This window comes from Nyctereutes procyonoides, unplaced genomic scaffold (assembly GCF_905146905.1).
Source record: "Nyctereutes procyonoides isolate TBG_1078 unplaced genomic scaffold, NYPRO_anot_genome, whole genome shotgun sequence".
NCBI classification, from domain to species: Eukaryota; Metazoa; Chordata; class Mammalia; order Carnivora; family Canidae; genus Nyctereutes; species Nyctereutes procyonoides.
The window spans coordinates 16,663,125-16,730,843 of NW_026575155.1; the positions used below are offsets into that span (position 1 = coordinate 16,663,125).

Genomic DNA, 67,719 nt, shown 5'->3' on the forward strand with positions numbered 1-67,719 from the left:
AGGGCTGTCCGTGAACCAGGACGCGGGTCCCCCCGACACGGCAAATGCCACCTTCATCTCAGATGTGCAGCTCAGGGGCTGAGACCCGTCTGTCGTCCACGGGCCGCCCGGTGTGCGGGACTGTTACGGCAGCCTCAACACGAGGCTCCGAGACCAAAGGGACGGGACTGCACCCCAGTGAAGGTCGGGCATCCCGCGTTCACGCAGCGGTTTACACTCGGGTTCCAACGCAGCCGCGCGGGCACCGGGCACCTGAGCTCGGCCAACACCCCCGGGCCTCCCGTCCGTCCTGAGCCACGAGCCTGAGCGACGCTGCAGCTCAGGAGGGCCGGCAACGTGCCCCACATCACTCGGGCGGGGCAGGGCCAGGGTTCGGGGCTCGCCTATTTTCAGGAATGAAAGGCAATCCGTTTAATCGTCAGGGAAGGCTTTCTGGGGTGTGGGCTCAGGTCTCCACTTCACCGATAATCCTAGCAAGTCAGCGACACGGCGACACCGGTGCACGCATGCTCGCTAAGCGCTCCGTTTTCTGCCGGCACCCAGTCCTCGCTGCCCCACAGGGCAGGTGCCGGTACTATGTCCGTGTTACAGATAGGGAAACTGAGGCCCAGAGATCTGAGCCTTGCCCAAGGTGCGAGAGCCGGCATCCCTCCCTGGGTCCCGAGCGGGCAGGAGGGAGTTCAGGGGCAGAGGACGATGCTCCCCGCCTACCCCCAACCCTCCAAAGCGCCCAGCTGCCAAAAATCCCATCGGCAGCGTCTGGTTCATCCCCGGTTTGCCTGAGATGCCAATGCCTCCAGAGGGGCAGCTGCCATCGAGGGACCGCGTGGGGCAGAGACCAGCAGAGCTCCTGGTGGCGCCAGAACCGGAGGGCAGAGAACGGCGGGGGCGCTGGGGGCAGACGTGGCCGCCTTGACAGGGCTGCTCATGTGGGGGCTGCACCCACGATCGCAGCGAGGGTGGGCCGGGACACAGCAGGGCGAGCTCGAGGGGGTTAGCCAGGGACCCGTCCGCGCGGGCAGGCAGAGCTCGCAGGGGCCCCCCCAGACACACTCTTGTCGGGAGTTTTCAGGTGACCTAAGGGGATCTGAACATCCCCCTTTTCTCCGAGCCCCGTGACTCAGCACAGCGGGCGCAGTACCTGAGGGTGATCACTTCCAGGCTGGGCATCTCCCGGCAGATGGAGACCTAGGGAGGGAAGGAAGCGGGTGGGGCACGGCCGGGCGCTCCTGCGAGCCCAGCGCAGACACGCGTGGCGCCCGGTGGGCCCCGCCCCCACGGCCCAGGCGGAGCGCCCTCGCCTCAGTGGGGCTGCACGGGACACGGGGCCGCAGGCTCTGCACCAGACTCCGCACGCTGCATCTGCTCGGGCTCCCTCAACCCCGGGGACGCGCGCTCGCTCTGGGATGTCGTAACAGCATCGCCGCCACCAAACACTGCCCGAAGCCCTGCCCTTCGGCGCCCTCAGAAGACATCACGTAAGGGGACCTCTGTGGCCCCTCCGCTGGACCGAGAACCTTTCTTCTGCCGTCCCTGAGACACAGGGAGGGCTTGGCCAACGGAGCGGGGCCAAAAGGGAGACAGGATTGGGACCGGCTCTCATTACCGTGTTAACAGCATCAACTCAGGGGAAAGAGCAACCGGTGCTCGGCTTGGCCCATGACGAACTCCAACTGTGTGGCCGACGGGCGGTACAGGGTCTGCCACACGCCAGCACCGGGCCACACGAGGCCCTTGACCCCAACAGGCTCATGGGCTGCTCGGACGCATCGCATGCACCATGGGCTTGTTTTCTGCTATGGTGGTAATTTTGTTTTTTAGGATTGTTTTCGGCAGCTGGATATGCTGCATTTCAGCTGTAGCGTGAGGTGGAATCAGCGTTCCTGGATAGCCCAGGGTCTCAGCTGCATCTCTGACTCTGTTTCCAAGTGAAGGTTTAGTTCAAGTTAGAAAAGTAGGAAAGAAAGAAAAGACGTATGACCTTTTCTTACACAGTATGATCCCTGTGTTAAGTCAGGGACGCTCATTCTCAGAGAGAAAGGGGAAGAAATCTGTTCACAGACCCCCAGCTCAGCTCGGGGTGCTGTTCCCCGACCCCCACTCTGGGCCCCATCCTTTCCCGCCATGGCCCGGGGGGTGGGGAGCACAACACTGGATCCCATTAAGAGCAGGAGCTGAGTTGAGCAACGTCCTCGGTGACACGCAGCCCAGGAACCCGAGGAAAAGGCCTCCCAGCAGAGCGCACGTCTCCTGTGAGCAACGCAGGCCCCCAGCATCCCTCCCCAGCCGACTTGGGATCCGCTCCCTGAGACCTGGGATGTGAAGCCTTTCATCAACGGGAGAATTCTTAAAGGAACGTCAAAATAAACCAGGACGCATGAAATAGCTTTTTCATTAGTCATCCCACATTACGAAAATCGTGAAACAATTAGCGGAAAGTTATACTAAATAAACACAAAGTACCAGATTTGGGGTTGAACTGAGTGCATGCAGTTCAGCAAATTTAACGGTCCTCTTGGGGGACAGGATTCCACTTTTGGGACCAGAGAGCATTTGGAGATGTTCCGCATAATACTTACGTCTGTGAGGCGGCTGCCCCTAGGGAAAGAAAAGACACATGTACTTTAATTTTGTGAAAGTTGAGGAAAAAAAAATTAGAAACAGAAATCCCAAAAGTTAATGACAGGTGCCTATAAACTGAAATCCTACGATGTCAACGACGAGGTCAGGGCCAGCCTAGCCCGTCCAGAGGACTGACAAAGGTGTCAAACACTGCTGCGTGGTTGTTTCCAACAAAAGTCTCTGTGCTCGGGGCTTGAGGGGTGCTTCTCAGACTGAGGAGCCGCAGGGCCGCTCCACTTGGAGGACACAAAGATGCACTGACTCTCCAGGCCGGGGCAAGGCTGGACAACGTCCCCCACTGATGCAGTGAACAAGCAAGTCCTTGTCAGGGGCCACGTCCAGGCAGCTCTCGAAACAAAGGCTGGAAAGCCTCAAGCAGGCCCTTGTCTCTCCCTGCTCAGACGCAGCCTGGCCACCTCATGCCAAACAGAGGGGCCTTAGGGGAACAAGTGACAGGGCCGAGCTCCCCGCAGTCAACATGCCGATGCGGCCTGGGGGGAGGTCCTGGGAGGAGGGCTGAGCTCCCCACGGCCCACCTCCACCGACCCATCTACAGGGCTTGCCCTGAGCCCCCAGGGAACACCTGCAGATCGTCCCGGAGTTCCTGAAGTCCTCCCCTGGCCCAGCCAGACGTGTGCACCTGCAGTGACCCCACAGCTCCTCCATCCGGTCCTGTCTCCTCCCAGAGCGGGGCTCCTGGGGACAGCACCTCCCCAACAGGACTCAGTTACAGAAACGTCTACCGCCTGGTTACTCTGGACTCAGCCTCTACTTCCCCACTGGACGGTGTTAGTCACCTCCATCCCCCTGCTTGGGAGACTTGGCTCCCTACGGCTGGCCATGTCCGGCCATGTCCGACTCAGGCCCTTCCAGAAGGAGCTATCCAGGAGGCCGACGGGGAGACCTCGGCGGTTTCCAGCAAAGGGAGCAGTTTGGAGCCTGCGTCTGAAACACCACCACCCAGAGGAGTAACAATTCCGGAATGGTCTGTGGCAGTGGCCCCCGGGCTTGTGGCCGCACCTGCTCCCCTCCACCCCGACTGCGGTGGCTCCTCCGCAGGTGCTCCCTGCTCCCCGGCTGGAGCAGAGGTGTGGGGGGCCTCTCGGTCCAGTCCCCTCCTCCTGGGCCTGCTCCTCCTGAGTCTCCTCCCCTCCTGGGTCCCCCACTCCCGTCCCCTCCTCCTGGGTCCCCTCCTCCCGGGTCCCCCCCTCCCGTCCCCTCCCCTCCCGGGTCCCCTCCTCCCGGGTCCCCCCCTCCCGTCCCCTCCCCTCCCGGGTCCCCCCCTCCCGTCCCCTCCCCTCCCGGGTCCCCCCCTCCCGTCCCCTCCCCTCCCGGGTCCCCTCCCCTCCCGGGTCCCCTCCTCCCGGGTCCCCCCCCTCCCGTCCCCCCTCCTCCTGGGTCCTCCCCTCCCATCACCTCCCCTCCCGGGTCCCCCCCTCCCGTCCCCTCTCCTCCTGGGTCCCCCCCTCCCGTCCCCTCTCCTCCCGGGTCCCCTCCCTTCCCGGGTCCTCTCCTCCCGAGTCCCCCCCTCCCGTCCCCTCCCCTCCCGGGTCCCCTCCTCCCGGGTCCCCCCTCCCGTCCCCTCCCCTCCCGGGTCCCCCCTCCCGTCCCCTCCCCTCCCGGGTCCCCTCCTCCCGGGTCCCCCCCTCCCGTCCCCTCCCCTCCCCTCCCGGGTCCCCTCCTCCCGGGTCCCCCCCTCCCGTCCCCTCTCCTCCCGGGACCCCGGTGCTGGGCGGGGGGGACCGTGCGAGGACGACCCCGGCCCCTGGACACCCACCAGCAGTTGAGCTTCCGGACGCTGTGCAGCTCCGAGGCCTTGGCCCGGGACAGGACCATCTTCCGAGTCAGCTTCATGGCGCAGGGCCGCCCGGGACCCCGCCCCGCCCCGCCTGGCCCCGACCGCAGCCGCTGGCCGGGTGCAGCTGCGCGCCGCGGCGGCCCGTCTCCAGGGGGCGGGGCCCGTCGTCAGGGGCGTGTCCCGCGAGCCCATTGGTCTCCCCGCGAGGAGGCGGGGCGGCGCGAGCGCAGTGAGGCCGCCAGGAGCGATGGCCCCGCCCCGGCCGCCCTAGCCCCGCCCCTCGGGCTGCGCGCCCAGACCTGCGCATGTGCGGTGAGGGGGTGCCCGGGTGACGCAGTTCTGCTGCGACCCGGAGAGGACCCGACCGACCCCCCCCTCCCCCCGATCCCTCAGCCCCCGGCCCCCGAGCCCCCATCCCTGGACCTTAGAGCCCCCGAGCCCCCAGCCCTTAGAGCCCCTGACCCCCAGCCCTGATCCTTAGAGCCTCCGAGCCCCCAGCCTCCAGCCCCCGGTCCTTAGAGCCCTCCAGCCCCCAGCCCCTGATCCTTCGGGGCTCCAAGCCCCCAGCCCTTGAGGCCCCAGGTCCCTGATGGCTCGAGCCCCCAACCCTGTGGCCCCCAGTCCCCAAGCCCCCCATCCTGGAGCACCTGAGCCTGGAGCATCGAGGTGACAGTTCCTTGCGTCCCCTGAATCACTGTGATTTAAACCGTTGGAACAGGAAATCAGGGAGAGTCCTAGGGCAGTGGATCCCCGCCCCCCCCCCCCCACATGAGCATTTAAGGGAAGGGGGCCCTTTCGAGTATGAAGCTCATCGAAACCACAGGTTAGCAGGGGTCAGGACCCGTCCACCTGCGCTTGGCATCTCCGAGCTGGTGGAGGTGACGAGACCGCCTTGAGTCGTCCTGCTCTGAGACGTCCTCTCCTCGAGGACCCTGTCCTGCCCTGGCCTGGCCGCCCGGTCTCCACCAAGCCTGCTGGCTCACCCCCACCCTGATGTGCGGTCACCCCCGTTACCTGATGACGTTCTGCATCCCCCAAGTAGGACCTGGTCTTGGCCTGCCCTCCCCGTGAGCAGCAGCCCCCCGGAGACGTCTCAGCACGTTTCCACCCGCTGGTCTCCCCACTCTGCTCCTTGGCCGCGAAGCCACCTGTGCTCTCTCCCCTATTGCAGTAAACTTGAATAAAGCCTCCCTTACCGTGTTACGAGGCGGCAGGATAACTGTTCCTTGAGCAGAGGTCAGGCGGGTCGCTTTCCCCGAGCGCCGCAGCGACATCTGAAGCCCAGGGGCCCCCGTGACTGGTGGAGGACGTGCTGGGACAAGGGCCCCGTGGAGGGGCAGCGGGAGAGAGCAGATCTGTGCTACGGGGTCCCCCGCCCCACCCCCCACCCCTGCCACTTGTGTTACGGTCGGTCGGCGTGGGGATTCTTCAAAGAGGAAAGCCTTCTCCTAGTAGTTTACGGTTGCTGCTGCTTGGGGTTGTGTCCTTGTGCTGGATTTTGCAGGGCCGCGGGGGGCGACGGGTGGTTCATAGGCCAGATCCTTGCCCCCGAGCTCTCCCCGCAAAATGGAGCGTGAGCCTCCTCAGGCAACAGAGAGGAAGAAGCCTCCCCGACGGTGCGAGCCGGTCAGAGCTCCCACCAGACACGGGCGTAGCAGCAGCCCCGGGACGTGTCCAGGTCTCCGGGCAGGACCCCCCCCACCCCCCCACCCCACCCCCGGTCTCATGCTGGAATCCTGCAGTCGCAGAAAGGGCAGGTCCGGGTCGCGGGCTGCAGGGGCACTGCAGGAGCTCCGGGAGGCGGGAACGAGGGAGGGCGCTCAGGGTGGGTCGTGCAGGAGCGGGGCGCAGAGGCCTTCCTGAGCCTTCAAGCAGGCAGAGGATGATGAACCAGCAGGCCCGGCCTGCGAGAGATGCAGTCCCCGGAGCCCAGCGTCCCTGCGGGTGGGGGACCTTGCGGAGGGCTTCTGGCCGTCCCCACTTGGGAGCCACGTCAGGTGACAGGGACGAAGCACGGGCTGCCAGGAGCTGTGAAGAGCGGGCTGGGCCAACAGGTGGCGGCAGAAGCATCCAGAGAGTCTGCCCCAGGTGTGGATAAGGGCCCCGCTGCTGGACTGAAGCAAACGTCTGCCGGAATTGGTTCTGGGGAGGACTGAGCAGGCGTGTGACAGGCGCTGTATGTCGTGGCTGCCGGCGAGGGGGCTCCGGGGTTGCCGGCCCCGCTTGACCCCACCCGGCTGGGCCGGCCCGACTGCCTCCTCGCCTCCTCGCAGGACAAAGGGACTGGTCCAGGTGGGGCGTGTGCCGTGCCAGGTAGGGCAGCGGCGCAGGCGCAGACCCCAGCTCTCGGCCGCAGGGCCGCGCCTGGAGGGTTCTCTGTAGGTGACGGGGGTGACGGGATAAGGAGCGGGGAGGCCCTGCAGGTCTGCCTGGAGTGGGTGGAGGCCTCAGGCTCTGGGTGTGCGGGTTTCCCTGCACCAGTCACTGGGGACGGGAGCCACTGGTCCCCGAGTCCAGGCCGCCTGGGGCTCTGGCAGGAGAGATCTCCTCTCAGCTGCAGGAGCGTGAGGCCCAGCCGCTATCAGGCACCCACGCAGGGGAAGGGGAGACAGGTGAGCTCTCTGGCCTCCAGGGGCCTCTCTCGCAGCCTCTGCCCCTCAGGAGGGGGCTGGGGTGCGGACCAGGTGAAGGCCCCGGTGACTCAGGTGACACTCGTAAGGTGAGGGATCCTTGCCTGGCAAGTAGAAATGTGGTCTGGGTTGTTTGCTGTGCGTTCCCAGGATCCCCCTCCCCGTGTCGCTCTGGGCAGGATTTGACCCCAAGACAAGCTCACGTGCCTTTGGGAAGGTGGAAGAGGAGCAGTGAAGGGTGCCCCGGGCAGAGATGGGGAGAGGTGGACGCAGAAGGGGGGGCTTGCGGGCACAGGGCCCTCCCCACGAGGCGCGTCCTCCGCCCCGACAGCAGCCCTGCCGCCACCAGCACCCTGTCGCCAACTCCCAGCGGGGCTCTGAAGAGGCCGGGCTTTCCACGGAGAGGAGAGGGTGCCCAGGCCCAGCCGCCCCGCAGCTCCCTCCCGGCGCCCCCTCCGCGCCCTGCCTGCATTTCCCCAGCTCCCCCTGGATTTCCCCATCCCTAGCTCCCTGCACCGGGTGTGCAGGGCCGTGAGTTTCAGATTTCACCACACTGGTGCCCTTTTGCTTCCCGGAGTGAGCACCGACTCACAAACGCAGCACAGACTTGCTGAGACCAGGAATGAGGGCGCCTGGGGGGCTCGGTGGTTGGCGTCCGCCTTGGCCTAGGCCTAGGGCACCTCCCCAGGGGTGACCTTGGGGTCCCGGAATCGAGTGTCCCCCCAGGGAGCCTGCTTCTCCCTCTGCCGTGTCTCTGCCTCTCTCTGTGTGTCTCTCATGAATAAATAAATAAAATCATAAAAAAAAAAAACCGAAATGAAACACTGGTTCATGCGTCGTCGGAGAAGCCGAGGGGAGTGGCTTCGCTGTCGGCCCGGCCCTGCTCTCCCGCCCTCCAGCCTTCAGTTGCCCGCCGGATGCTGTTACCCTCCAGGCCTGCGCCCTGCCGCTCCAGTGCAGCAGGAAGCAAGCTTCTCCCCAGTGACTCAGGTGCGTGTTGGGGGATTGGCCTGACATGGCCCTACGTGCCACCCCGAATCCAACGCTGCGGCTGGCTCTGCAAGGCCTGGACTACGGGCCGGAGCCACCTGCCCGAGGTGGGTGATGGGAGGGAGCGGAAGGACGTGACCCAGAGAAACATCCAAGAAGAAAGGAACCCGCTGCTTCGGGCAGGTGTTGCCATGAGCCAGGTCACGGCCCCAGCACGCCGCGCCTTCGGCTGGCCACCACCTCCTCTCCTTGTGTCCCTGCACACACTTCCTTATTCGGGGGGAAATTCCCCGCTCGGGGGTCCCCCCGGGGCTCTGCTCACAGGATTGCCACGTGGCGGGTGCCCTGGGTCTCATGGTGGCCCCGGCTGCAAGAGGCCCATCTCCTTCCCCCACCCTCCTTCTGTCTGGTTCCAGCCCAGGTGAGCCATGAGCTTCATTTCGGCCGGCACCCCGTCTCAGACCCGAGGAGCTCCCCCAGAACTCCTGCGAGCTGCCTTTCCGCCCCACGCCTAGGGCGCCTCTTGCTTGGGGCTCTTGGAAGCCCGGGGTGGGGGTGCACAGGAGGGAATGGGAGCGGCTTCCTGTAGCCAGGAGGGCTCCGGGGGCTGGCAAGTGTGGTCAGCGCCCTGCCTGGGTCCCGGGCAGCAGGGGCGACAGGGTGACAGGGACCCAGGGGAGGAGGCTGCACTCCTCTCCGCGCTCTCCGGGGGCCTGTCCCATATGGGCAGGAACAGAGGTGCCGGACGGGGCCCCGGAGAAGGAGGTGCTGGGTGCGGAGGGAGGACCTCCTCCTCCGGGCATGAGCTTGGCTCCTCCCGTGGCAGCAGGAACGCCACTAGCTACCAACCCCGGGGGGATGACCTCGTCTGGGGCCTGCCTGCCCTCCTCCTGCCCGCTTCTCTTTCGGGGACTCGCCCCCTCTGTTTCAGCCGCTCTGCCTCCCGACTGCTCTCAGCTGAGAGCCTCCGTGCCCCAGGGCGTGGCCGCCTGGCCTATGGGGGGGGCGCAAAGGCAGGCGCCTGTGGCTCAGGAGCTGGCCCTGCTGGCAACGGCGTCCTGACCACGCAGGGCCTGGGCAATGACTCAGACCTGCCCAGCCTCTGCCCTACCCTCCCCCTGCCCTCCAGCCACCCGCACCCCGGGCTCCACCATCGAATCTTCCCAACTGTATCGGTTCCTGTGGCTGCGTAACAAACAGCCCCGCGTGTTGCAGCCCACGACAATACCCACTCATGTCTCACCGTTCCTGGGGGGCGGGACTCTGGGAGCCGTCGGGCTCGTGGCCCAGACGGAGACCACACACCCTGGCAGCCCTCAAAGGGACAGGACTGTGGTGCCCTCCCGTAGAATGGACACATTCTGGGCCTGGGCCTGCCTTTCCTGCCTGAGGGGCCTCAGCCAGCACCGCGGTCTGACCTGCCACCCAGGGTCCCGGATAACGTGTCTGGCCAGGGGACCTGCTTCCCAGCCAGAAGGCCTCGTGGTCTGGCCCCTGCTCTGGCCTCCCCCAATCTCCTGCCACAACTGGTCTGGCCCACTCTGCTGGCCCTGGTGGCTGTCCTATTGTGCCTCAAACTCACAGACTTGAGTTCACCTCAGGGCCTTTGCACCTGCTCTTCCCTGAGGTCGACCTGCATTACTGTGCAGCCCCTGCCCTGCTGAGCTCCTCAGCGTTTATGACACACAACCTGAAGTTGTTGATGCCCTTCTCCCCATGGAGCTCTGGCCCCTGAACAGGTTCTGGGCCTGGTAAGGCTTCCGGAAGCACCTGGGGGTGGGCTGACCCAGATGACCGCTGGGTCTGCAGGAGCCCGGGGGTCCTTGGGATGCTCCTTAGTTTCCCTGAGCCTCAAATCCCTCAGTAGGGAATGGGCACAAGCCTCCCTGTCGCACTGTGAGGACGGCAGATGGGCGTGCGGAGCGGGTGTGGTGCTTGGCAAGGAGCGCACGTGCTGGGTGACCCGAGCGCGCTGCCTCCCTGCTGGAGGGTGACCCCGGCCGGCACCGCTGGAGCTCAGGAAGGCCGGGCCGCAGGCGTGTCCCAATCCCCGCGGCAAACCATGGAACACGCTTGCAGACAGGAGAGCAGCCACCTGTGTTCCTCTCATGCAGTGACCTGGGAGCTCGTCTCCAGCTCCCGTCCCCATCCCACTGTGGCCCTCGGGTGGGTCACCTCCGGCTCCTGTCCCCATCCCGCTGTGGCTCTCAGCCGCTCCGAGCTGCCAGGTGCTGAGGGCCGGCCCACGCACCGTGCCGCTCCCACTGGACCCACACAGCTGCTGGGCTGGTCTTTCTGAGCCGTTCTGGAATGCAGGCGACAGACACGAAATTAGGAGGGAAACAGCCGTGTCCCCAGCACGAAGCCCGCCCCTCTCGGCGCTTTCTCTAGACGGGGGTCTGCAAACGCGGCCGCTGCCTGTTTTTGTAAGTGAAGTAATAGGTTTTATTGGCACATGGCCTCGCCCACCCGTTTACCTGTGGCCAGGGGTGCTTTCCGGTGGCAGGGCACAGGTGAGCAGTCAGGAGAGATCCTGGGCCTCGTCGGAGGCCCCGAGTATTTGCCACGTGGCCCCACAGAGGAAGTTTGCAGCCCCTGCCCCTGCCCCCGGCCGAGTTCTCTGCCCTGGGCCCCCCGGGCCCCCCAGGAGCCAGCAGCCCAGCCTCGCTGCTCCGTCTATTACTCATGACCAGAGCGTGCTGGTGCCAAGCGGTCAGATTGGTCTCTTTTCCAGGGACTGCGGTTTTCTTGTTTGCTGCTAGGCTTTTTATCTCGGGCATGTTGTCCATGTCGGGGCGGGAAGAGTCCTCGGCTCACATTTCCTTTATCTGGATTCACAATAACTCGCCATCCAAATCAGTACTTGCTGTGTTCCTGCTTTATGGTCAAATGCCTTTTTATTTTTATGGGAAGGATGTTTCCTAAGTGCTTTTGCAATGGCGTCCTGGCCGATGGAACGTGGCCTTCTTGTGAAACATGTGGTTTTTTTTTTAAGAAGGGAAGGAGCCACGTGGGGACAGCAGGGGCACAGATGTCAGGTCAACAGCCTGCTTCACGGACTACTTCCCCTTAACCGACGTTCCCTCAGAGGCCTCGGATACTTGGAAGCCGGAGCCCGCCCGCCCGCGCCCCTGCCCGCCCACCGCGCAGCGCTGGGGCTATTACTGTGCCGTGAAATATTAACACGCACCATATCTTGTCGTCAGTGAGATGGCTCCCAGGCCCAGAGGTACCCCAGGGAAGGAGGGCGGGCCGAGGATTGGGACACCACCGCTGCCGCCTCCGCTTCCTCTGCCTGCTAACTAGGGCCTCGGTCCCCTCTCCAGGGCGCTGGCAGCTGCAGCGAGCCAACCCCGCGGCAGGCACCTGCCCAACGCCTGGGCTGCCGGACTAGGGATGCGGCGCTGACAGGTGGGCTTGCCTCGTGCAGGTGAGTCTCTTGTAGCAGCGGTGCTCCCCCTCCCGCCTCCGCGGGGCTCACTGCTTTGGGGCAGGGCTCCAGCCTCCTTTGGGCCTATCAAAGTGTCTGGAGAAATCCATCAAGCACTGCCCTATACGAGGGGCTCTGATGGGTCCTCACACCTTGCTCGAGCTGCAGAGACCTCCAGAGGGTGGGATGGGGAGACAGGGGTCCTGTGGACCTGTGGCGTGGTGGCTGGCTCCTTTGTGGAGAGGCAGGGGCAGAGAAAGGCGGGGGGGGGGCATTCCAGGGGAGGATGTTGTGGGCAGAAATCTGGAAGCTAGGTCGGCATGCCCGGGGGAGGAAACCAGGGGGTGGCCGTCAGCCAGGAGTCAGCTGGGAGCCCCCGGCCCGGTCAGAGAGGCACAGGACCCAGGGGGTGGCCGTGGGGCGCTGTGGGCTGGTGGCTGGGAAGGTGAGGGCAGTGGCCTTTGTGAAGTTGGAGCACTGTGGGGGGAGGGGTTCGGGCCTTCAGGAAAGCTGCGGTCGGGGTCGGCTGTTTTGTGGAGGGGGAGGGGATGCAGAATCCTTGCGGTGTTTCCAGCAGGGTGGAGTGCAGGCACCTGCCGGGCCAGCACCTGGCCGGCACCTGGCGCAGAGGAGGTGTGGTTAGGGGTTAGGTCTCTCCAGCTCCTCCCGCCCTCGGCCCTGCCTTCCTGGGAGTGTCTCCGGCTTTGGGTCTGGGGAGGTCTCGAGGCCCCCTGGGGTCTCCTGCCCCCACCCCACCCGGCCCCCTCCCCGCCCTCGGGCGATTGAGAAGACTCAAGCCCTCCCAAGGGGAGCCCCTGCGAGGACCCGGGCTAGGGGTGTCCTGGAGGCGGGAGCCCGCAGGCTGCCTCGGGGCCAGTGACGCAGAGCGCGGCGGGCGGGACTGCGCGGGCTCAGCTCCCCGAGATGCGGCGGCCCCGCGGGCACCGGCTCCTGCGCAGCCCGTGGGGGACCAGGCTGCGGGGCTTCTCCGGGCAGGGGTGCCCCTCCCCGCCTGAGGACACAGCGCACTGGCACCCGGCGCGGACACAGGTGGCAGGGCCGGCGCGGGCGGGCGGGAGAGTGTGCGGGGTCGGGGCGGGGGTGGGGGGGGGAGGGGGCGTGCCGGGTCCAAGGGCGCGGCGGGGACGCTGGCACAGCAGTGAGGCTGGGGGGCGGGCGCCCCGGGGGCGCAGGGCAGGGTGCGAGCTCCGGGGTAGGGGTGCGGGCCTGGGCACGGGCTGCAGGCGGGGTGCGGGGTGCGGGGACCCAGGCTGCAGGTGGAGTGCGGGGACCCAGGCTGCAGGTGGAGTGCAGGGACCCAGGCTGCAGGCGGGGTGTGGGGCGCGGGGACCCAGGCTGCAGGCGGGGTGCGGGGTGCGGGGACCCAGGCTGCAGGCGGGGTGCGGGGACCCAGGCTGCAGGTGGGGTGTGGGGTGCTGCAAGGCCCGGAGCGGTCTGTCGGGAACGCCTGGCAGGCACCTGGGGAGACGGGGAATTTGGTCCTTCTGGGACTGAAGCTCAGGCCGCAACTCCTCCCCCTACCCTTCCCCCCCCCAGACCACAGGGCTTGGGCTGGCGCTCAGCCCCTCACCCAGTGTATGGCTATTTATAGTCTTGACAGTGTTTTCACGGCCTGGATTTCAGAGGATGCCTGAGGTGGGGAGCTGCAGGGAGCAGGTGCCCGGTAGGAGAAGCAGAGGGGCGGGTAGGTGGGACCCCTGGCCAGGGCGCCCTGGGGTAGCCTCACCTGTGAGGTCTGGGGGGGCTTGGGCTGGGGGCAAGGGGGCCCTACCTTTGCATGCTGCACCGTCTGGGCCCAGGTGGCCCCGGTCAGACACGTCCTCTACTTTTCATTGTGTTTGGGCTCAGGGTCTATTCCCAAGGCCACGGCGCTGACTTTCAGCGGGTGTCCCCTGGGCTGCGGGAGCCCCAGGATGGATGAGGGGTGCCTTCTGGTGCAGAAGCCCCCGCGTGGCCCTTCCCAGGCACCCACACTCATTTCCTGTGGCCCCCTAGTGCCCGTCTCCTCCCGAGGACTGTGCCAAGCAGCGCTCAGGTTTGGGCCCCCACCCCACGGGGGCCAGGCCTTGCCCACTGGTGGGCTCTATGGCAACGCATTCCTGCCAGGTGGCCTCTGCCAAACGACATTTATAGATGTGCATCTTTTTTTGTATTATAGAAACATAGAGCTATACTGATTTCACGTATTTATTATAATTAGGGTTTATGCCATTATCTACTACTTTTTAAGTCCATTGGTTGTGTTTTGGGGTTTTTTTCTTACCCGTTAAATAAACATTTCTGAACATACAGCAAAGCAGAAGGCATTTTACAGTGAAACCTGGATGTATGCTTTGTGTACCCGCATGTGCAGGCTCGCCTGCTGGCACATCCTGTGTTTTTATGTATCTGAGTGCCTGTCTTCTTGGAAGTCATTTAGTTTCAAAGTGTTCTTTTTTTTTTTTTTTAAAGATTTTATTTATTTATTCATGAGAGACACACAGAGGGGCAGAGACACAGGCCGAGGGAGAAGCAGGCTCCCTGTGAGGAGCCCGATGCGGGACTCGATCCCGGGACCCCGGGGTCACGCCCTGGGCTGAAGGCAGATGCTCCACCACTGAGCCCCCCGGGTGCCCCAGTTTCTAAGTGTCCTTGACACACACCTATGCTATTGCATGTGGAGAACTAGAGCTACGAGCCAGGGTGACCATATGTGCTGTTGGGGGGATGTGTGAAGAAGGGCAGTGTGGTCGGATTCGGGGGAGAACCTCACAGAAGGTTGGAGGGGGGACTTAATAAGGTCATGGTCAGCCCTGGGTTTCCAGACTCTTCCAGGGCCCAGACTGTGGGATGGGGGAGGGGAAGAGGGGAAGGGTTGGGCCAGTGTCTCCAGCTGGGATTTGGGAAGGTCTGCTTGGGACCCCGATGGGGGTCTGACCAATGAGACCATGGAGGGGTACGCCCAAGAGCATCTTCGGGCGGGAGGCCGTTAAGGCCCCAGCCTGTGGTCCCAGCGCCCGCCCCCGCCCAGTCCTGGCAGTGGGAAGCCCCTCTGGTCCAGGTCCGTCTGCACACTGGCTGTCGGAGATTTCCCAGCCTCCTTTTCGTCTCCTGTCACTGGGAGCATTTCTTTTTTTTTTTTTTTAATTTATTTATGATAGTCACAGAGAGAGAGAGAGAGAGAGGCAGAGACATAGGCAGAGGGAGAAGCAGGCTCCATGCACCGGGAGCCCGACGTGGGACTCGATCCTGGGTCTCCAGGATCATGCCCTGGGCCAAAGGCAGGCACCAAACCTCTGCGCCACCCAGGGATCCCACTGGGAGCATTTCTTTTCACTTAACTGCTTCCCTGGGAACTGGTTGTGGGGCCAGGGGAGCTCCCGTAGGACAGCCGATGGCCCTGGGAAGGCCACGCAGGTGTGGGGCACTGTCACCTCCAGGCGGGCTGCACCACAGGCCCGGGAGGGACTGCCGCCCGCTGTTGCCAGCAGGTGTGTGCCAGGCGTTCGGGCTGCTGCCACCGCAGGCCCCGCCGCCGGAGGACAACAGTATTGTCATAGCCCTGGAGGCCCAAAGTCTGCGCTCAGGGCCCCTCTGTGTCGCCGACTCCTGTGTCCTCACAGTTGGAAAGGGGCGAGGGAGCTCCCTGGCGTCTCCTTCTTAGGGGCGCTGACCCCATCACCAGGGCTCCCCCTCCTGGCCCAATCACCCCAAAGGCCCCGCCCCTATTGCCATCACCTTGGGGGGTCGGCTTCAGCGTGTGAGCTTCGGGAGAGCAGGTTCAGACCATAGCAGTCCACTCCTGGCCCCCACATCATGTCCTTCCCCCATGAGAGATAGGCTCACTCCATCCCAACAGCCTGAGTTTGAACTCATTCGAGCATCTACTCTAGGGTCTGAGTCCAAAGTCTCACGTAGTTCAGGGGTGGGGAGACCCCAGGCACGTTCATCGTGGCAGACCCCTCCCAGCTCTGAACCTGCCCGAACGCAGTGCTGGGGCACAGGACAGACATTCCCATCCCGAAGGGGGAGCAGCTGGAAGGAAGGACGGGGTGATGGGGCTGCCTCTGGGGCCTTCACAGCGACCTGAGTGTGGGACCCAGGAAATTTAACAAAAATCCCCTACCCCTGGACAAGCAGAGCAGGACTGATTCCATTTTGTGCTACACCCGCCACCTCCCCTATGACCCCCACATAACCTGCTTATTGCTTAAGGCGCTGCCGCACCCTAGTCAAGCCGCTGGGCACACCCTAATCGGAAATCGGCTCATAACCCTGCTTTGTGCCCGCCAAAACTGCGCGCCGATTCTGACCAAAGTAATAGGGCAGCTCAAATGGATACTATAGGGTAAGGTGTAATTCAATTGGCCACCTGCGTGTGGACCGACAGGACTGTGCAACTTTCTGTGTATCCCATTGGCCGCTGGCCCCTATAAAGCTGCTGCGCCTCTTAGTCTCGGGGTCCAAGTCCCTGCTCCGCTGTGTCGGGTGCACTTGGACCCAAGCTCGAGCTTGTAAATAAACCCTCGTGTGTTTGCATCCGTGTCGACTCCTCGGTGGTTTCTCCGATTCGCAATCTTGGGCACAACACTGAGGTCACTATCCTTGTGGACCGGCGTGCGGACAGGGCCCCCCAGGGGAGACCCATGCTTGCTCCTCCCAGACACCTGCCTCGGTTCCTTCTCTGACCTGTTCCAGCTGCCCTCCATGGTGTCCTTCTGGAACCTTCAGCCTCACTAGCGGGAGGACAGGCCGTCCTGAGGGAGGCAGGAGGCCGTGGAAGCTGGAGTGGGAGCAGCCCCTGACCCCAAGGAAAGCCGGCTCCAGGCAGGAGGAGGGCTTTGGGGTGCAGCCCAGGAGGATGGCTGACCTGGGCATGGTCTCTAATCTGCGACGCAGCAACAGCAGCCTCTGCAAGACCAGGAGGTTGCAGCACCTGTTTGGCAACAGTGCAAAGGTAGGTTCCGGGGGTCGGCGGAGTCGCAGGTGAGGCCAGGTGACCTGTGGGGCCGGGTGACCACCGGGGAGGGGTGTGTTGCCCGCCGCACAGAGGCTCAGCAGAGCTGGGTGGGGGCCTGCAGAGAAGGCAATCGGTCGGGTCTGTCCCCTCCCATGGGCAGCACAGCCCCAGCACGTTCTGGGTCTGGTCGGGAGGGTGCTGGGTAAGTCCTTCAGTCCAGTCCTGGCCGGGGCCATACTCCCCCTGACGTCACCAATTTGACTGGAGGGCCCTGAGCGCCACCGGAGTCCTGGGCCAGATTCCCGAAGGCCCCGGGATGGGATGTGCTGAAGGCCACGTTTAACCTCCCCGGCCCCCGGTCAGGTGGGCAGGAGGGCGTCCAGGTTGCCGTCTCGCCTGGACGGAGGCAGGTGTCCAGACCCTTACGCACCACACAGCTTTGTTCCCGAGCGTTGACAGAGGAACTGAAAGCTCCGGGATGCTCACGTGGGGCGCTGGGGAGAGCAACCCCCCGGGGCAGTTCCTCCGCGGGAACCCACACCTGACAGGTCGGCCAGGGCGCCTCCCTGCCCCCAGCCTCCCCGAAGCCGGACGGGGAGCTCAGCGGCGTCGGGGAGCACTGATGGGATTGCCCAGGGATCTCCAAGTGACCTTCTTACCCGCAGCAAGAAAATCTGAGCTCGTGGATCCCTGAGAACATCACGAAGAAGGAGTGCATGTACTTCGTGGAGAGCTCCAAACTGTCTGACGCCGGGTACGTGGCCTGGGGGCGTTCCCACGGCGCGGCCTCTGGTGCTGGGGCGTCTCCCCCACCCCAGGGCTTGCTGTGGGGGAGCAGAGAGCGTAGGTGCGTCGCCAGCTGTTTGGCTCATTGCTCTGTGGACAGAGCGGGCACCAGGGCTGGGGGCTGTTGGGGGGCGCAGGGAGAGCCCACAGCCGAGACTCCCTCCCGCGGGCAGCCCCCCAAGCTGCCGGACCTTTCACTCCCGGGCCACTGGCTCCCCGGCGGCGCCCTCCGTGGGTCGGGGAGCCACGGGCGGCTTCGCAGGACGCTCCCAGGAGGCGTGCATGCCCTTGGCGTTCCTCGCTTGGAGCCCAGCCGCGGGCGCACGTCCCATGCAGACACTGCCCATGGGCTGCTTCTACTCCTCCCCTGCCACCTCCTGAACTCCTGTTGCCGGCGCTGCCTCTGCCAGGCAGCCCTCCCTGACTGCCCTGGGAGGTGACCTGTCCCTCCGCCGCGTTCCATATACCTGTCCTTTATACAGGTGGCTGCATCACGATTGTGTGGCTTTGTGGTGGCGGGGTCGCTTTCTCACTTCCCACCCTGGACAGTCAGCACCCTGCCCGCGTGCGCCGAGTGACACGGGAGGAGCAGCCCGTGCAGGGAAGGTGGGGAGATGATGACGCAGAGCCAGGCAGCAGTGACCCCCGGCGACCATGCACTCCCGGGGTCCCGTGGCCCACCCCGGGGTCCTCATGCCCGTGCGCATGTTGGGGTTCATGCCCCCGGCGTGGCTCCACTTCGGAGGACAGTGCTCACCTCCCGGGGCTGGGAGCAGACCCCCGCGGTAGAGACAGCTGCCATGTGCCAGCTCGTGATACCTTGGAGGCCGCACCGCTCACCGTGACAGCATGCAGAGTCCTTTGCATCAGGGTCTCCAGGTTTATTTTTTATTTTTTACTTATTTTTTAAAAAGATTTTTGTTTATTTATTCATGAGACACAGAGAGGGGCAGAGGCACAGGCAGAGGGAGAAGCAGGCTCCTTGTGGGGAGCCCGATGCGGGACTCGATCCCGGGACCCCGGGGTCATGCCCTGGGCTGAAGATGGCACTAAACTGCTGAGCCACCCAGGTGCCCTGTTGCAGGGGCTTTAGGTGATGCAAGCTTGGGGACAGGGTCCCAGGTGTTCTGGGGACAGCTCCAGGGCCGGGGCATCAGGAACCCCACAGGGAGGGCTGGAAGCTTGGTGAGATGCAGCTGCGAGGAGACGAGGACCCCTGCACCCCCGCTGCCCGGGAGCTCACCAGGTGTGTTGGACGTGCTGGAGGCGGCTGGCGTCTGGCTCCTCTCCAAGAGCGCCTGTGGCCCACGGATGCTTTCCCAGGGCCCGTTCATTGAAGAGGCGGCCATCCTTAGGGTCTTGTTTTCCCTCTCGGAGATTTGGGGTGTGCGGAGCAGTCAGGTGCCTGGTGGTTGGGGCCTGCCCGGCTGCCCGGCGCCCCGGGAGGCACGGCGGAGGGCAGCGTGTGCACAATGCGTCCACAGCCTGCTGCCCAGCACCCCCTCTGCTTCCCACGTGGACGGTGCTCCCAGGGGCAGGCCGGCCCCAGGGAGGGAGGGGTCCGACTCCAGTCAGAGCAGTGCAGTAGAGGCTGGTTCCCGGGGGTCCTTGAGGCTGCCCCATGTGTTTGGGGACAGGCTGTCACAGCACCGGGACACACAGCAGGCCCGGCAAGGGAAAACACATGCGGTGACCGGAGAGCCCCACGCGCAGGCCTGCGATGCTCTCCCCTCCTGAGGGGCACGCTGGCCGTGCACCGAGATTTGTCCTGCAAAACCACTGGGGACTCGGTGCCTGGGGTTAGCCTAGCCACCCCCCATCCCCGATTCCAGGCCCGAGGGAAAGCAGGTGTGCCACCTAAATCCCGGCGTTGGCACAGCCGGGGCCCAGGGAGGAGCCGATGGGTCAGGGACCGTGGGGGCAGCAGGGGCGGCCGTGTGAGCAGGTCCCTCTAGGGACAGCGGTGTCAGGCCTGCCAGGGGCTTTCCCATCTCTCCAATCAGATGGGTCCCCCCAGCGGATGCCATAGGGCCTGTGGTCCTTCCTGAGAGTGGAGGACCCGGGAGGGGGGGGGGTGGGGACAAGCGGAGGGTGAGACAGATTTATTTGTGCACCGTGAGCATGTCCATCACGGGTGCCAGGGTCTCCCCCACCCTCTTCCCGCCCCCGTGTCTGATTAGTCCCGCGGCCTGAGCTCCGTCCTTCCTCCACGGCCAGCCTGGATCCTCCCCCGTGCTCTGTCCCCTTTGCCTTGCCACCTTGGCCAGTGGGTTCTGTTCCCTGGAACCCAAATCCTCCTCCGTAAAACAGAGGCTGACGCGGGTGTTTCGGAAACTTTCTTGAGGACGAGTCGCCCCCGGACGGAGCAACCGCGCCTCCCGGGCCTCAGCCCTCCTGCCCCCGGGCTGCGGCTCCCAGGGATGCCCGTCGGGCCCAGGAGCTCCGCAGACACCCTCTAACTATTTCATTTCTGGGCCAGGGGACTCGGTGCGGTTTCCTGCCCTGTGTGAGCGTGGGAAGCCACGTAGGTTTAAGATCTAATCTCAGCAGAGGGCAGCGGCACGGGGCGAGCCAAGGAGGCGGCCTGCCGCGGGTAGCAGAGACCTAAAGGCTGGGGCAGCACTGGGCCAAGGTGCAGGAGCTGAGTGCCCACCTGGTGGCTCCCTGCCCTGCCCTGGAGCGCGGGGGTGGGGGTGGGGTGCAGCACGGCCACCCGGAGATCCCTGCACGTCTGGTCGCGCCTCGCGTCTCCGTCAGCGGCTAGGGAGGAGGTCAGAGGGCTCCTTGAGCCCCCCCACCTCCACACCTGTCACCTCCTGACGGTGGCCATCCTGACGGGGGTACGGGGTGGGGGGGTCCCACGTGGTGCTGGTGTGTCTCCCTGACGCCGAGGGACGGGAAGCATCTTCCCGCGCGCATGGGCCCCGTGTGGGTCTCCGCTGGAGATGTGTCTGCTCACGTCTTCCCCCCATTTCTTGATGGATTGTTCGTCCCTCGGGCGCTGAGTTTGGCAAGTTCCTCGGGATCTCGGACACCAGCCCCTCGCGGGGGGAGACGCTCGCAAGCATCCCCGCCCACCCCGCGGGTTGTCTGGGCTTTGTTGACTGGCTCCTCGGCTGTGAGGACGCCTGTGATCCCGGTTAGGCCCCACAGCTCACGTGTGCCTCCGCGTCCCTTGCCGTTGGAGACGCGCCAGGCGCTGCCGAGCCACGAGGCTGCTGCCTGTGTCTCCCCTGGGTGTTGATGGGTTCCTGTCTCATTTAGGTCTTCCGTCCGTTCCGAGTCTACTTTGCAGGTGGTGTAAGAGGCTGTGGGTCTCTACCCATCCTCGGTGCTCTGCACGGTCAATGTTTTTGCACTAATTTTATAAATCATTTCTAGCGGCACCCGGGTAGCTCAGTTGGTTGGGCATCTGACCATGGCTCAGGTCATGATCTCAGGGTCCTGGGACCGAGCCCTACTTTGGGCTCCATTCTCAGCGGGGAGTCTGCTTATTGGTCTGCCTCTCCCCTCACTCATGCTCTCTCTCTCTCAAATAAATAAATAAAATCTTTAAAAATTCCTTCTAGAACTTCATCTGACCCTCAAAACATTTTGTAGGGTGGTTGGGGGGGCGGCGGCAATGTACTGTTTTCCGCATCTAATGGTGGAGAAATGGAGAGCCAGAGCGTGTGAGACCGTGCAGTGGGTAAGTGGAGGGCTGCCCAGCTCTCCTTCCCCTGTGCCTCCTGGTCCCGGTGTCACCGGGCCTCAGACTGGTTGTCCTATCTCACAGGTATCTTGTGTTTCAGGTCACTGGATAGTAGTAAAAAGTCAGAACCTAAAAATTCATAATTTCTGATTAAAAGAGGTGTAAAGAACACAGTCTTTATCTCTCTCTCCGATGAATAGCAGTAAAGGAATAAAAAGTCTCAACCTGGGACCATGAAGGAAATAAGAGAGGAGGTCAGAGCTGCTAGAGGCGTGGGGGCGTTCTGCTCCACGGCGGCCAGTCCCAGAGGTGGGGTTCTCCTGCGGCATCACCCAGGTGCAGCCAGCTGGGCCCGGGCAGGGCTGCAGGTGGGCGTGTGGAGCACCCTGCTGGCCCTGCATCCGGAAGGTGCTGCTTTGAGCCTGCACCTTGTGTTTGGTGGGGAGGGGGGCGAGAGTTTAGCCTTTTAATTTTGGAATAATTATAGATTTTAGGAAGTTGCAGAGATAAACCAGGGAGCTCCCCAGGTTCCACCACCAGTTCTGCACTGACGTCCTCTGCCCCCATCACCCTAACCCCCCGGGAACCATGAATCTGTTCTTCGTCTCTATAACTTTCCCACCTTGAGAATGTCACATCAGGAATCCCACCCTATGTGAGCTTTTCAGTTTTTCTTTCTTTTTAATTTTTTCTATTATTTATTTATTATTTATTTATTTATTTATTTATTTATTTATTTTGCTTTTCATTTTTTCACTCAGTGCAATGCCTTCGAGATCCAGCGGGCTTGTTGTGTGCATCCATCCCGCTCCTCTTTACTGCCGAGTGGTCGGGTCACTTCCAGTTTGCCTCCATCATTATAGTGGAAGTGAGATTTTTGTAGAAAGTAGATAATTGGGTCTTATTTTGGTTACAGTTTATTAAAATTGTTTTCATAAAGACTCCTAGCTCTGGGAAACCAACTAGGGGTGGTGGAAGGGGAGGTGGGCGGGGGGTGGGGGTGAGTGGGTGACGGGCACTGAGGGGGGCACTTGACGGGATGAGCACTGGGTGTTATTCTGTATGTTGGCAAATTGAACACCAATAAAAAATAAATTTATTATTAAAAAAATTAAGTTTTCAATTTTGATCTCCGCATAGGTACTGTACGGCGTAATACTGGTTTCGGGAATCCCAATATAGCGATCCAGCACTTCCATACAGAACTCAGGGCTCATTGTGATCGGTCATAATTTCTTTACATGCTTTCCCTGCTGCCCCCTCTCCCTCCTCCCTCTGGGACTCTGATGACACGCACGTTGGATCTTTTGTCGTAGTTGCGGAGGTCCTAGCGGCTCTTCGCTTGGTGCTTTCTTCGGCTCTGCTCTCTCTCTGGTGTTTGTATTGGGTTCTTTTCTTTTTTTTTTAAATAATAAATTTATTTTTTATTGGTGTTCAATTTACCAACATACAGAATAACACCCAGTGCTCATCCCGTCAAGTGCCCCCCTCAGTGCCCGTCACCCCCACCCCCCGCCCTCCTCCCCTTTCACCACCTGTAGTTCGTTTCCCAGAGTTAGGAGTCTCTCATGTTCTGTCTCCCTTTCTGATATTTCCCACACATTTTTTCTCCTTTCCCCTTTATTCCTTTTATTCCCTTTGTATTGGGTTATTTCTATGTTCTGTCTTCAAGTTCATGGATTCTTTCCTCTGTCACCTTCATTCTGTGGCTGAGTTCACCCGCTGAGTTTTTTTTTTTTTAATTTTTTTTCGTTGTTCAGTGCATCTTTTACTTCTAAATTTCCATTTGATGTATCTCCTATCTCTTTTCTGAGACTTTATATTTTTTAATTTTTTTCCCCAAGTGTGTCCACCTTGGTAAAGCACTTTCATGACAGCTGCCATAAAGTCCTTGTTGGGTGATCCTAACGTCGGTATCACTTGGCACTGATGGCTGCTGTCGTTTCTCATTCTGGGGGAGATTTTCCTGGTTCCTGGTATGACTAGTGATTTTTGATGTAAAGCTGTGATGTGTTGGGTATTATAAGATTCTGCGTGTTCTAGCAGGTCCCCTGTGACGTATCTACAGGGAAGGGGGAGCACCACCTCATTATTGCCACATGGGGATGGAAGTCCAAGCCTCTCTCAGCCTGAGTTGACATTTGACAGGGAGGGGCTTCTTGTTCCTGTGGGTGTGGGAGGGATGCTCAGCCCCCCGCTGGGCCTCCACTGACACTGCTGCTGGGGGAGCCTCGTCACTGCTGTGGGGGTGAATGTCCTGATGCCACAGGGCCCTGTTACCACCCCCGAGGGGAGCACAGAGGCACCTGGCTTCCTTTGGTAACTGTGTGGTCTTTGCAGGAAGGTGGTATGTGAGTGCGGCTACACGCGCCAGCAACACTTGGAGGAGGCTACCAGGCCCCACACTTTGCAGGGCAAGGATTGGGATCCAAAAAAACATGTCCAGGAGATGCCAACAGATGCCTTTGGTGACATTGTTTTCACGGGCCTGGGCCAGAAGGGAAAGGTTGGTCCCCATCCCTCCATTGTTCTCACTGTGGGTTCACATCAGCCTTCCATGATCTGAGGTGGCCATGATCCGAGGCCTTCCTGGTGTGGGGAGAGCTGGCTAAACCCGGAGGCATGGAACCTGCCAGCACTAGGGGAGGGCTGGGTGGGGGCTGCAGAGGCTCACGGGAGACCACGGTGCTCTCAGAGGTCTCCATTACCACCGAGTAGGGTGGGCCTTGGGCTGGGTGCGTCCCACACCACAGAAGCAGGGTAGTGAGGGTGCTGTGGGCACGGGGCTGGTCTCCCCAGGGTGGCCTGACATCCCGCTGGGCCTCACTTCTGGGCCTTTGCCCCTTCCCCCTTCCTCTCAATCTGTGGCCTGCCGGGACGGGGCCACTTTTACTCATTGGCTCTAGACCCCGGGTGGGAGGTGGCCCGGCGTGGGGGCGCCCATCGCGTCTCTGGGGCTGGGCTGGTCCCCCGCTGACACGGGCTGTCCTGTGCTGCCCTCTGACTTCCCTGCAGTACGTCCGCCTCTCCCAGGACACACCCCCCAGCGTGATCTATCACCTCATGACCCAGTACTGGGGACTGGATATCCCCAACCTCCTCATCTCCGTGACAGGCGGGGCCAAGGACTTCAACATGAAGCCCAGGCTGAAGAGCATCTTCCGAAGGGGCCTGGTCAAGGTGGCCCAGACCACAGGTAGCCTGGGGGTCGCACTCACCCGGTCCGTGCTGGCCCACGTGGCTGCTGCTTGGCTTGCTTGTGGGGCCGCCAGCCCTAGCCAGCTCCCCATAGCGCCACGGGCTCTGTACCCACAGGATGCCCGAGTTAACCATGAGCTAACGTGGTGGCAGCGGGAGGAGGCAGAGGCCCTTGTGTTAGTTGTGGGATGTCAGTGAGGGTCTCTGTTGGCTAAATCCCTGTGACCTACCTGTCCGTCCACATCTGGGGAGGAGGGGCTGCAGGTGAGCTGATAGCCTTGGGGTCCCCTGCCCCCCATGCCACGTGAGCTCCACGGGAGGCGGCCCTTGGCGCGCTCTCAGAGTGATGCTGGAGAAGCAGCTGAGGCGCCCGTGGCCTCCAAGGGGGTGCTACCCTGGGTGGGTTGATGGCAGGAAAGCAAGGATCCTGGGACCACGTGAGACGGGCCACCCAGAGGACACTGACTGACCCTCTTTCTAGGACCTGGTGAGGGCCACACCTTCCGTTTGGTCCTTGACCCAAAACGGGCTCAGTGTGAGTCTTCCCGGGCACATGTCTCTTGGGGTTTCCTTGCTAAATGCAGCCAACCATCACCCAGGCTGTGACCTTGGCTGTGAACCCATTAGGTGCTCACCTGTCCCCCAGGTAATCATAATCACAGGTGACACTTTTACCACGTCTTGATGGTTATCTTTTGCGTGTTTAATAGCAATGTCCTTGCTGCCACTTCCTGGCCCCAAAGCCAGCACCACGGGTATCAGTCTGTTCCTATGGCAACACCACAGGCACCGCCTCCGTGCGGGTGGGGGTGGGGAGGGGTCAGCCTAGGGCAACCCACGCAGTGAACCTCACCCTTGGCTTGCATTCCGGGACGCAGCTGCAGGTCCGGGGCTGCAGCTCCACCCCGCGTCTCCCCTTATCCAGGACACAGGTTAGGGGAGCAGACCCCACTGGGGATCCGCTTTCTCGTGGCAGGAGAGGTGCTGCAAAAGCAGCTGGCACGGATTCTCAGCCCCAGGCCTGGTGCTCATCCTGCCCGCCTGCCTGTGCGAGCCCAGCGGGTGCCCGGGTCCGGCCGGGCAGGGGGGCGGGAAGGGTGTGCGCTGGGGGGCCGCGGGCAGTGTGGCAGGGCGAGTCGGTCAGGGGCAGGGGTTCGGCCCCCCACACCCAGGCCCCAGGAGCTGAGGGGAGGAAGGGACGTTTACGTCTTTAGAATTCAGACAAACGTGTGCCCGAGGCCAGGACAGAGAAGCTGCGAGGGGGGGGGAGGCCTGCAGGTGGGAAGTCTTGGGCCCCGGCGCCCCGCTGCGAACACAGAACCACAGTGTGGCTTCCTCCGCGGCCCTGGTTCCGGACCTCACACCTAGTTAGGAAGTGGCCGCCCGAAGCACACAGGGCCCTGAGTGTCAGGCTTGCACGCGGCAGGTGCACACCTCTGCCCCCCTCCCCTCTGCCCAGGAGCCTGGATTATCACCGGCGGGTCCCACACGGGCGTGATGAAGCAGGTGGGCGAGGCGGTGCGAGACTTCACCCTGAGCAGCAGCTACAACGAAGGCGAGGTCGTCACTGTCGGCATCGCCACGTGGGGCACCGTGCACAACCGCGAGGGCCTGGTCCACCCCTCGGTGAGCTCAGCGCCCGCTCCCGGGGCGGGCCGTGGGGTCAGAGGAGGTGGTGAGTAGGATCCCGCCAGGTGCTGCCCTGGACGGGCCGCCGTCTGGACCCCGGGGTGTGATGTCGCCTGCGTGTGTGGACTCGCCATGCTGGAAAGCCAGTGCCTGTCGTCCGGCACGCGATGGTGGGACGGGCATCACGGAATAGCTGCACGTCCTCATTCCAAGAGGGGGACTGTGGCAGGAATAAAGGGGCCCGGGTCCCAGGCGACCTCCAAGCCCGGCAGGGAAATCCGTTAGGTTGACACGAGGCTCTGTCCTGTGGCCTCCCCTGCCCCCCGCCCCAGGCCGCTGCCCCAGGGACCATCATGCCCTGCTCTTGCAGGTTAGCCACTGTCTCCTGCCCGTAGGGGCTTGGGAGTCTGACATCCCCTGTCCCTTTGGTCCACATTAGCTTCTGGGGACACAACAGTCTCTCCTTCCCGTGTGTGTCTCCACCTTCACCGTCGCCAGGCCTTCCTCTTGTAGGGGATCTCCCTCTCCTTCCCATTGTGAGGACACTGGGGTGCCCTCTGGGACCTGCCTGGCCCCTTGAGGAAGATCTTCCCATGTTACGGTCCTTAGCTTTAATCATATCTGCTGTGGCTCTTTTTCCAAATAACATAACGTTCGTAGGTCCTGGGGATCAGGACCTGGACGCCCCCTTGCCTAGCATTCAAGGCGCAGGACGTCCCGTCTGTCTGTGTCCCCAGGGCAGCTTTCCTGCTGAGTACATCATGGATGAGGAGGGCCAAGGGCACCTGACCTGCCTGGACAGCAACCACTCCCACTTCATCCTTGTGGACGACGGGACCCACGGCCGCTACGGGGTGGAGATCCCCCTGAGGACGAAGCTGGAGAAGTTCATATCGGAGCAGACGAAGGAAAAAGGAGGCAAGTGGAGCACGTCTTTGAGGGCTTTCGGGGCAGGGCGGGGGCGGGCTGGCCAGGGGGTCTGGGGCAGAGCCGGCCGTGACCAGGATGTGAACAGGTGCGGGGCCGGGGGTGCCCTCAGACACACCTGGATTCCTTCCAAGCATCTCTTTGCACTTGTTCAGCAGGAACATCTCTCACCTGGTTTAACCGGTGGGGGGAGGTGGGGGCCAGCGCCCCGCTTTTCTGCTCTCTCTCAGGTCACAGACCCCCGCGGTCACTCTACACCACGCACGGGCTCGGTTCAGAAATAAGGCGCAGAACGCGGCCCTGACATCTTTCCCCTTGTGGGCGAGATGGGGTGGACTCGAGGACTCGGGAAGGACGGACACAGGGATTCGCACATGATATGGGGGGCGGAGAAGGGACCCGCAGTGGCAGGAGGTTCTGGCTCTGTGCCGTTGGGGGGCGCTCCCTGCAGGTTAGGGTCCCTTGGAGGACCTGCCTTGATGGCACCTTACGCCCGCGGGCTTGGGCTGTCCCCCGAGGCGTGCCCGGGTCTGAGGGAAGCCGGCTGGTCGTGGTGGCCGGCCAGGGGGACAGCGCTGCCCCCTCCCGCCCCAGACGGGAGCACGAGGACGCGGCGGGGGAGCCATCCCAGGGCCCGCAGAGCGAGCAGCCTTGGGGAGCTGCTTGGTACCTGGTGCCTGTCTCCTGCCGGGTGCTCCGGCCGCGGCGAGGCTGGGGCTGGCGGGAGGCGGTCCAGAGCGCCCAGGTGGAGTGTCGAGCCCCCGTGGCCCCTAAATCGGGGTTCCGTGCCTCATCCCAGGTGTGGCCATCAAGATCCCCGTGGTCTGTGTGGTGCTGGAAGGGGGACCCGGCACCCTGCACGTGAGTACTGGCCTGGCGGGGGGGCCCTGGGGCCGAGCTCTGCACAGGTGGGGCTGCTGGCCCGAAGCCCCTGGCCCGCATCCTAGCGGGGTCACTGGTGGGGGGTGGCAGGAGCAGGAGGTGGGTGTGTGGCAGGGCCCCTCCAGGGGTGGTGGGAAGGCGGCCCTCCAGGGGGTGCCCTGCAGTGCAGCCCTGGAGTGCAGGCTTCACCCTGGGTGGCCGGGAAGAGGCGCCCCGGGTGGGGGGACTGCAGCTATGATGGGGCCGGATGGCTCCGCTTCCAGGACCGCAGGGCGGCCACCTGAGCCCAGAACCTCCCGGGAAGGCTTCTTGTGGTGGCGGCCCTCAGACCCCACCCCAGCCCCCTGGGACTGGCAGCTGAGTGCAAAGCAGGCTCCTGGGTGGTTTTAACACAGTCCCCGGAGGACCCACTACGGCGTGGGGTTTGCCTTCCTGGAAGAGCGCTGAGCCACCGCGGCCTGGTGGGGGCAGGATAATGTCACAGCCTGCACGGGTGGGGCAGGAGGGGGCCCCCGGGAAACATCTGTAAATGTTCAGTGCTTGCAGGAGGATTCCTGGGGGACGGGTGGGAGGGCGCCTGCGGGGGCGGATGGGAGGGGACCCGGGGGGGGGGTGAACAGGAGGGGACCCAGGGGACAGATGGGAGGAGACCCAAGGGACAGACAGGAGGGCGCCCAAGGGGATGGACAGGAGGGGACCCGGGGGGACAGACAGAAGGGTGCCCAGGGGAACGGACAGGAGGGAGCCCAAGGGGATGGACAGGAGGTGACCCGGTGGGATGAACAGGAGGATGCCCAGAGGGACAGACGGGAGGGTGCCCAGGGGGATGGACAGGAGGGGACCCATAGGGATGGACGGGAGGGCCCCTGAGGGGACGGATGGGAGGGGACCCAGGGGACAGATGGGAGGGCGCCCAGGGGTATGGACAGGAGGAGACCCATGGGGCATGGACGGGAGGGGACCCAGTGGGACAGATGGGAGGGCTCTGAGGGATGGACTGGAGGGGACCCGGGGAGATGGATAGGAGGGGACCTGGGGAATGGATGGGAGGGCACCTGCCCCCCGCACACATGGAGCACTCGGCATGGGGCCCTGCAGATGGCACCCACACCTGCCTCCTTGGCCCGGGGGGTCCCGAGTCCCTCCCTGAAAGTGACGTCGCCAGGTGTCCGGGGCTGTGCCCTGGTGGTCCTGTCCCCCCGGGACGGGCAGCACTGGCTCCTGCAGATGCTCCCAGGCTGCAGGGGTGCAGGGCTTCAGGGGTGCGGGGGTCACGGTCCACCTGTGCCGTAGGCTGGAGGGAGCTGGCCAGTCGGGCGTGCGCCCCCCGCCGTCAGGGTGAGCCCCCCTTGCCCCACCAAGCTCCATGTTTTCTGTACGTTTCTCGGGGGCCCCGAGGCCCTGAGCCAGCGCCGCTACGAAGTGCCCGGTGCGGGGGGGCGTCGGGGCGGGCGGGCGCGGGGCTCACGGGCGCCCTCTCTTGCAGACCATCTACAACGCCATCACCAACGGCACCCCCTGTGTGGTCGTGGAGGGCTCGGGCCGCGTGGCGGACGTCATCGCCCAGGTGGCCGGCCTGCCCACAGGCGAGATCACCATCGCCAGGATCCAGCAGGCGCTCAGCGTGTTCTTCCACGAGATGTTTGAGACCCTCCCCGAGAGCAGTGTCGTCGAGTGGACCAAAAAGGTGAGTGAGCACATGGGCCCGGGGGTGGGGGCATGGGGTGGGGGGCACGGTCTGTGGGGGTCATGAGGTGGGGGGGACCAGGGTAGGAGGCATGGGGTGGGGGGTGTCACAGGGTGGGGGCCCATGGGGAAGCATGGGGTGGGGGACACTGGGGGTGAGGGGCATGGGGGTTCACGGGGTGGGGGCCACAGGGGGCATGGGGTGGGGGGTCACAGGGGCATGGGGTGTGGGAGTCACGGGGGGTCATGGGGTGGGGGTCACAGGATGGGGCATGGGGTGGGGGGTCACGGGGTGGGGGGTCACGGGGGTACAGGGGTGGGGGGCCCTGGTTGACCCAGTGGAGGGCAGATGCAGGCATCGGCACCTGCTGCGGGTTCGGGCCCTGCGGGGGCAGCAGCGCTCACTGGAAAGGGGGCGGGCGGGCACGGTTCTTGGGGGCTCTATGGGGACACAGTGATCCCCGGGGCGCTTCCTGTGGTCTCCGAGCCACTGAACGTTGCATACCCGTCCTTGCGGCGTCTCTGTCTTCACGGCCCGGGCCGTGGGGAGATGAGGTGGTAGCCACGGCCGACAGGCAGGCAGGACTTGCGCCTGGGCTCTGGCTGCGTGTCCGGGGTCTGTGGTTCTGCGGGTGCCCTTCGAGGAGGCAGGGCCCTGCTTGTCCCCCAGACCTCAGCGGGCGGTGTTTGTCGCAGATCCAAGACATCGTGCGGAGGCGGCAGCTGCTGACCGTGTTCCGCGAAGGCAAGGATGGGCAGCAGGACGTGGACGTGGCCATCCTGCAGGCCTTGCTGAAAGGTGAGGGCCGGGCCGCCCGGGGCGAGAGGGAGCCGCGCAGCGAGGGTCCCCAGGACCTGGGCTTGCAGGGGCCGGACACGGAGGCCTCGGTCGGGCGGTGGACCGTGCTGGGCTGGGGCACCGCGGCGGTGCTGGCGGTTTGGGCTCCTTTCTGCACCTTCCCTTCTTGCTGGAACCCAAGTGCAGCCGCGTGAGGTGGGCTCGGTCCCGGGCTCAGAAGGGCAGCCCTGACCTCCGTGCGTCCTGCCGGGCCTGCGCCCCGCTGGCCCCCACGCCACAGGGACCCTCCCGGACACTAAAGCTCTGCAGTGGCTGGGCCTGGGCCAACCGCTTGGTCTGCCCTCTGCCCCGCGCCCCTGGGGACGGCAGGTGCCCCGTCCCTCCCGCTGGCGCCCACAGGGTTCTCCCCGCCGGGCGCTCCTCACCCTCGAGGCACACGGGGCGGCCCGGCAGGAAGCGCTCGCAGGAGACGCTCAGACCTGGGCTTTGCTCCCCGCCTTCTCCTGACAAAACCTCCGAGAACCAGCGACACGGTTAAAACCAGGCCCAGGGGCTGCACGTGAGGACGGCTGTCGGGGGCCACAGGGGACCGGGAAGAGCCGGTTCGATAGCATCGGAGCCACCCTCGTCCCCGAGTTGCCCACCAGCAAGGACCCGGGGGGTGGGGGGGAGCCGGCGTGCACATCCGCGTGACCACAGGGTTCGACGGTCTCCTTCACGGCGCCTGACGCTCCTGTTCAGAGACGGGGCGGGAGGGCGTCTGTCCCTTCCTTGCCTTCGGTGAAGAGGGACAGTGGGTCGCCCGTGTCTGGTGCGATCCCCTGGAAGGCGGTGACGGGGGCGGGGGGCTGAGCGTGGCCATCCGTGCCCCGTGCTGGAGAGGGATGGACCCCTGCCCACGGCCACGTGGCGGACCCCTACGTCTGTCTCCGTGTGCTCTCAGGGTGTCGGAGGGGGGGGCGAAGCAACGCCACGGATCCTGGCTTCTCCTGGGGTGGGCACCGAGCGGGCAGGGGGGCGCCCAGCGGGGATGGTGATGGAGCCTTGCTGGTGTTGGGTATTGGAAGTCCTCACTTCTCGCTGGTGGTGGTGGTGACGCAGGTGTAGACGGCAGCCAGAGCGCAGGCAGCGACCTTAGGGCTGTGCGCTGCGGAGCCCCGCGCCCCAGGAGGGAGGCCGCCTTGCTGGGGCCCGGCTCCGGCCCCGTGCTGAGCAGCCCCGCGTGGACACGCCAGCCCGGGGACAGGCCCCAGCCCATCTCTGGAGCCCGCGCAGAGCAGCGGGTTCTAACTGGTTGCTGGGGAGAAAGGCAGTGGGGCTCCGGGGGGAAGGGCTGTCTCTTCATCGTGTGACTTTATGGGAAAACACAAACACGTGGACGTGGTTTTGCAGCGACGACCCCTTTTAAAAACCACCTGTACTGAGGGACGGGTGACGTAGGGGTAACGTCCCCATCCTGGGTCCCTGCGACGGGCCCCTTAGCAGGTGCGTCCACTCCAGAGAGCGGCCAGCCCCCCGCCCCCCGTCCCTGTGCCTCTGGCTGCCCCCCCCGCCCCGGGCAAGCGTCTATGCACCTTCTGCCCTTACAGACGGCTTTACCTGGCCGTCATGGGCCAGGCTCCGAGCACTTCTGCACCTCGCTTCCCGGGCTCCGTGCAACAGCTGGGAGGCCCTGGAACGTTGCTGCATATCCCAGAGCTCTGCTCCTTCCCACCGTCAGTGTCCCCCGCCCCGCGATCCCACCACCGCCGCCGGGCTTCCCGCCTGCCTGGCGCTGCATGTGCAGGCCTCCTCCAGCGTGGGGTGGTCGTAACTAAGGCTGCTCTTATTCTCCTGGGGCTTCTCGTTTCTCTTGGGGCCACTTGTAGGACTGGAGTTCCTGGTGCTCCATGGCACACGGCGGGTCAGCTCTATAAGAGAGCCCGGCTGTCGTGCGGCAAGCTCGCACCGCCCTCCCCCGCTGCCGGCCGCGGGCTCAGACCTTTATGCTCAGGACCCCACGGTACGCCGCACGGTGGCCTTTGCGTGTGCTGTCAGGAAGGGGTCCCCGTTCCTTCTTCCCTCCCCCCAATAACAGCCCGAGCTTCCAGCTGTAAAGGCAGCGAGAGCGCAGAACCTGTTGGCAGGACGCGGCTTTGCACTCAAGGCGGGAAGCCGCGGGGCTTGACCAGCAGGGGGGCGGGCAGGCCAGAGCGATGCCCCAACCCCGGAGGTCCTCTGGCGCCCGCACCGCGAGGGACCGTGTGTCCATGAGGGGGCAGGGGGCGGGGGCTGGGCACGCTCCTGGGTTGGGGTCACCGAGAGCCCAGGGTTGGTGACGGGCGCCTCCCGCCTGACTCCAGCCGATGGCAGGGCAGCGCCTCTGGGGCCCGGACCGCAGCCCCCCGACGCGAGTGCTTTTCCCTGCAGCCTCTCGGAGCCATGACTACTTTGGCCACGAGAACTGGGACCACCAGCTGAAGTTAGCGGTGGCGTGGAACCGCGTGGACATCGCGCAGAGCGAGATCTTCTCCGACGAGCGGCAGTGGAAGGTAGGGCTTGGCGGGAGCGAGGGGATCGAGTCCTCGATCCTGGTGGGGAGCCCCCGGGGCAGCCTCCGCCCTTCCCAAGGCGGAGACGTCGGGGCTGCGTGAGGCGTGCGCCCCCACGGTGCTGTCTCTCAGCCCTCAGAGCTGCACCCCGTGATGATGGCAGCCCTCATCTCCAACAAGCCCGAGTTCGTGAGGCTCTTCCTGGAGAACGGGGTGCGGCTGAAGGACTTCGTCACCTGGGACACCCTGCTCCACCTGTACCAGCACCTGGACCCCTCCTGCCTGTTCCACAGCAAGCTTCAGAAGGTGCTGGCCGAGGAGCCCGAGCGGCCGGCCTGCAGGCCCGCCCCCCGCGTGCAGATGCACCACGTGGCCCAGGTGCTCCGGGAGCTCCTGGGGGACTTCACGCAGCCGCTGTACCCGCGGCCCCGGACCGGCGAGCGCCCGCGGCTCCTGCTCCCCGTGCCCAACATCAAGCTCAACGTGCGTGCTGGTGGTTGTGGTCCCAGCCCCCCTGGGCTTGCGCGGTCCTTCGTGCTCCCCCCACCTTTTATTTTTTTTTAAAGAAATTATCCTTTATATTTATTGGAAAAAAGAAATATGCTCCCTATCGTGTCTGCTGGGGCCGCCCTCACGATATACTGTAGGCCGGGCGGCTTCGAACCACAGACGGTGGGGCTCCGGCAGTCTGGCGGCCACGGTCCCGGGGGGTGGGGGGGCGTCCGCGGGGCTGGTTTCCAGCAGGGCCTCTCTCCTGGCTTGAGCACGGCCACCTCCTTGCCGTGTCCACGCATGGCCTGTTGGGTGTGCACGCAGAGAGATGCCGAGAGCGACAGTGTCCGTCCCTCGTACGGGGAGCCCGGTGCGATCACATCAGGACCTTAATCACCTCCTTATTAGACGCCCCATCTCCAAATACAGTCAGCGTAGGAGGCGGGGCTCCGACATACCAATTTGGAGGTCGTGATCCAGCCCGTAGTTCTCCCTTTCTAAAAATTTCAAACGGTGCAAGAGCTCACGTATGAGGAAAATGCCCTCCCTCGTGCCTCGCACCCCCGAGTCCACGTGGTCAGGTCAGCGGGGCCCCACCACATCCCTGTGCGGGTGCCCAGCACGTGCACTGCAGCCGGGGTGACATCATTTTTCGAGCCTCTGTCCGTACTTGATGGGAATCCCGAGGTGCGAGGCCAGCCCTGCATTTATGTCAGCGACTATCCACCTCCCAGTTCTTGAAGCTCTTACAAATGAAGCCCAGGTGCTGAGTTTTGAGAATTTGAGGTGTTCTGCTTCTTATTTAACCTATGAATTTGCTGAGTCGTTTTAACCGACTTCCTGATGGCGAAACACTTCTATTCCTGTTTTGATCTCAACTGATGGCCGGGCGACACGTGGGTAGTGCGGTGCTGGGTTTCGTGGCCCATATTTTCAGCACTCTTTTTTGTTTTGTTTTGTTTTTTTGTTTTTAATATGATCGATCTGCAAATTCATATAATTTAACATAATTTAATATTTACTAATGGCTCTTTGGCAACCAGGTTGCAGAATTCTATTTTCAGCACTTTTAGTCGTGGTTATGTCTCGGGGGCTGTCTTTGTCAGGTTCTGGCAGCAGCTTTATGTTATTCTTGTGAAAACCACCGGAAACCTGCCTCAGTTCTTTGCCCGGGAAAAGTTCACGCGTCTGAAACTCACTGTCCTTACGAGCCCGGTGGGCTCTCCTGTGTGTCCATCGGGGCTCAGTGCCTTTTTTGGGTGGTAGCTCTGAGAACACTCTCAGTTTCTTTTCTGACAATCTCTGGATTTAGGTTTTCTTTGTGTTCCATGATGAAATTTGGGTTTGTTTGTTTTCTTTTTCTGGTAGAAAATTGTCCACTTCCTTGAGGTTTTCAAATTCATCCACTGTCCCAGGTGAGCTACGATGACCCCTGAGAAAGACGTGGTTGTGGCTTGGTTTTATATATTCACAATTCTGCTCTTCTCGGTCCTAGTGCATTTAAGATAAACCTTTAAGCGGATCCAAAGTGGAAGCTCACCATTAACCACGTCTGTAGTTTATTGAGTTTATCAACTAATCTTTTTATTTTTTAATTTAATTTTAATATTTTAAAAGATTATTTATTTATTCATGAGAGACCCAGAGGGAGAGGCAGAGACACAGGCAGAGGGAGAAGCAGGCTCCATGCAGGGAGCCCGACGTGGGACTCGATCCCGAGTCTCCAGGACCACGCCTTGGCCTGAAGGCAGGCGCTCAACCACTGAGCCACCCAGGCGCCCCCTCAATGAATCTTTTTAATATAAAGACAAGCCTTCAGGAAATTTCTAAGGTCGTAGAAAGTGGAATTTTGTGTGTGGTGTGGGACATGCGTTCTCACTTCTGGAGATTGTTTCCAGCCTGTCTGAATACGTGTTCACTTATTGATCAGCCAGGAAGCTGGCCTCCCAGGTCACTGTGTAAATCGAGGGTGTCTGGGGGCGAGGTGTCCTCCTGCTCATGTGTCATCCTTGTGTGTTCGGGCTTTCTCGGTGGCCTCCTCTGCAGGAGACACCGTGAGGATTCCCTTGAGGAGCTCACAGCCATGAATCTATAGTGGACTCTGTGCTAGAAGTTGGCCTCATAGAAAAAGGCTTTGATGCCATCAGACGAGACTAAGGAAACTCAGGGTGCCTGGGGTGTAGACGAGAGGCTGCAATCGTTGGTGAAGGTGTTAGCGGGGCACCCCACTTTCTGAACGTCTCTATATGTCTCCAGAGTGATGGTTTTAAAACTCCAGCGTGCATGAAATCGGTCCAGGGTGTTGTTGAAAATGCAGGCCGCAGGGCTTGCCACCCCCCCACACCCCACCCGGGGACAGTGGTTCTGGGAGGGTGTGGAACTGGGCTCTGGGCGTGCACCCCCACCAGGCCCACCCGGGGATACTGAGGCTATAGTGAGGACCTAGGAGAGGTTCTGAATGTCCACTGCTCACCAGATGCAGGGAGTGAGTCTACGGTCCCTCTACAAGCGTTCGCCGGGCCATGTGGCCTTCACCATGGACCCGGTCCGTGATCTTCTCATTTGGGCCATCGTCCAGAACCGTCGGGAGCTAGCAGAAATCATCTGGGCACAGGTAACTGGTGCTGTCTCTCAGCACGCATGGCTGCGTGTGGGCCAGCGACAGGGCTCCAGCCAGGGAGGGAGTGTGGCCAGGAAGCCCAGTGCCAACGGCAGGTGGAAGAGAAGGGCCCGTGGCCTTGCAGGGGCGCCGTGGGCCTCTGTGACCCCAGGAGGGGCCCCAGGGGCCCAGAGAGCTTGGCTCAGGCAAGAAAATTTTCAGCAGGTGCACGGTGTCCTGCAGCTCTGTCCAGGGCTGAGGCTCGGCACACCCGCACAGCTGGTGGAGCCCCCGTCCTCGGCCCGCGCGGGTGGGTTCCGGGGGGTTGGCACCTGAGCTGTGGCCGACCTGGTCAGTAGAGACTCTGTAGGAGATGCCATCCCTGGAGGGCCTGCCTGTCTGTCCACTGACCATTGGGGTCTCGACAGAGACTGTCTGTGGCTGACACAGGGACCAGGCCCCAGATGTGCCCTGCCCCGAGCCCCCACTAGGCTGTCCAGGATACTAGGCTGTCTGAGCCCTCAGCGCCCTCGCCACTGGGCTATGGGCAGCCTCATGGTCACGACGGAGGGCGTGCCAGGCCCAAGGCCCCCACACGTGGGCTCCTCTACTTCCGGCAGATTCTCTTCCTAAAGGGAAGTGAAGGAGTAGTTTTCCCCAGTATCCCTAGAACCTGGGACTTGCAGGGCCCCAGGGATGGGGTACCCGAGCCTGAGGGGGGTTTGCGTGGACCTGGTCCTGTTTCTGCCCCTTAGCCACGTGCATGGGGTTGACCAGATGCCCAGGCAGTGCTGGGCCTCGCGCTGGCAGAGCCGTGCAGGTGGCCCGTGTCCGGTCTGTGCTCCGGGGGGGTGGGGGGGGCAGCAGCCCACTGGCCAGCTCAGGCTCCCCTCCTGATTTGGGGCGACCCAAACAGTGTATATGGACCTGGCGGCCCCTGCTGTTGTGAGGCCCCTGTTCTCATCGCCCCGGCGTGTGTCGGGGGCTCCTGGCTGGACTGTCCCTGTCCTCACCGTGGCTCCCCTATGCCCAGAGCCAGGACTGCATCGTGGCGGCCGTGGCCTGCAGCAAGATCCTGAAGGAGCTGGCCAAGGAGGAGGAGGACATGGACAGCTTGGAGGAGATGCTGGCGCTCGCCGACGAGTGTGAGCACAGAGCCATCGGTGAGCTCGGGCGCAGCGGCTCCCCCTGTGCCCCCAGGGCCCACGTCCCCGGCCTCCACCCCTGCTCCTGCCCAGCCCGCGCCATGGGGACGAGCCGCGCCCTGACGCTGCCCTGGGTCTGACTGGGACCCTGCTGCTGTGACGGGGACCTTCCTTCCGCCAGGGGTGTTCACCGAGTGCCACCGGAAGGATGAGGAGAGAGCTCAGAAGCTGCTCACCCGGGTGTCAGAGGCCTGGGGGCGGACCACCTGCCTGCAGCTGGCCCTGGAGGCCAAAGACATGAAGTTCGTGTCGCACGGAGGCATCCAGGTGACCCTCTGTGGGCTCGCTTGCCGGAAGCGCGGTGGGGGACTGCGGTGCAGACGCGGCCTCCGCCCACCTGGGGGCACGCGGGTCCCCGTGCTGTGGGCCCTCGGGGACCTGGGGACCCTGTCGGTGTTCCTGCCCGGGAGCCCACGGTCCTCCTGCCCCCTGCCCCAGAGCCTGTCCCTCAGCCCACAGATGGTGGGGCCCAGTCTGCGCTGTGCCCGGGCGGGCCCCTTGCTCGGGGGATGCAGGCTCACCCCAGGGGCACGGCCCGGGGCACCTCCGGGCTGAAGCTCCCCGTTGCCCACAGGCCTTTCTAACGAAGGTGTGGTGGGGCCAGCTGTGTGTGGACAACGGGCTGTGGCGGGTGATCCTGTGTATGGTGGCCTTCCCGCTGCTCTATACCGGCCTCGTCACCTTCAGGTGCCAGCGCTGCTGGGCGCTGCTCAGGGGTGGGGCCTGGGCTGCCGTCCCCAGTGTGCCTCAGGGGGTCACTGTCCTCATGGGTGTCACTGGCTGCCAGCAGGGTAGAGAAGGTGGGCCGGAGGGGAGGGAGGGTGCCCCCGTGCCGGGCACCCACTGTGTGCTGAGCACCTGCTGTGTCCAAGCACCCACCGTGGGGGGAGCACCTGGCCTGCATCATCACCCACCTTACAGTGAGCACCTGCCCTGCCCCGAGCAACCACCCTGCCCTGAGCACCCTCCCTGCCCCGAGCACCCTCTCTGCCCTGAGCACCCTCGCTGCCGTGACACCTGCCCTACCCTGAGCACTCACCCTGCCCCAAGCACCCACCCTGCGCTGATACCTGCCTTGCCCTGAGCACCCTCCCTGCCCTGAGCACACTCGCTGCCCTGACACCTGCCCTGCCACGAGCACTCACCTTGCCCAGACACCTGTCCTGCCCTGAGCACCCTCTCTGCCCTGAGCACCCATTTAGCCAAGCATTCGTTTTAGTCCTAGTGAAACCAGAGCCCAGGGCTCTCAGGGTCCCCCTTCGGTGGAGCCGTCTGGTGGCGCTGTGTGCGTGGCCGCGTGGGCAGGGTCAGCGGGCTGCACGGACGCAGGCTGTGTCTGGGGCTTGTGTCTCTGCCATGTGACACGAGCACAGGGCCCCAGTCCCCGGGGGAGGCAGAGGTCCCTCGGGCTCTCAGTCCCCGCCGCTCCATCCTGCCGTCCGGCGTCTGCCTGCAGGGAGAGGAGGCTGCAGGCCACGAGGGGGCTGCTGCGGGTCCGCGCCTTCTTCAACGCGCCCGTGGTCATCTTCCACCTCAACATCCTGTCCTACTTCGCCTTCCTGTGCCTCTTCGCCTACGTGCTCATGGTGGACTTCCAGCCCACGCCCTCCTGGTGCGAGTACCTCATCTACTTCTGGCTCTTCTCGCTGGTGTGCGAGGAGCTGCGGCAGGTGCGCCCACCGGCCCCCTCGCCCCTTCCCTGCGTCCCCGACCCGCATGACCGGCCCCTGGGACCTGCAGCTGGCTCGTCCACGGAGCCGGGGCTGCCGCAGAAGCAGGCGAGCCGGGGTCCCGGAGAGCTGGCTGGTGGGACAGAGAGGGGGGACACCCCGACAGCATGCGCCTGCAGGTTGGGCAGGGCTGTGGTGGGGCAGGGGCGGGCTCGGGCGCCCGGGAGCCCCCCCCCTGTAGCTCCAGGCCCAGGGATGGACCCGCGCGCCTCGCCCCCCGCCCTCCCCACTCACTCTGGGGAGGGAGCATGTGGACGGCTGGGGCAGCGACAGCGCGGACGGGCCCCCAGCCCTGTCTCCTCGCAGCTCCTCTACGACCCCGACGACTTCGGCCTGATGAAGGTGGCGCTCCTGTACTTCAGCGACTTCTGGAACAAGCTGGATATCAGCGCCATCGTGCTCTTCGCAGCCGGCCTGAGCTGCAGGTGCGCGGCCCCCGTGGCACGGCCCCCCGAGCCTGACCGTCAGGTCTGGGACTGTTGGGGGGCACAGGGGCAGGTGCGGAGCTCCCTGACCCCGGCCGGCCCTGCGGCCCCCCGCCCCCCTCTGTGGCCGTGGGCCACCCCACTGCCCATCATGCCACGGGTGTCCCTGCCGTGGCTTCCCGAGGGGCCGGTGTGGCCTGCCTACCCTGCCCAATGCTGGGCTTCCGGGCTTTTCTGAAGACCTCAGAAGCGCTGGCCCCTGACCCCACACCCCACGCTTAGTGCTTGGGGTCCAGAGGCCTCCAGAGCCACAGGCGCACTCGGGGGCGGGGGGCGGGCGGGCGGGCAGCTGGGACAGGCTCCGGGCGCGGCGAGCTGAGGGCCCCTTGATCCCGCCCCGGGCCAGGCTCATACCAGGGCTGCTGTACCCCGGGCGCGTCATCCTGTCTCTGGACTTCATCATGTTCTGCCTCCGGCTGATGCACATCTTTACCGTCAGTAAGACGCTGGGGCCCAAGATAATCATCGTGAAGCGGATGGTAAGGGGACGAGGGGTCCTCATGCCGGTTGCAGGTGAGGTGCTCCAGGCCTCGAGCACACCTCTGGATTCCCGTGTCCTGCTTCCCTGGGGCCCCCACCCCCCGCTCGCCAGTCTCAGGTCTTTGCCTGTAGGTCACCTCTTCCGGGTGGCCTCCCCTGACCCCCACAGCTCCTCCCTCGTCCCTGCTGCGGCTCCAGTCGCTCCCCCGCCCCGGGGGCCACAGTCACATCCAGCCCCTCCTATGCATACCCCGTTAGGATATGGGGCAAGCCTGGGACTGTGGGCCCAGCGTCCCTGCCCTGGGTGTCGGCGGCAGCTCCCTGCATGGTAGAGCGCACAGCCCGGGGGTGTTGGGGGGGCAGGGGGAGCATGTGGGTGCGGGCGGCTGCAGCTGGTGCCCCCCTGTCTGTGCAGATGAAGGACGTCTTCTTTTTCCTCTTCCTGCTGGCTGTGTGGGTGGTGTCCTTCGGGGTGGCCAAGCAGGCCATCCTCATCCACAACGAGAGCCGAGTGGACTGGATCTTCAGGGGGGTCATCTACCAGTCGTACCTCACTATCTTCGGGCAGATGCCGGCTTACATTGATGGTAGGATGGGGGGGGTCCTGACAGCCCCAGCAGGGGCACCTGCGAAGCTCACAGAAGGATGGGGGGCAGGGGGTGGCGGTGGCAGCTCCCCAGGTGCCGTGCGGCAGAGACAGGTGTGTGCAATGCTTGGCCCAGGGGGGTTGGCATCAGCGGGGTGCGGGGGGGCCTGAGCTGAGATCCAAGGCAGGCCAAGGGTGTGGCCTGGGGCTCTGGGGCACCAGCTGACCCCCCACTACATGCCACCCCGTCCCCCCAGCCTCCTCTGGATGGGGACAATCCTTTTTGTATACTGAGTTTTTTCTCTTCAACAGCTTCATTGGGGTATAATTCACGTACTATGAAGCTCCCCTGCGTAACATGTGTGCTTTAGCAGTTTTTAGCCCATTTGTGGGATTTAATTTTAGAACATTTGCATCACCCACTAAAGGCCCCCATTAGCAGTCACTCCCCATCCCCCTGACCCCAACCGTCCGCGACTTTCCATTTGTACAGCGTCCACTTTCCATTCGTACAATTTGCCTTTGCTGGACGTTTCGTATAAATGGGATAACGTGATATGCAGTCTTTGCGTCTTGCTTTTTGTTAGTGTGATGTCCCCGAGGCTCATCCATATTGTAGCCTGCATCCATTTTTATTCCCTTTTATCGCTAAATAATATTCCCTTATGTGGCTAGGATGCATTTTGTGTCTGCATTTGTAGGTCGGTGAACATGAGTTGCTTCTATCTTTTAGCTGTTATGAATGACATCGCCATGAATAGTTATTTATAAGTTTTTATTTATTTTTTTTAATTTAATTTTATTTTTTTACTTACTTATGATAGTCACAGAGAGAGAGAGAGAGAGGCAGAGACACAGGCAGAGGGAGAAGCAGGCTCCATGCACCGGGAGCCCGACGTGGGATTCGATCCCGGATCTCCAGGATCGCGCCCTGGGCCAAAGGCAGGCGCCAAACCGCTGCGCCACCCAGGGATCCCTTATAAGTTTTTAAATATGTTTCTGTGGGCGTATGTTTTCTTCAGTCTCGGATATGTACCTGGGGGTGGAATATGTACCTGCTGGGGTGTATACCAAGTCTGTGTTTAACTTTCTGAGAAATGGACAAACTATTTTCTTTTTTGTTTTGGGTTTTTTTTTTTTAAGACCTCAACCTGTTTAAGACTAGATGTTTTTTGGTATATTTTTTTATTGGAGTTCGATTTGCCAACGTATAGTATGACACCCAGTGCTCATCCCATCAAGTGCCCCCCTCAGTGCCCGTCACCCAGTTACCCCATCCCCCCGCCCGCCTCCCCTTCCACTACCCCTTGTTCACTTCCCAGAGTTAGGAGTCTCACGAACTATTTTCTATGACAGCTGCCCTGCATTTTACGTCCCTGCCAGCAACGTATGTAAGGGCCCCACTTGCCACGTTCTCTCTGGCTTGTCATTGTCTTTGCTTCTAGCCATACCAGCAGGTGTGAAGCGCATCTCTGTGGCTTTGATTCACATTTCCCTGATGGCGAGTGATGTGGAGCTTCTCTTCATGTGCTCCCTGAGTCATTTGTACGTCTTCTCTTTAGAAGCATCTACTCCTCTCATTGGAGTAGACCCCATTTCTCAAGGGGGTTATTTTTCTTTCTTATTGACCTACAAGAATTCTTTACATATGGACACCAGTCCCTCTCCTATATGTGATTTACCAATATATTCTGCGGCTCATCTTGTCACTTTCTTCATCGTGTCCTTTGAAGCACGAAAGTCTTAAATTTTGATTAAGTCCACCTTATCAATCACTTTTATCATTTGTGCTTCTGGCGTTGTGTCTCAGAACCCACCGCCTGACTCAAGGCCGTGAAGACTTATGTCTGTGTTGTTATTTTAAAAGTAACAGCTTTCGTTCTTACTTTCGCACTTCCGGTTACATAAACTAATTTTTTATACAGCGGGAGGCAAGGGCCATTCTTTTGCACGCAAATTTCCAGTTGTTGGAGCACCAGGTGTTAAAAAGACGATTCCTCCCCATTGAATTGTCTTGACCCCCTTGTGAAAAGTCAACTGACCATTATTTATTTTTATTTTTTTTTTGATTTTTTATTTATTTATGATAGTCACAGAGAGAGAGAGAGAGAGAGAGAGGCAGAGACACAGGCAGAGGGAGAAGCAGGCTCCATGCACCGGGAGCCCGACGTGGGATTCGATCCCGGGTCTCTAGGATCGTGCCCTGGGCCAAAGGCAGGCGCCAAACCGCTGCGCCACCCAGGGAACCCTCAACTGACCATTATTAATGAAAGGGCTTATCTGTGGAGCCTCCATTCTGTTCTGTTGATCTGTGTTCTTGTGCCGGCACCACAGGGCCCTGGTGAGTGTAACTTCAGAGTAAGTTTCACAGTCAGGACGTGTTGTGAGTCCTTCAACTCTGTTCTTCTTTTCCAAGATTGCTTTGGCTTCTGGATCCCTTGGGTCCACATCAGTTTTTGAATCAGCTTCTCACTTTCTCCAAAAGCCATCTGGGATGTTGGCTGGGAGCATGTGATATACATATACATATACATATACATATCCCGTTAGGATATGGGGCTAAATAAGCTTTCTGCTTATTTAGATCTTTAATTTCTTTCAGCAATATTTTGTAATTTTCAGTGTATACGTTATGCTGCTTTTGAGTTCATTCTTAAGATTTTTACTATTTTTCACGTTATTGTAAATAGAATTATCTTATTCCATTCATTTTTGGGTTGTTTATTGCTAGTGTATAAACATGCACTACATTTGCCTGTCGATCTTCTCTCCTGAAAGCTTGCTGAGCTTCTTTATAGCTCTCATAGGTTTTCAGTGGATTCCTCGGGATTTACTATTAACAAGATCATGTCCTCTGCAAATAGAGATGCTTTTCCTTGTCCCTTTCCCATCCGATGCCTTTTATTTCTTTTTCTTGCTTCATTATCTTGGCTAGAACTGCTGGCGCAGGGACGTCTGGGTGGCTCAGTGGTTGAGTGTCTGCCTTCGGCTCAGGGCGTGATCCTGGGGTCCTGGGATTGAGTTCCACATCGGGCTCCCTGCAGGGAGAATAAATAAATAAAATCTTAAAAAAAAAAAAAACTACTGCTGGTGCAACAGTGAATGGAAGTGTTCAAAACAAACGTCTGTATGTTGCCCCTGATCGGAGAGGGGGAGCTTTTCAGTCTTTTACTATTAAGCACGATGTTCACTGCGGGTTTTTGGTCAATGTCCCTCACAGGGTGAAGAAGCGCCTCTGTCTCTAGTGTCTTGAGTGCTTTTATAATGAAAATGTACATGATTTTGTCAAATGCGTTTCCTGCCTCTGTTGGAACACTCACATGATTTTTGTTCCTTATGCTATTAATACGGTGTGTTCTGTTCACTGACGTCCAGGTGTAAGACCAGCTGTGCATTCCTGGGATACACCCCGCCAGGTCGTGGCGTGTAATTCTTTCTATGCGTGGCTGGATTCGATTTGCCGGCATTTTGGGGAGGGTTTTTGCATCTATGTTCATAAAGGGCATTGACCTGCAGTTTTGTTTTTGTCTGGTTTTGGTATCAGGGTGATTCCGGCCACATAGAACGTGTGCAAGATTCCCTTTTCCTTCATATTTTGGAAAAGTTTGGGAAGGATTGGTTTTAATTCTTCAGACGTTTAGTAGAATTCACGAGCGAAGCCATCTGGGCCTGAACTCTTCTTTGCCTGAAGTTCTAAGTTCTAGCTTTGATCTCTTTGCCTGTTAGAGGTCTGTTTGTCTTTCCTCTTCACTCACTTTCGGTGTTTTGTGTCTTTCTGGGAGTTTGCCCATTGTGCTAAGCCATCTGCTTCATTCGCACCCCGTTCTGTAGTATTTCCTTACTGTTCCTTTTATTTTTGTAGGGTGGGTGGTAATGTTCTCTCCCTTGTTTATCACTCGAGCAACTTGAAACTTTCTCCCCCTTGATCAGTCCAGGTGAAGGGTTGTAATCTTCTTAATCTTTTCCGAAAACCAGATTTTGGTTTTATTGATTTTCTTTGTTTTTTTTTTTTTTTAATCACCTCTCTTTAATTTATTTGCATTCTGATCTTTCTCCTTTCCTTCCTTCTGCTTCCTTTGGGTTCGGTTTGCTTTCCTTTCTTTGGCTGACCGAAGTGGAAGGTTGTGTTACTGACTTGAGCTCTTTCTTCTCCTTCCCAGTGTAGGCTTGCGGGGGGCGGGTGGTTGGCAAAACGGGCGCAGGGCGGTGGGAGCGCTCACCGTTGGAAACAATGTCAAATCCGAGGTGAGTTGGACAATGTTGTCCATAAGCCCACTTCCCAGCGTTAACGGCCGTTAACGCCTGCTTCTCGGTGTGTCTCCTTGGGAGATATTTGATGTACAAGCTGGACATATATTTATGTTTTATTATCCTCTGTGCCTTCCCTTTTCGACGCACATGGGACCACACTTTGGTCTGTACGCCCTGTTGTGTGGTCAGCACGTTGCCTGTGCTGCAGGGTTCCCTCCCACTGCCTCCCTTCTCACTGTGGTAGTTGTTAACTTTCTCCGTTCCACTTCTCTCCCACGGCACTGGTCTCCCCGTGGTTGGGGCCTGAATCACCCATCCTGTGCTGGCTCCTGCCCGGGGCCCAGGAAGTGCCCTGGAGGGGTCGGCTGGGTGCTGGGACTGGTGCATGCTCCAGGCTGGAGTGCAGGTCTGGCCCCTGGGCCTTCCCTCTTCCCTTGGCCAACACACCTCCTGCCCATGGAGGATGCTCAGGTGTAGACAGCTGCCTTCTCTGGGTCTGAGCTGATAGCTGGGGTCACCCCGTGTGGGGGTGTCCAGGCCCTGGGGATGCTCATTGTCCAAAGGGCTCTTGCGACTATGTGTGGCTTTCTTTGTTCCCTGTGCACCCCTTGCCCCCAGGTGTGAACTTCAGCCTGGACCAGTGCAGCCCCAACGGCACAGATCCCTACAAGCCCAAGTGCCCCGAGAGTGATGCCATCCGGCACGAGCCTGCCTTCCCCGAGTGGCTGACGGTCATCCTGCTCTGCCTCTACTTGCTCTTCACCAACATCCTGTTGCTGAACCTCCTCATTGCCATGTTCAAGTGAGTGCTGCCCGGATGGGGGCCCAGTCTGTGTGGCCTGAGCGAGTCAGGGGTTCTGAAGCACCTTGCTCAACCCAGTGCACGGCCTCCGTCCCTGGTCCCTGCTGCACCTGTCCCGGGCATGGATGTGCAGAGGCCGCCCATGGGCTGGCGGTTCACAGGGAACTGAGCCTCCGGGGGGGGGGGGGCAGGGCACAGCCACGCACAGGGGTGCAGCCTGGACTCCCGCCCGGGGCTCTCAGGAAATACCCGAGGTTCGCTCAGCTTCTGTTCTGTTGGAGAAAATATTACATTATACAGATTGTTCATGGAAATAAAAAAGATCCAGGGGGTGAAAGCTTTCTATGCAGACCTTTCATTTTGCAAATAAAGGACCTGGGCTTCGTGAGGCAAAGGGACTTGGCTGGGGTCATCTCGAGATGCAGAGGAGCGCGTGCCAACTGCTAGCTTCTTTTTTTTTTTTTTTTTAATTTTTTTTTTTTGATTTTTTATTTATTTATGATAGTCACAGAGAGAGAGAGAGGCAGAGACACAGGCAGAGGGAGAAGCAGGCTCCATGCACCGGAAGCCCGATGTGGGATTTGATCCCGGGTCTCCAGGATCGTGCCCTGGGCCAGAGGCAGGCGCCAAACCGCTGCGCCACCCAGGGATCCCCTGCTAGCTTCTTTAAAACGCTGCTCTTCCCATATGGGAAGACCTATATCCGTCCTCCGCGTATAGCCCAAGCAGGAGCAGAGTAGGGGTCAGCGGTAGACCGCGACCCCGGCCAGGACCCTTGTGTCCCTGGTCTGGGCAGCCGTCTTTCTCTCCCGCCCCCCGAGGGTCTCTCTCCATCTGGCACTGAGCAGGCAGCTGAGGCCCATCTGCTGGAGGACAGGTGTGCGCCGATGAACCTCGTCGGCCCCGTGAAGACACTGTCCCTTCTACGTGTCAAATTCAGATACACTCTACTTAGACTAAGATACCAGGACGCGGTCCCCTCCCACCAATCCCCCGCCTTGTTTCATCCGCTAACAAGACGCATAGACTAAGATCTAGGTGTCCTTTCTTCTCCCCTCGGCTCCCAGGGAGCTCAGAACTCGGCTCAGCTGTCTTCCTCGGCCGCAGGGACTGCCATCCTGGGTGGCGTGCGTTTGCGCTCTGTGGGGACCCAGACCCCCCAGGTGGTGCCGTGGGCGGTTTCCCATCGCTCCCCGCGCCTCCTCCTGCCGGCCTTGTGTGACCCGTGCCCCTTGCCTCCCGCCAGCTACACGTTCCAGCAGGTCCAGGAGCACACGGACCAGATCTGGAAGTTCCAGCGCCACGACCTGATAGAGGAGTACCACGGCAGGCCCCCGGCACCGCCCCCCTTCATCCTGCTCAGCCACCTGCACCTGTTCATCAAGAGGGTCGTGCTGAAGATACCCGCCAAGAGGCACAAGCAGCTCAGTAAGCCTGCCCTCCGCACCCCCAGCATGCTCTCGGCTGTCTCGGGGTGCGGTCAGGGTGAGCATGGCTGCTCCTTCTAGAATCCTGGAAGCTCAGCGGGCTGAGCTGATGCAGACCACCCAGGCCTCTGAGGGACCCGCAGCCCCTTGGGTGGGCCTGGGGTGGGTTCTCCCTGCAGTTCCTCCCGCCAGGGCCCCTCCCAGTGCCCCTCATCCAGGGTTCGGGTCCCTCCATCTGCCCCCTGCTCCCCCAGAGACCAAGCTGGAGAAGAACGAGGAGGCCGCCCTCCTGTCCTGGGAGATCTACCTCAAAGAGAACTACCTGCAGAACCAGCAGTACCAGCAGAAGCAGAGGCCGGAGCAGCAGATTCAAGACATCCGTGATAAGTAGGCGAGGCCGGGGCGGCCCATGGGGCGGCCCACGGGGCGGGAGACCCTACAGTTCCAAGTGGCCCTGGGGACATGCCCATCTGGGGGAGGCCCAGGCACTGACCCCTGTGTGGGAACCTGCATCCTCCTGCTGACCCACGGCCTTCCCTCTGGGTCCTTGGGGAGGCTGGCCCCCTCGGGTGGGGAGGAGGGTGAAGGTCACCTGAACTGCAGACAGGACTGAGCCCTGACTTCCTCAGGGGCCGGGGGTGGGAGGCAGAGGGAGGGGTGGGGGTCTGTGGGAGGCCCACCTGGCCAGGGAGGGCGAGCTCAGTGAGCTCCCAGACTCACGGCCTTGCTGCAGCTCCTGTGGGGCCTGGTGGCCCGGCCTGGAGCTCCGGCTCGCCCCGAGGCCCCCCTCCCACTTCTTTCTGGTGGGAGGTCCGTGCTGCTTTGTCTGTCCACCCCACCCGGATGCCCCGATGGGCGGGGGGACGTGGCCCTGCTGTCAGTGCGTGTCTTGCGGTGGGCCAGGAGGAGGAAGGGGCGATGGGCCATGTGGCTATACCAGCTCCTGCCCCTGGTGCAGTCCCCTGGGCCGTGCATGGAGAGGGGGTGCCCTGGGGTCTTGGGGGAGCACCCAGAGGATGGGCCCCCTGCAGCCAGGCCAAGTGCACCTCAGAGCCGTGCGCCTGCCTTGCTGTGCCTCTCGGCTCATCCGTGATGTGGAGCCAGTGATGGCACTGCTTCCAGAACACACGGGAGGGCGCGCACACGCACGTCCTGGCTGGAGACACAGGGGATGATGCCCTGCACTGGCCACCTTCCCTCCCTGGGTCAGGTGAGGGATCCCAGGCCCAGAGAGGTGGCCCGGTGCACCACGGCCCCACAGCCCCGTGGCCGAGCTGAGCCCACCCCCCTCCACCCACAATGTGGGGCAGGGTTTAGTACAGAAGAGCATCCCGTGCGGGTGGTACTGGGCACCCTGAGCACAGCCAGGCAGGAGAGCCCAGACGCGGTCTGGTCGTGGGATTCCTCCCGTCAGCGTGGCAGGCCGAAGCTGGGTGAAACTCCCGTGTTGTAGCAAAATGAGACCAAAGCAGACGTTCCCCGACCAGCCGTGCGGCCCTCCCCCCACCCAGGGCGGCCCAGAAGCAGTGCTGAGCTCGGTGCTTCGCTTCTGGCAGCCGTGGGCAAACCTGGGTGAGGCGCGTCTCGTACCTGCACCTCCCGGCCAGGGAGGCCCCTGCAGGCTGTCAGGTAGTCGTGTGAGCTGGGGTCACCCACTCGCCACGGGATCGTCCCCGTGGGGGGTAGGCCGTGGTCGGTCTGTGCAGCAACGTGTGTTGTAAATAGCTTCAGATGAAAGGGAAGAGGCCTGGAGCTAACGGCTAAGCCCAGGAGGCTGCTGGGTCTGGGGGACTTGCACCTGCAGGCTAGCGCCGCAGTCCCTCCACATCCGGGCCCCTGGGTCGGGCCCGGCTGGGCTCAGCTGCGTGCTCTTGCAGGGTCAGCACCGTGGTGGACCTGCTGGAGAGGGAGAGCCTGAAGCAGTCAGGCCTCGTGGAGCAGAGACTGGCCTCCCTGGAGGAGCAAGTAGGTTCGGGGCCCGGGGCCTCCACTTCTGGTCACGGGCTGGACAGGCCTGGGGTCAGGGGCCGAGATGATGAGTGCGCTGCGGAGCCGACCAAGAGAAGGGCTCGGGGAATCTTGGGGGCGATTGTTCCCAAGCAGGAGAGGCGCCTTCTTCGTCCTCCAGAACATTCTGCAAAACACCTCCCCGCTGAGCTCTGCCGCTGGCGCCGGGCGGTGTCTGCACCATAGACTGGTCAGAGGAGCCTCTGCCCCACTCATCCCCCGTCAGCGCACACTCATGCTCCCCCCACCGGGTGGGCCACCGGGTGGGCCACACTCCCTGGGCTCCAAGCCCTGGGCCTGAGACAGGCAGCCCCGAGCAGCCTCACCTCTAAGAGTCATCGCCTCGCAGGCCAGCGGGGCTCAGGCGCCTGAGCGTTCACTCACCCCTCCACCCATCTGTTCATCCATCTGTTCATTCCTCCATTTTCCCACCTATCATTCCATCTATCCATCATCCGTCTACCCATCCATCATTTTCCTTCAATCCATTCATCTTTCTATCCATCCCTTCCTCCCTCCATCCCTCTTCCTTCCTTCCATCCATCCATCCATCCATCCATCCATCCATCCATCCATCCTTTTATCCATCCGCCCACCTACCCACCCATCCTTTTATCCACCCATTTATCCATCCACCCACCCATCCATCCGTCCATCATGTCATGTTTCCCGTGCTCCTCCTCCGTGCAGCACCCCAGGCTGGCCTGAGGAACCTCAAGGTGAACAGGCATTGTCTCCCCCTCAGAGGTTTCCAGCCTGGTGGGCACAGACATAAATGTCATTGTCACAGTGTGTTTTCGTAAGTGTAAGCGTAGGGACTGGCGGTCAGGGAGGCTCCAGCCTCCAGGATAAGGAGGTGTGGACTGGGCCCCTCCTTCTATGCCCCTTCTGCTGGGGGCACAGAGGACCAGTGCTTTCCTCTGAGAGGCCCTGCTGCCCACGGCAGCCTCCCAGCAGGCAGGCCCTGAGCCCCACATGCTGTCACTGAGTCCCGCCTCTTCTCAGCTCCGGGGACTGCTGCACACGGGGGTCCGCCCAAGCTGCCCTCTCTCCGTGGGTCCTTGCCTTGCTGACACCCTCTACAACGGGTGCAGTGCGGCCGAGCAGTGTTCCCCCGGCCCCCATTCATCATATGGCTCCTACTATCACCTGTAGTTGAGCATGTGTGGCTTCTAGAAGTTTCTTTTCTCTGGGAGGAGCAGGAGCCGTGGGAAGCTCCAGTGGGTAGTCCTGCACCACCTTCTTCCTGTGGCTCAGATTCCTCCTCCTGGGGCTTCGTTCAGGGGCCTCTGGTGTGTCCAGGTCCAGCAGTCATTGTGTCTCACTGGAGGGCACTGCCGGTGACCAGCGGCCCTGGTCCCGAGGGGAGCAGGGTGGGCTTGGATGCTGACGGGGTCACTGCAGCAGGATGGGCCTCCTGGCAGCGCCCTCGCTCGCGGTCTCAGGGGAGGCGTGGGGATGCAGTTCGGGGGCAGGTGTTGACCCCATCCTGTTTGGGACGTGCCTTCCAGATGGCCCAGACGTCCAGAGCATTGCACTGGATCGTGAAGGCCCTGAGAGACAGTGGCTTTGGCTCCGAGGAGGGCTTCCCCACCCTGGGTGAGTCTCCCTCTACTGGCCCGTGTTCTCCTGAGTCTGGGGGCATGTGGGGAGGAGGAGGGGCTCCTGCTGCGCCAGGGGGTGGGCCGAGGGAGCCGCCCAGCCCGGGGGGCCCAGGGGAGCGCAGCCCGCCCTGTGGAAGCAGGGGCCGAGCCCCGGACGGACGTGACCAGGCGGAGACTGTGAGCGGAGGCCTGGCCCACGCCCCGTCCTACCCCCTCCCTCCCACCCGGCCCCCATGCATCGTGCTGCCCAGGAGGTGCCCTGGGGGCAGAAAGCAAAGTGCACGCTCCTCAGTGTGCAGCCAGCCGGGAAATGGGCCCGATTAACTGCTGACCCCAGTGGAGCTCGTGGGCCCTCCTTTGCTCCACGGGCTCTGCGGAAGCCACACAAGGAGCCAGGCGCTGGCGGGAGGCACTGCCTGACCCCAGACTTCTGTCCTCCCTGCGCGGGGCCCCCGTGAGGGCTGGCGGTGTTCGGTCTGGGCTCAGGGAGGTGGAGGCGGCCCAGTCGTGGGGACGGGGCCATAGAGAACGCCCCCGCCCCGTGGGCCAGGTGTCTGAGCCGGGCTCCGGCTTTGCCCATGTCTCCCCGTGGCTCTTCCCAGCACCCCAGAAGGCCTCCCTGGGGCGGGACCATGAGCCGGACGGCGGGCACAAGGCGGAGGACGCAGGCGACACCCACCACGTGAACGCCCGGCACCTCCTCTACCCCAACTCCCACGTCACGCGGTTCCCGGTGCCCAACGAGAAGGTGCCCTGGGAGGTAAGTGCCGGTCTCAGCCGGAGGCGCCCGGTGTCCTGGGACAGTGGGCCGTGCGAGCCCTCCGACACTGCCGGGCACCAGGTGGCCTCGCCCGCCGCAGCCTCACAGGGGCGTGCTGGACAGAGGAGGAAACTGAGTCATGCAGGTCCACACAGCTAAAGGCGGTGGAGCTGGGATTGGAGCCAGGGCGCTGGGGGGGCTCTGACCCACACAGGGAGCAGACTGCTCCCCGACCTGCACCCGCCTCACCTGTCCTACAGCCTGCATCCCCGGGGAGCGCTTGCTGCCCCTTTTGTGGGTGCCAGGTGACAGCCTCTGCGTGCCCTCCCTGCCCCACGGGCTTTCGCTCTGGCCTTTCCAGAATGTTCCGGGCTGTGGTTTCCATTCCTTCTTCCAAGTCTCTGCGAGCTGGGGGGCCTCCTCACTTCTGGAGTCCAGCCTAGACCCCCCCATCCTGGGGGCTCCCCTAGACCAGCAGAGCCATTGCCGCCCCCCTGGCTGGGCCCCTGGGGCGGGTGCACCCCTCAGGCCTGCCCGAGCACGGAGCTACCGTGTGCACTTTGGGGATGCTCCCGGGGTCCTTGCTGACGAGCACCCTGAGGAGGAGCCGCCCCCGTCACCCGGGGTGCCTGGGCCCCAGACGCGGTCTGGGGTAACAGCCTGAGGCGAGAACCGCCGTGTTTGTGCAGACGGACTTTCTCATCTACGACCCGCCCTTTTACACGGACGACAGGAAGGACAAGGGCTTGGTGGACCCCGTGGGAAAGTGAGTGTGGGCATCCCCGGGCCCGGGTGGGAGGGCGGGCAAGGACCAGCTGGGCGCTCCAGGGTGGCCGCCAGAAGCTGCTCAGGGCGAGGCTCCTGCGGGGACAGGGTGCCCTGCTCCCCCCCGGGGCTGGGATGTGCTGGGGAGGCGCGTGGCTGGGGGCGCCCGACGCCCGATCCGGGGCAGCACCCCCTCCCATCGGGGACGTGGTGGGGACGTGGCTTCTCCCTTGCTCCCAGTGTCCTGGAACCCGTGGCCGGGATCACCTACAACGCCGTGGATGGGCCCGTAGACCGGCGGAGCTTCCACGGGGTCTACGCGGTTCAGGACGGGCTCCCTCTGTGAGTGCAGCCGCCGCCCTCGCGCATCACCCCGACACTTGTGCGGTGCCTTCGGGGGCTTGCTCCTGGGGTCAGCGCTCCTGTCCTGGCAAGCTAGCCGTTTTTCTGATAAAAATGAACAAAATACAGAAGAAAAGAGACATTGACATAAAGGATTTCCTTAGCACCCTCCCTGCACCTCCCGGGACTTACCGCTGGCCTCGGGCTCTTCGCCTCCATCCCTGAGTGACCTCGGTGACTTCCGTTCTTCCCTGTGGAAGGGGGATGAGCTCCCGCCCTCTCCATAGATTTCCGAGAAAGCAGGCTTCACCTGAGAGGGTCCTGGCCTCAGGGGAGAAGCTGAGGGGCTGGAGGGGCCGTGTCAGGGGAGGGTGGTGTTTCCCAGCGTCTGTTCCCTGCGGGGACGGGCTCTGTGTCCCATTGTACATCGAGTACATGCAACGTAAAGCTGTCGAGTGACCGGTGGCATCACGCCTGCGGTGTGTCAGCCTGGGGTGCTGGAGGTAGAGGAGCCTCCTCTGCCTGGGGTGGCTGGGGCGGTGGCAGCACCAGGGCTGGGAGGATGAGGAAGGTGCCATCAGAAGTAGGGGAGGGATGACAGGTCTCTGGGATGCCCTGAGCCCCCTGGGGCGGACGAGCCCTGAGAGAGGTGGCAGGCGGCAGGCCTTTACGTCCTGGAGCAGGAGCGGGTGACTGTCGGGAGGTGGTGGGAGACGGGCAGGGCGTGAGAACGGGAAGCTGGCCCCAGCTGTGGGACGGGAGGCCACATGGGGTGGGGCAGGTGCAGGTCGTGGCGTGGGAGGAGTCAGGCTGGTGCGTCGCAGAGGGACCCACAGTCCTTCGGATGCAGATGTGTGTCGTGTGGTGCGACAATCGAGCCGCACACTCTCTGGGGGGCGGGGTGCCCACGCTACCACGTAAGCGTCTGCGGTGGGGCTGGATTTTGGCTCCCAAGGAGACCTCTTTCCCTCCCCACCAAGTCCACGGTGGCCTAAAGCTCCTGCCTTGTCCCTTGGAGTCCCCAGGTGGTGGCCCCGGGTGGGGAGGTGGGTTTGGCCAGGCCAGGGGAGGGGCTGGCAGGTCCGGGGTCTCATCCCTGCCTCTCCACGCCAGCTCTGAGGTGAGGTGCCCAGGCTCTGGAAATCCTGGGCCGGGGAAGGTCCGGGGGGAGCCAGCACCCTCCCCGGTGAGTGCCCTGCCCACTGCCCCCACCCAGTCCTCTCGGAGCCAAGCGGCAGCCTAAGTGACCCCCGTCTGTCCCAGGAACCCCATGGGCCGCACGGGACTGCGTGGGCGTGGAAGCCTCAGTTACTTTGGACCCAACCACACGCTGCAGCCTGTGATCACCCGGTGAGTAGCCTCGGACGAGGCCCCTCAGTCGCCAGTGGGGCCCTCCCCGTGCGCTGGCAGCTGAGAGGATGGATCATGTGTGGGGCCTGGGTGCACGTGGGCCCCCCCAGAGCCTGCTCCGGCCTCCCACAGACCCCCCCCTCCCTTGGGTGCCTCTGGGAAGAGGGGCAAAGCCACAGACCAAGGCCCAGGACAGACACATGAAAGTGTGCATAACACCCCCCCACCCATTTCCAAAGAGCAACAGGGGAGCAGCTGGGCCAGGCATGTGCTTCTCTCTGAGGCTTTTGACAAAACAAACAAAAAAACAACTTTCCTGAAAGGCCGCCCCCTTCTAGTCCCACCGGCAGCACCTACGAGGGGAAGACGCCCCTGACGGTCATAGGCTGGTTCTCCCCCTGGAGCAGGTTCTGGGGAAAGGAGACAGGGCTGGGCGCCGGGGAGGCCGGGGAAGCCGGGGGGGCTCCCCCCCATCCTCCCCTCGGTGCAGGGAGAGCTGTGCTGAGGTCAGGGGATCCCCCGGGCCGTCCCTTCTACAGGTGGAGGCGGAACCAGGACGGAGCCATCTGCAGGAAGAGCATAAAGAAAATGCTGGAGGTGCTGGTGGTGAAGCACCCTGTCTCCGAGTCCTGGGCCTTGCCAGGGGTAAGCCGCTCGAGCCGTGCGTCCGTGCCGCGGGGCGCTCCACCCGCTGAGCCCCTGCAGGCGCCCCCCGGGCAGCTGTGGACCCTGCCCCCAGTTCTGAGGGACACACTGGGGCTTGGCTTCGTACAAGGAACTCCCCCTCCTGGTCCTTATCCTGCGCTCGTGAAAACGGGTTCAGAGACTCTGGTGTGTGGGCGCCGACGGAGCACTAGGCTCAGGACTGGGGCTGCGTCGGAGGTTCGCAGTCCTGGGGACCGACATGGGTCCCTGTGCAGGTGTCTCAGGCGGGCACCTGCTGCGGGTGTGTGGCCCAGAGCTGAGCCCTAAGGACAGGACGGCGTGTGGGGCTGGGAGGCCGGAGGAACGGTCCCTCTGCTCAGGAGCAGCAGCTGGAGGTAGGGCTGAAGGCCCGAGTGCACCCCAAGGCCTTGTGAGGAAGAACACGACAGGGGTGCAGAGGCCCTGAGCTGGACTGCTCCCGTTTGACTCCCAGACCAGTGCGCCCTCCCCCCATGCCTGTTCTGGGGTCCTGGCAGGAGGACCAGGTTACCCGACAGGCTCTGAGCTGGGGCACAGCCTCTGGGATGCAGCCCCTACTGGGGACCCCTCCTCTGAGTGCGTGCCCGGGAAGTCCGTGATTCCCCCGACCTCAGCACCCGCCCCAGGCCCCAGGGCTGCTTGGCTGGGACGGCCTGTTGGCGGGCATGCGTGTGCACCCAGGTCCTCAGGCTGCGGCGAGGGGTCCGGGGCTCCGGGTGGCTCTGGCCCCTGCAGCCAGGACCCCCGGGGCCCCGCTGAACCAGGGGGCGGCTTACGGCCGGTCCCTCTCCCCCCGGGGCTCCTCTAGCATGATTCAGCCTCCGTCTTGGGCACTTTGGTCTCTGCGGGCAGGACACTGGCCCAGCACCAGTGTGGGTCTAGCAGTTGGCGTCTTCTGAGCCGTGTACCTGTAGCCCTAGAGCCATGTACCCACAGCCCCAGGCCGTGTACCTGCAGCCCCAGGCCATGTACCTGCAGCCCCAGGCCGTGTACCTGCAGCCCCAGGCCATTTATCTGCAGCCCCAGGCCGTGTACCCGCAGCCCCAGACCCACACAGGTCCCCAGTACTCCAGCATTCGAGGGGCAGCCGTGTCTCAAGCGCCAAAGCGGATGGCTGTGACGTGGACTCGGAGGGACTTTAATAACAAACAGGGCCTCCCAGAGGGGCGAGGGCCAGGCAGCGCAGGCCAGGATCGGTCCCCGGGGCGGGTGGCGTGGGGAGTGGCCGGGAGCCCGGCCTGGGGCAGCAGAGGTGAGAGCTGGCACCTGAGGAACGTGAGCGGTGAAAACGTGCCCTGCTGGGGCCGGGCTGGCGGAGGGCAGGGTGCTGGTGGCCTCTGGGCTTGAGAGAGGCCATGCCTCTGGCCTGAGACACCGTGCCTCTGGCCTGACTCAGCCCGGCTCCGTCACACGCTGACGTGGGCAGTGGGCTCTGGGCAGTGTCACTCGGCCCCGAGACAGCCAGGCCGCAGACACGCCTCCGCCTGTGGCTCCGGGGCGCTGGCCGGCTGCCCACGCCGGGCACGGGGCCAGGGGAGGTGGGTCCCCGGACAGCCTCGCAGACCCCCTGCGTCCTCCCCACTCAGGGCTCTCGGGAACCGGGAGAGATCCTGCCCCGGAAGCTGAAGCAGGTCCTCCGTCGAGAGTTCTGGTCTCCCTTCCAGAACCTGCTGATACAGGGCACGGAGGTAAGGCGGCCGTTCTGCTTCGCTCCCGTCCGCGTGTCCTGGTCCCCACGCTGGCTGCGGCTGCACAGGAGGGGACACTGGGACGCCGCCCCCACCCACATCCCGCAGCTCTTGGGGGAGGAGCTGGGACCAGGAGGTGCCCGCCGTGTCCCCGTCCTCCCCTCCCCCCCAGTCTTGCCCCGAGCACACGGGCGCGTGGGGACGCAGGGTCTGTGTCCCGCAGGGCAGCGGGCGGTCGGGCCTGCAGCCTTCGCTGAGTCTTCTCATTGTCACGAAAGCAGTCTGCGGCCGCACGCCCCTTCCCGCGGGCCCACGGCGTGACCTCCGCGTGTGCGGGCCGGGGCCGGGGCCGGGGCCAGCCAGCTGTCCCCCAGGAGGGGGCTGCGCCGCGCACGTTTCTTCCTAACTTGCCTTTTCACTCAGTTTGCGATGGCCGCGGTTTTAGGCCCCGATCTACAAATCCGCCTTTTCCGTGGCCGCGGGATGTTTTGCGCCTTGAATAGCCGAACGTGGCCGGCGGGCACCTGGGTTGTCGCCGCTCCCGTGTCCGGCCCAGTTCAGGGCCAAACAGGCGACAGCTGATATTTAGCCTTTTGACCTCCGGAAGGCAGCCGCTCCCAGGGGCCGGCCCGGTTGGTGGTTTACTTCCTGAGGGGGATCCACGCCACACCACATTAGCAAAGTGAGCGGGGCCGTGGCATCGGGTGCCCCGCCGTGTTGTGCGATCACCACGCCCACCTCCAGCTGTCCAGAACATTCCCTGGGCGCTCTCTGCGCCCCACCCCTCCCCCGCGGCACTGGTCTGCTCTCGGGCTCTGCACCCCCTGCCCCCCTGCCCCCCTGCCCCGTGCAGGGCCCTGGTTGCAATCACACAGCGAGCAGCCTGTGGCGTCTGGCTTCTATCACTTGGCGCAATGTTTTGCCGCCCGCCGCCCCGCTGCAGTCCTTCCAAGGCCGGGCAGGGAGGCGCTGGCTGAGGGCCGGAGCCCAGGAGGGGGCTGAGTGAGGCGCGGGGGGGCCCCCTTGGGTCAGGCACGTGGAGGCCGCATCGTGGAGCAGGCCGTGTGGATGGGGAGAGAACCGGGGGGCCCCCCGAGGGTGGGCAGCTGTGGCCGGGGGTCCTCATGGAGCAGCAAGCAGGGGTGGGGCTCAGCGCTCCCCGGGGTGGATGGGCTCACCCTGTGCTGCCTCCCAGGTGTACAAGGGGTACGTGGACGACCCCAGGAACACGGACAACGCCTGGATTGAGACGGTGGCCGTCAGCATCCACTTCCCAGACCAGAGCGACATGGATCTGAAGAGGCTGAACTCTGTACGGGCTCCGGGGAGGGGGCGACATGGGGCCACCATGCTCTGGGGGGACCTCCAGGCCTCCAGGAGGGGTCTGCCCAGGGTCCCAGGCGGCCAGCACTGGCTGAGCCCAGGTGGGGGGCTGCAGAGAGTAGGGGGCCCCGGAGGCACCTGCAGATGGCCGGGGTGGAGTCAGAGCTGGACCTCCTGGGAGGGGGTCACGTGCCCATGGGGATAGCATCCCCCACACTGGGATCAGTGCAGAGCTGGGACCCCCGGGCCCAGGGAGCAGACCTGGGCTGGGTTTGCAAGACGGGACCCTGAGAATAAGGCCACTGGCTGTGTCCTCAGGATGGATTTTCAGGTCTGGGAGGGAGTTCTCGGAGTTTCTCACTCCCTTTGATAGAAGAGCCCAGTGAAGCAGCCACAGGCCAGAGACCCCGGTGGTGGCATCCCCGTGGCCCTTCTGCAGCTGGTTTTGAGGGTGTTTGGGCAGAGGCAGGGCCGGCTCAGGAGGGACTCAGCACCTACGTTTGCCCTTGCAGCACCTGCACACCTGTGACTCCAGGATGTCCGTCCAATGGCAGGTGGTGGACAAGCGCATCCCACTGTATGCCAACCACAAGACCATCCTCCAGAAGGTGGCTGCTCTGTTCGGGGCTTTCTACTGACCCGTGGGCTCCAGCCGGGCCCCCCTGCCAGGGGCAGGTGAGGCTGGTCGGCCCCCGGGACCCAGGCTGACACTGGCTGCCCAAGGGCCCTACTGCCCTGGACCTCGCTGGGGCCAGGGGCTGCTGCTGGGGCACCGCGTGGTGTGGTTTGGGGATCTCCACCTCGAGTCGCCGACCAGATGGGCCTGTGAACTGGACAATGTCAGGGCGCCCTGAGAGGAGAGCCAAGGCAGGGGACGGGCTGGCTGTGGTCACACGGCCATTCCTCGGGGTTGACGCGGCCCCTGGGACCCGCCCGCCGTTGTCACCCCTGGCAGCCCCGGCCCGCAGCTAGTGATTCCCTCCTGGTCACAGCGTAAGCAGCTCGTCCACGACAGACGTGCACTGGCCTGGGGCCTGCGTCTCCCGGACAGTCGGGGATCCCCCGTGCTCTTCTCCTCGGGCCCACAGCCTGGAAGTGGTGTCCACCGTGACCTTACCCAGACCTCACCTGTGCTGGGGCGGGAGCCCGGGCTGTCAGGGCTGAGCCCGTTCGGGGGGGGCGGGGGCCACACAAGCACACGTCTTCTCTGGAGACCACAGGGTGTCTGCCTACGTGCCAGCCCAGGGACTGGGCGGGGGCTCCCCATGCACGGCACTCCCTCCTTCCCTGTGAGCCCAGGGAGGGGCAGGCGGTGGGCATAGACGGCGGGGGGAGCCACCCTGCTCCGTGTCAGTGACTCACAAGCCATCAGCATAAACCGCCAGGAGTCATCAGGGCCGGGAATGTTGTAAAACCCAACATTAAATCTGCTGCTCCCTCCAGCCTGGCCTGGGTCTTCTGTGCTTCTTGCAAATAAAGTTCAGACACATGCAGTGCTCAGGGCGCTGTGTCTGAGTCACTGAAACCTCTTTGGACCCATGGCGGAGCCTCCTCCCGAGGCCCTCTCCTACGGTTCCTCCCTGTGCACATCCTGAGGCCCCTGAGGCCCAAACTCATGATTTCCTCTCTGATCCCCTCCCGCCCGGCTCCCTACTCTTCATACCCCTGGACTCAGCCTCCGGGATCGGCCCCCAGCACCCAGGCTGGTCCGCGGCAATCTCATACCCTCTCCGTGGCTTCCGGCACACACAGGTGTAGGGGGGACACGGCGGGGGGGGGGGGGTTGGTTCTTTATCTAGACACATCTACCTAGCCAAGCTAGCATTCAACTGGCAGCACCGAATAATGACATTTTAGAATCGTAAGGACTCAAAAAATGCATTATGCTCTGAAAGAACATCTCTAAGCTGAATTTCAGAGAAGCAGACACTGACTTAGCTTGGCTGCGGTAACAAAATCCCTGACGGGGTGGGGGTGGGGAGGCTCCAACAACAGGCCTTTAGTTCTGGTCCTGGAGGCTGGCGGCCGGAGCCCCCGGGGCCAGCAGGGTTGGGGGCTGGTGGGAGCTCCCTTCGGGCTGGCAGTGGCCGCCTCCCACTGCGCGCTCACGCCCCGTCCTCGGTGTGTGCACGGAGACCGAGCGCTCCAGGGTCTCTTCCTACCAAGACCCTAATCCTATCACATCAGGGCTCTGCTCCGAGGCCTCGGGTAACCTAAGTACGTCCGGAGAGGCCCCACCTCCCAGTACAGCCACCCTGGGAGCTAGGGCTCCACCGTACTGGGGTGGGGAGGGAGACACAAGGCTCCAGGGTGTAACACAGGCACACCCCGCGCCGGGCACAGACCAAGCGCTGCGCTAAGTGAAGAAACCATGAGAGTGTACGCAAGTCTCTGTTGGGGCCGCTGGAAAAAATAAAATGTGATCGCAGCCTCACCGGGGTCAGTGGGAGCTGCGGAGGGGCGTGCGGGTGACCCCAGCGCAGCGGCGTCCTCTGGCTCAGGAGGAGGAAGGCGAGGCTGCCTGGCTCGGTGCGGGACGGCGGGGCTCACGGGTGCGGGGCCGCTGGCGGGGCAGGGACAGGTGAATAACCGTAACCCCCTGCACCCCGAGGAGTTAGCTGGAAACGAGGCTGTTGAGGGAAGCACCGGAACCAGCGGAGGATGGTTACTATGAAATAAAATGGCTCGAGACACGCAAGACGCCGCAGTAACCGTGACACGTATAAATCGTGATTTTCCCATCCGGGTAAACAAATGACCCAGCTCCTGTGTCTTGTTTTCTATATATTTTTCTCTATCAGCTAAGACCAAGGAAAGCCTGATAGCTGACAACGTGGGGAAGGCGGCGGGGCAAACGCTCGCAGAGAAAGGCGTGGACAGAGTTCTCGGGGAGCCACGGCCGCAGGCCTCCTATGAGGAGCCAGGAGCCCCGAGGGGTGGAGGGCGTCGTGGCAGCCTTCGCTTGGGAAGTCATCCCTCGCAGGAGCTGTTACCCCTCCAGCAGCACAGCTGCTGCTTCTCCTTTTTCTTTTTTTTTTTAAAGATTTTATTTATTTATTCATGAGACACCCAGAAAGAGAGGCAGAGACGCAGGCAGAGGGAGAAGCAGGTTCCACGCAGGGAGCCCGACGCGGGATTCGATCCCAGGACCCCGGGGTCACGCCCTGAGCCGGAGGCAGACGCTCCACCACAGAGCCCCCCAGGTGTCCCAGCACCATAGCTTTTTATTTATTTTTTATTTTTTTAAAAAATATTTATTTATTTATGATAGTCACACACAGAGAGAGAGAGAGAGAGAGGCAGAGACACAGGCAGAGGGAGAAGCAGGCTCCATGCACCGGGAGCCCGACGTGGGATTCGATCCCGGGACTCCAGGATCGCGCCCTGGGCCAAAGGCAGGCGCCAAACCGCTGCGCCACCCAGGGATCCCGCACCATAGCTTTTTAAATACATAAAGCAAACCTGATAGAAAGTCAAGGAGAAATGGACAAATTCACAGGAATATTTGAGACATTTTCTCAGAAATCGAGGAATCAAGAAGCCAAAGGAAAGCAGAGCAGAATTGGACTAAGACAATCAACAAGACTGAGGTCCGGGCAGCCCGGGGGGCTCAGTGGTTTAGCGCCGCCTGCGGTCCGGGGTGTGATCCTGGAGACCCGGGATCGAGTCCCACGTCGGGCTCCCTGCATGGAGCCTGCTTCTCCCTCTGCCTGTGTCTCTGCCTCTCTCTCTCTCTCTCTCTCTCTCTGAATAAATAAATAAATAAGTCTTTAAAAAAAAAAAAGAACAAAAACAAGACTGAGGTCCCTGTGTGTCCCTGCGGGAGGTGTGTGTGTGCACCTTCATACATACGGCGTGTATTTATGTGTAAATATATATGTATATGTCATGCGGTATACACACACGTGTGTAACTTAGACGCACATCTATCCACATGCAAATCACATGCAAATTATATGCAAACAACATGCAAATTAGATGTGAATCACACGTAATTTATAGGTAAATTATATGTGAATTATATTAAATAAGTGGGGCTCCCAGGTGGCTCAGTGGGTGAAGCATCTGTCTTCGGCTCAGGTCATGATCTCAGGGTCCTGGGATCGAGTCCTGCATCGGGTTCCCTGTTCAGTGAAGACTCCGCTTCTCCCTCTACCCCTCCCCTGCTCATGCTCTTTTTTGCTGACTTTCTCTCTTTCAAATAAAAAAATTGAATGGAATCTTTTTAAAAATTACGTAAGTGATGTACAATGTATTTATATATCATATGAAATGAGTATGTCTATGTCGTGCGAGTGCCACACGCACACAGACACAGCACTACACCAACACACCTTGCTTGTGCGTGTGTGTGGTCCTGTCCCCACCCCAAGAGCAGCAACAAGAGGCCCAGAGGAGACACACGGGACCTTCACCAAATCCAAATGTGCATCACCCCAGGGAGGGGATCTCGGAACTTTGCAAGGCAGCCCCAGCACGGGGCCACACCCTCTGGCCGTAGCCTCAGGACAGCAACGATGGAACGAGAATACACACCAGAAGGGACAGAAACAGGAGCCTGAGCTCGGGACCGTGGGGACCAGTCCCCTGGCCAGCTGGGAGGGCGAGGCGGCGGTGTCCAGGGCGGGGCTCTGCTGGGGGGGCAGCCCTCTGCCCTCTGCCCTCCCTCGGAGCGTCTTCTGTCCTCACCTTGGGCCTCCAGTTCCTCAGGCAGGGGCACTAACAAGGAGGGCTGTGCCTCTGTCCTCAGAGCAGACGCTGTCCTTGTGACCCTGGTTCGCGCTCAGTCCCAGGGGCAGGCCAGGCAAGGCCCCTGAGCTGGGCGTTGTCCAGGGAAGGCCCAGGGGGCCACCGTGCCTGCCACCTGCCACCTGCGTCTCTCTAGTGGAAAGTGGACCAACGCGAGACAGTGAGGGGATCGTGCCACCCCTTGTGGGATGTGGCTGGAGGCTCCCAAGGGAACCTACCTAACCTTAGACGCCCTTGCTACAAAACCAAAGACAGAAAGTGAATGGTCTGAGGTTCTAGCTTCAGAAGCTCAAGAAACGGCTATGACATCGATGCAGGAGCCAGGGAAGCCGGGCTTTACGGAGGAGGGAAAATCAGAGTCGGCATGATGAAGACGTTAAAAATCGGTTCTCGGAAACGCGGACAAAACAGAGGGGACGTGGCCCTCCGTGGGCCGGTGAGGGGGATGTGGCCCTCCGTGGGCGGTGAGGCTCCGGGTGCCCTTGGTTCCCGGCCCTACCCCCGGGCTGCCCACCAGCCACCCTTGGACCTCTCCCTCTGTGCTGCCCCAGCCCCTGCTGGGAGCCAGTGGTGTCCCCGACGGCGTGGCAGGCCGGGCTCCTGTCTGGGGGTCCCTGCGGCGGGGCCAGCGCACACTGACACCCTGAGGAGGGGCGGCCCCCAGGGGAGCACAGCGCTCCGGCCTCCTCCCCGAGATGTTTTGTCCCTCGGCCTGGTTCTGCCGCGGCCGTGGGCTGGTCCCCGGGGAGATGCTCTCGGCCCCGCCCGGCGAAACCACCTTCCTGGCGGGGAAGCAATTAAGCAGCCGGAGCAGTTGCCCAGCATCCCTGGGGCCGGCGAGCCTGGGTTCCGGGGATAAATGGGTGAGCTAATGGGCCCTGAGCCCAATTACAGTCGGAAGCTCAGCGACGGCGGGCAGACCACGCGGCCAGGAGGCATCAGGAGCTTCTGCTGTTCCTGAGCGATGCTCCCGAGCTGTGGCCTGCGCCTGGCTGGCGGCCAGCGCCCCCTGAGAGGCTGGCCCTGGGCCGGGGGCACCGCTCAGCGCACACCACAGGCGAGTGCCCCGCGTCCGTCTGCCCCGCTGTCCATCGAGGCAGAACCGCCCGAGAATAGCAAACCTGTGTGGCGTGTTATTATCTTCTGCTGTGGAGGCAGAGCAAAGGCATCCGGGCAGATGTGAACTACGAGCTACCAGCACCCAGATCAAGATCCAGAACATACCGTCCCAGGAGCCCCTCCTGCCCTGTCCCTTCACTGCCCTCCAGAACTTTCCGTAAGTAGAACCACACAGCGTGGGCTTGGCGTGTCCGGCCTCTCCCACTCTGCTTTTTATGTCTCTGGATTCCCCTGCACTGACACTGTGCTGGTAGCAAACCTATTTAATTTGTTTAATTTGAATATTAAAATATTCCTGACCTTTGGGGTTCCCATTTGGCGTCTATGTGATTTGCCTTATACGCTGATGTACCAGCAGCTTCAAGGCTCACATTATTTTAATCTCCAAAAAGAGAGCCGGCTGCTGAAAGCAGAAATAATCACGTGTTGCGAGGCTCCTACACACGAGGACGTGAGCAGGAGGACAGCGCACAGCACCGCTGCTCAGGCTGTGTCCAAACGTGCCCTGAAGGATCGCCCCGGTGAGCAGCCGCAGCCGGACACGACGGCCTAGGCCGCCGCCGAGATAGCGTGGCTGGGGCGCAGCTCCGGACAGAAGGCACAATCACAGAAACCCGCGCTCCTAAAGGAGGCAGGAGAGAGGAGAAGGGAGCAGGGCAGAGGGACCGGAGCCAGAGCCCTGAGCGTGGGCTGTCACAGCCAGGACGGCACCACCAGCCAGCGTGATGGCCTGGCTCTCGCCGTCCCCGGGGCCCCATCGCAGTCAGCTCTGCTCTCTCCTCCGTCTGCTCCAGTCTCTCACTGACCCAGCCTTTCCTTCCTTGTCTTTTTTTTTTTTTTTAGACATTTTATTTATTTATTCATGAGAGACACACAGAGAGAGGCAGAGACATAGGTAGAGGGAGAAGCAGGCTCCCTGAGGGGACCCTGATGCGGGACTCAATCCCGGGACCCCGGGGTCACTCCCTGAGCCAAAGGCACACGCTCAACCACTGAACCACCTGGACGTCCCTCTTCCTTGCCCTCTATGAAGTGCACTGATCAGTCACTTGTAACATGTCTTTCAGTTTGGGAGCGTCTGAAGAGGTCTCACTGCTGGACAGACACTATGCATGTTTGGCAAGAATGTCACAGCAGTGCTGTTGTGTGTTTCTCCATCCACTGCATCAAGGGCTGACACCGATCTCTCCTGATTTCTTATTACTAATGACTTTGACCTTGGTCGCATAGGCAGGGTAGTTTCTGCTGTGCTTCTCCACTGTAAAATCATTTTTTCCCCTTTGTAGTTAATAAACATATGGAGGAAGAGACTCTGGTGCTATAGAAACCGTGCAGGTAGCAAAGTGTAAAGACACGGGTGTGAGGATGGAACTCGACACCACGGGCTGACCTGATCGCAAGGAGGCTGCAGTGGCTATGCTAGTGTCAGACAAAATGATCCAGGGGTGAAGAGCATTATCTCATAATGAGAAAGGGCCAATTTATAAAGAAGACATATTAATCTGAATAAAGGGCTTCAAAATATACAAAGCAAAAACTGATGGAACTGTAAGAACAGCAGACAAATCTACCATCAGTCAGAGACATCAACACCCCTCTCTCAATGATTAATAGAACACATGAAAGATCAGCAATGATGCAAAATGCTAGACTCACACTATCAGCCGTCTTGACCTCATCAACACTTCTAGCACACTCCATGGAACAGTCATACAACACGTTTAAGTAAACACATAACAATTACTAACACGGGCCACTTTCTGGGCTATAAAATGACTCGATAAATTTAAAAGGACCCAAAGCATATGGAGTATGTTCTCTGACAATGAATTTAATAATCAAAACCAGAAAGCGCTCTGGAAAATCCCTAAATATCGGGAAACAAAACACTTCTAAATCCCTGAGTCAAAAAAAGAAATCAAAAGGCGACTTAGAAAATGTTTCAAACTTAATGGATGTCATTAAGAATTTCGGGGATGCAGCTAAAGCAGGGCTTGGAGGGAAACGTATAGCACTAAAATCCCCATACTAGAGAAGAAGGAAAATCTCAAACCGTGAAGCCAGCTTTCACCTTAAGAAACCAAAACAAACAAACAAACAAATAGATAAATAAATAAATAATAAAAAATAAAATAAAAAAAGAGGAGAAAAGTAAACCCAATGTAAGCAAAAGGTCAGAATGGGAGTCAATTGGGAAATAAAAAAGAAAAACAATAAAGAAATCAATGAAACTAAAAACTGGCCCTTTGAAAATGTCAATAAAATTGATAGACTTCTACCCTGAACGACTAGTAATAGAAGAAAGAAGATGCAGATTACCCATATCAGGAATGAACTGACATCACTTTGTACTCCATATTGTAAAGGTAACTAGGGGACATTATGCATAACTTCATGTTGATAAATTCAACAATTTAAATAAAACAGACAATTCCTTTTTAAATTATTCAATTAATGGATATATAGTGTATTACTAGTTTCAGAGGTAGAGGTCAGTGATTCATCAGTTACATATAACACCCACTGCTCATCTCATCACATGCCCTCCTTCATGCCCATCCCCCAGTTACCCCGCCTCCATCCCCTCCCCTCCAGCAAACTTCAGTTTGGTTCCTGTGATTGAGAGTCTCTTATGGTTTATCTCCCTGTCTGATTTCATCTTATTTTTTCCTCTCTTCCCCTGTGATCCTCTGTTTTGTTTCTTAATTTCCATATATCAGTGAAATCATATGATATTTGTCTTTCTCTGATTGACTTATTTCACTTAGCACAAGTTCCATTTGGTTCCGTCCATGTTGTTGAAAATGGCAAGATTTTTTTGATGGCTGAGTAATATCCCAGTGTGTATATAGACCACATCTTCTTTATCCATCATCTATCTATGGACATCTCAGCTTTCTCCACAGTTTGGCTATTGTGGACATGGCTGCTGTGATCATTGGGGTGCAGGTGTCCCTTTGGATCACTATGTTTGTATCTTTGGGGTAAATACCTAGTAGTGCAATTTGCTGGGTCATCAGGTAGCTCTATTTTTAGCTCCTTGAGGACCCTCCATACTAATTTCCAGATTGGCTGCACCAGCCTGGGTTCCCACCAGCAGGTAAGAGCTTCCCTTTCTCCACATCCTCACCAACATCTGTTGTTTCCTGACTTGTTAATTTTAGCCATTCTGACAGGTGTGAGGTGGGATCCCACTGTGGTGTTGATGTGTATTTCCCTGACACTGAGGGATGCGGAGCATCTTTCCACGTGTCTGTGGCCACGTGTAGGGCTCTTCTGGAGAGATGTCTGCTCATGTCTTCTTCCCGTTTCTTGACTGGATTGTTTGTTTCTTGGGTGTCAAGTTTGATAAGTTCTTTATGGATCTTGGATACCAGTTCTTCACCTGATATGTCACTTGCAAACATCTTCTACCATTCTGTAGGTTGTCTTTTGGTTTTGCCAACTGTTTCCTTAGCTGTGCAGAAGCTTTTTATCTTGATGAAGTCCCAATAGTTCATTTTTGCCTTTGTTTCCCTTGTCTTTGGAGACGTGTCTAGCAAGAAGTTGCTGAGACCAAGGTCGAAGGAGTTTCTGCCTGTGTTTTCCTCTAGGATTTTGATGGATTTCTGTCTCACATTTAGATCTTTCATCCATTTTGAGTTTATTTTTGTGTATGGTGTAAGAGAATGGTCCAGTTTCATCGTTCTGCATGTAGCTGTCCAATTTTCCCAACACCATTTGTTGAAGAGACTCTCTTTTTTCCACTGGATATTCTTTTCTGCTTTGTCAAGTATTAGTTGACCATAGAGTTGAGGGTCTATTTCTGGGTTTTCTATTCTGTCCCATTGATCTATGCGGAAACAGACAATTCCTTGGGAGAGATGAACTATCAACATTCAGTCAAGGAAAAATATAACCTCAGCAGCTCTATCTCCATTAAATAATTTAACAACATATAAAAATGATGATACATCATAACCAAGTGGGATTTATTCCAAGGACACAAGGTTACTCAACACTTAAAAATCAGTTAATACAATATTGCATAATAACATATTAATTTTAAACAAGTTTCTCAATGGGTGAAGAAAAGACAAAACGCTTCCTGATAAAAACTCTCAGCAAACTAGAAATAGAAGGTATCAACCTTAAAAATAAAATGGCCAGGGATGCCTGGGTGGCTCAGCGGTTTACAGCCTACCTTGGACCCAGGGTGTGATCTTGGAGTCCTGGGATCAAGTCCCACATCGGGCCCCCTGCATGGAGCCTGCTTCTCCCTCTGCTTGTGTCTCTGCCTCTCTCTCTGTGCCTTTCATGAATAAATAAATAAATAATCCTTAAAAATAAAATAAAATAAAATAGCCAGTTATTTTACTAGCAAAATGTGTTTATTCAGTAATAGCAGAGGAATTGCAATTTGGAACAAGGCAAATTATAGTGAGCCGTAGGCAGGTCCAAAGAGAAAAAGGGAAGGTCAGTTCTTTTTAAGTTTCAGGAGGAAGTTGTGGAGGACTGTTTTGAACAGAAGTCTATTGGAGAAGAACAAGAGTTCGAGGTTATGGCACTTCCTCATTGGCAGTAAGTGGTGGCTAGTTAGCGTGTTGTTGTTAGGCCTGGGAGAGATCTTCCTTCCTTCCTTCCCCCCCCCTTTTTTTTAAAGCATGAGATTAAATTCCAATGGGAAAAATGTTCTCTCCCTCCAAGATAATTCTTATCTTCCTTCTTCCTGC

At 61.1% G+C, this 67,719-nt stretch overlaps 2 protein-coding genes and 1 non-coding gene across 5 annotated transcripts in view; 2 read left to right on the forward strand and 1 right to left on the reverse strand.

Annotated features, from left to right (window-relative positions):
- CFAP410 (cilia and flagella associated protein 410) overlaps nt 1-4,558 on the reverse strand; it is a 9,502-nt gene extending 4,944 nt beyond the window's left edge. Inside the window, exons 1-3 of one of the 3 annotated variants that reach the window (XM_055313771.1) lie at nt 4,400-4,558; nt 2,580-2,598; nt 1,142-1,188 (exon numbers count right to left, since the gene is read on the reverse strand). In XM_055313771.1, coding sequence (XP_055169746.1) covers nt 1,142-1,188; nt 2,580-2,598; nt 4,400-4,476 — 143 coding nt within the window. In that variant the 5' untranslated portion in view covers nt 4,477-4,558. Of the gene's footprint in view, nt 1-1,141; nt 1,189-2,463; nt 2,599-4,399 lie in introns of those variants that run through there. The other 2 variants (XM_055313770.1, XM_055313772.1) reach the window with 2 other exon arrangements.
- A 6,808-nt stretch (nt 4,559-11,366) lies between these two features.
- On the forward strand, nt 11,367-58,564 carry TRPM2 (transient receptor potential cation channel subfamily M member 2). The gene is made up of 33 exons (XM_055313803.1): nt 11,367-11,470; nt 16,169-16,427; nt 17,096-17,184; nt 23,248-23,413; nt 23,923-24,103; nt 25,565-25,731; nt 26,472-26,652; nt 27,461-27,522; nt 29,030-29,230; nt 29,926-30,028; nt 32,438-32,559; nt 32,692-33,042; nt 35,528-35,665; nt 36,684-36,813; nt 36,977-37,122; nt 37,430-37,542; nt 38,312-38,525; nt 38,892-39,010; nt 39,417-39,549; nt 39,966-40,137; nt 45,006-45,189; nt 46,436-46,617; nt 46,871-47,003; nt 48,494-48,581; nt 50,135-50,222; nt 50,830-50,987; nt 51,677-51,753; nt 51,993-52,094; nt 53,358-53,444; nt 53,984-54,089; nt 55,715-55,816; nt 57,012-57,128; nt 57,652-58,564. The coding sequence occupies exons 2-33, from the start codon at nt 16,332-16,334 to the stop codon at nt 57,775-57,777; spliced, it is 4,434 nt and encodes a 1,477-aa protein (XP_055169778.1). The 5' UTR covers nt 11,367-11,470; nt 16,169-16,331; the 3' UTR covers nt 57,778-58,564.
- LOC129502268 (Z6 small nucleolar RNA) lies at nt 54,043-54,096 on the forward strand. The gene has a single exon (XR_008662920.1). It is a non-coding gene; the product is annotated as a Z6 small nucleolar RNA (small nucleolar RNA).
- Nucleotides 58,565-67,719: the final 9,155 nt, after the last annotated feature.

What these genes read in the sequence shown, in the direction of transcription:
- TRPM2 (XM_055313803.1), top strand. Translation starts at nt 16,332, where the DNA reads ATGGCTGACCTGGGCATGGTCTCTAATCTGCGACGCAGCAACAGCAGC. An exon ending in TGTCGCACGGAGGCATCCAG is followed by an intron (nt 37,123 to 37,429) that starts GTGACCCTCTGT and finishes CGTTGCCCACAG; the next exon opens with GCCTTTCTAACGAAGGTGTG. An exon ending in GATGCCGGCTTACATTGATG is followed by an intron (nt 40,138 to 45,005) that starts GTAGGATGGGGG and finishes CCTTGCCCCCAG; the next exon opens with GTGTGAACTTCAGCCTGGAC.